The 72,089-nt window shown below is 44.6% G+C and overlaps 1 protein-coding gene across 1 annotated transcript; it reads right to left on the bottom strand.

Moving 5' to 3' along the window:
• Nucleotides 1-17,803: 17,803 nt before the first annotated feature.
• On the bottom strand, nucleotides 17,804-69,814 carry LOC120991390 (zinc finger protein 474-like). The gene is made up of 3 exons (XM_040420207.1): nucleotides 68,841-69,814; nucleotides 40,070-40,250; nucleotides 17,804-17,967 (listed from the first exon to the last, which is right to left on the bottom strand). Exons 1-3 carry the CDS (start codon nucleotides 69,732-69,734, stop codon nucleotides 17,819-17,821), a joined length of 1,224 nt encoding a protein of 407 aa, XP_040276141.1. The 5' UTR covers nucleotides 69,735-69,814; the 3' UTR covers nucleotides 17,804-17,818.
• Between the last annotated feature and the right edge of the window lie 2,275 nt (nucleotides 69,815-72,089).

Below are 72,089 nucleotides of genomic sequence, written 5' to 3'. Positions count from 1 at the left end.
TATTCTGATCAGATCAAGTTCAAGGCCATGTACCACAGAAAAAGGAACACATCCCTGTAATATAAGAAAATGCAAAACCTGTTCCTATATAATGATAACAGATAAGATCCGGATCCCCAACACACAGCAGGATTATAAGATCCCTTGGACATCCACATGTTTTACATCTAATGTTGTTTATCTGATTCTCTGCACTAAACTCCTGTTGGAGGCCTCTACGTTGGAGAAACAGGACAGAAACTTAATTCAAGGATGAGGACCTACCGCCACACAATTAAAGAGAAGAAGCTACACTTTCCTGTTTGCTAAGCATTTCTGTAGCCCAGTACACAATGAAGAACACATGAAAGTTATCATATTAAAAGGTAACTTCAAATCCCAAAGAGCTAGAAGAATTTGGGTATACAAATTTATAACACTGCTTGACACTTTGAATACTGGACTGAATTTGTCCCCGGCATTTATGACACACTACAAGATCTAAAGAATCTTCTATAGACATACCCTAATTTTCGCCCTATAAGACGCACTCCCCCCCCCCCCCAAAAGTGGGGGAAAATAGCACTGCGTCTTATGGAGCGAATGCTGCAATTTTACACTGATACATTGCTGCTGCACAGCGCGGCCGGCGTGTATATCAGCGGCAGGGAGGAGGGACTGGGGGCCGGCATCTTGTTTTGTAATAGCAGTGGTGCCGTCACTGTATTCTACTACACCGGGCCTCGGTCACTGTAGTAATCATATAGGCAATGTTAAACTGTAAATTCATTCATCCAGGCTGTAGTACGGTACTTACTACTAACTTCCATAGCTGGCAGTAGGCTGGGCAAGCGGGCGGGAGCCGGCAGCGTAACTCACTACGTCACACGCCTGCTCTGCCCACTTTATAAATTAAGCAGGCGGCGCAAGGGGTGCCCTGATCTGGGATCCCTATAAGGCCCTACCGGAAAGGGACCCGGAGGCTATGGGATAGTGACCTGATCAGGTGGTGGTACAAGGGTATGTTATTACTTGGCCATGATATGTTCATATGTCCCTAAGGGACACGGACTCTGTGTTAGGAGGTCACTAGGGTTATAGTAGGTCAAGTAGGGGACAATAGGGTGAATTTCTCCTCTTTGAGGCCTCCCCTCTCTGATGACCGTTTATTTTATCTTGACAAGGCTACAGTGAAACCGGGTACCGAACTCAAAATCCAAATTACGATCCTCGTCATTAACTGTGAACAGTCTCGACTGGCTACCGAACCTGGTAAGACTATTCCTTTATTTCTCTAAGACGCACCATCAGACCCAAAGAGAGTCCTTGTGATTTGGGCATAAGGATCCAAACCTGTTGATTTTTTGTTGTGTACGGTTTGGGGTTCTGTGAGTTTCGCCTCCCCCTTCCCCCATTTTGTGTTTGTGTACTTTTGTCTGTAGGGGCATGTTCTCTGACTTTTGGATCTTTTATCCAGTGGTATCAAAAGCTAAGTTTTAAATACGTTACTGCCCCTCCATTGATTCTCTCCCATTTATCCCTTGCTAAATGCTTTTCTCTTTGAAACTTCTGTTGAAGCCATCTAGAGCAGAGCAGCTCACTGAAGGATCAGATTACACATATCTATACAAGTCTAGGGAGAGTGTGCAGGAACTCAGAGACAGGCACAGCAAGAGAGACTGCTTAGACAGTTTCTTTCTCAGGCCAAGTGCTAAATTCACATCTATGTAGGTCAGTACCTCTCTGTAATATATTCTATAATCTTAGGGCTGCTTCTGGGTGAGTGTGAGAAAGTTAGGATCCATGTCGTCTGCATAGTAATACAATTATGTCACAAGGGCCGGCAATCCCCTTTTATACAGGCTTGATTTAAGAGTGTTAACAGACGTGATTTGACTTTTCTGATCCATGTAGTTGTGGAGGGAGTGCGGTTGGCTCACTGGTAGTACTCACATAATCACCTTGATTTAATAATATGTCAAATTTTGCTTACTACCTTAAGCCCTAAGTAATATAGTAGAATCATAAGTGGTGATGCTACAGTAAATATACACTGATTTTAATTATAGTAAAAATAGCACACCCATTATATTAAGTCTATATTTATGTGTGCAGTTTCATAAGACCGTTTACAGTATGAGAGACTAATTTATACCCTGGTTGCCTTTTCCCCAACCATCAAAGCTATTTTATGCTCTAACCAACAGGTTACTAAGAGATGCTTCACAATGCACTTGCTTGGATACAATCTTATTTTGCAGACTAGAGTATGTGATTTCATGTAAATTCTTCATCTGGACAATAAGCAAGTAAAATTAATATTAAAATGAATGTTTGCAGTTATTTGTGCATTCATTTTGATTATTGTTCTATATAAACTATAAATTAATGGGTTGGATTGTCCAAAACATTTAGCTTTACAACCCCTTTAGGGCATATAAACATCACAGAATGTTCCCCCATGACACCCTTTTATGAGCCAGAGCAACAAACCATAAACAACAAGCAGCTCATTTAAACCCATTTCATTGGCCACTTGTAAGAATAAATTTTCCCTGTAGTGGTCAGTGCAATGGGAATGAGCAGCTGGTGGAATAAGGAGCTCAGCTCATTGCTGTAGGTCTCAAATCAACCATTTCAAGACTGGGCCATTTTCAGCTCTTCCTTACCATACATATTTTTTTTTTTTTATTTTATTAATACTTGCGTCTTTTAAAAGCCATAACTTTCTTCCATTTGATTATACAAATAATGTTGTGCCTTTTTATCTGTAGTACACGTGGCTTTGTCTTTATGTTATTTTTATATTTTTGTTTTTATTTTTATCCCCAGGAAAACATAAAAAAAATTAAAAATTGTCTATATGTCTATGTCAGTAGCACAACGTGCAATTAAAATAGTTTTTTAAATTGTGTTTCCTTTCCATAAAGGACATATTGATATATGTATAAAGGTTCTGGTTACCAGGGGTGGGGCTATCAGCTGCGATGTGTTGTGGCATTTTTATTTTTTTATATTGTCTTTATTTTTATTTAACACTTTGTACCCCCATAAAGTCATATAGGACCTTTTGAGGACATTTAACATTACAACTTTCTGGCACGTCATATCCAGGGAGAAAAAACAGCTCACCTTGTTGCTGGCTGTGACGCTCTCATCTGCGATTGGACTGCGCTACAGCCAGGGAGAAGGGGATGCTCATTGAGAAAACCAAATGTATGCTTCTTCCTGTACCGATGGCCTAAATTAACATATCAGGTGCCAAAAACAGCAGGGGACACAGTGGTTGTACGCAGGGGTATTTTAGAAAAAAAAAGTGCTTTAATTTGTATGGGCAGCCCTATTTGGTAAGCATACCAGTTTGCAACACATAATCCCATGAAAGGTCCTCTTTAAAGTCTATAAGTTTGTGAAAACCATGGACACAAGACGGATGCCATCTGTGTTTAGTCAATGGTTTTCACAGACCACTGGTGAGAAGATGCGCTGAAAATATAGATGACAAACGGAGAACCAAAGAATGGACACAAGGACCAAACACAGATTAATCATATACTGTACATCTTCACAAATAGCCATGAAGACTTCTGTCAGCCGCTTCTCATCTCTGTTTGCCACACAGAAATCTTCGGTTCCTCACTTTTCTATCATACTCCTCCTCCTCCTGGTGCCCCAACAGAATTATCCTGCTGTTACTCCTAGTGTTGATCGAGCGCCAAAGTGCTCGGGTGCTCGGGTCGAACACCTCGGGATGCTACCGAGCACCCAAGCACAATGGAAGTCATTGGGGGAACCCGACCATTAAACCAGGCACCCCCTGCTCTGAAGAGGGGAGGGTGTCTGGTTCACATTAAAAAGGTAAGAAATTGATGGAAACACCACCAAATTGGTTCGGGAACAGCATGGGGAGGATGTCTGGATGCATCTTGGACTCCCAGGTCGCTGCTGGGAACGATGTTGTCCGAGTAGTATGCCACTTTTACAGGCTGACAATAATACGCACAAAACCGAAGATAAAATCGATTTTAGAGGAAAAATTATTGGTAAACATTCTTTCCTGTATATTTACTTGTATATAAAGTGCAAGTGCTGCCAATAATTACAAGGAAGACGTACTCTGATACAATCTGTATATCACATAATGGAGGGCCTCACTCACATTGGGATACAATTGTTCAGGTAGTGGGACTCCTACACTCCTAAAGCGTATGCACTAAGTGAAAGGGCTTCCAAAAATTAGAAAAAAATCTCTTTATTAAAATAAACGAGAAATTATACACCCTTGAAAAATTATGATTGATGGCCTGCTGGTGACCCTCAAAAACATTAGGAGCAAGGGCCTGCTGGTGACCCTCTAAAACATTATGGGTGAGGGCCTGCTGCTGAGATGACCATCTAAAACAATAGGGGTGAGTGTCTGCTGCAGAGCTGACTCTAATAAACATTAGGGGCAAGTGCCTGCTGCTGATCTGAGCATCAAAAAAATTATGGGCGAGTGCCTGCTGCTGAGCTGACCATTTAAAAAATTATGAGTGAGTGCCTGCTGCTTAGCTAACCATTGAAAAAAATTAAGGGCGAGGGCCTGCTGGTGAGCTGACCCTGTAAAACATTATGGTTGAGGGCCTGCTGGTGAGCTGACCCTGTAAAACAATATGGTTGAGGGCCTGCTGGTGAGCTGACCCTGTAAAACATTATGGTTGAAGGCCTGCTGGTGAGCTGACCCTCTAAAAGATTGTAGGTAAGGGCCTGCTGGTAAGATGACCCTAGAAAACATTATGGTTGATGGCTTGCTGGTGAGCTGACCCCCTAAAACATTGTAGGTGAGGGCTTGCTGGTGAGCTGACCCTCTAATAGATTGTAGGTAAGGGCCTGCTAGTGAGCTGACCCTCTAAAACATTACATGCGAGGGCCTGCAGGTGAGCTGACCCTCTAAAATATTTTAGGTGAGGGCCTGCTGGTGAGCTGACCCTCTAAAACATTGTAGGTGAGGGCTTGCTGGTGAGCTGACCCTTTAATAGATTGTAGGCAGTGCTTGAAGTGGGCCGGAACGCGGCGGTACTCAGTACCGCCACTTCCAAAAATTGCCCTGGAGAGTACCAGCACCTCTCCGTGCGCCCAGTACGTGGGTTTCCGGTACCGGAGCGCAGCGGAGAGCTGGCAGTATCTCCTCCCTAATGTCGTTGGCTGGGCAGCTAGTGGAGGGGGGCGGGTCGTTGCAGAGTACGGCTCAGGCTGGCGCAGGCAGGGAGTTGACCTCACGTTAGGTGACGTCAACTCCTTCCCGCTCGCCTGTGACTGAGGAGCGATCAGTGCGGCGACCAGTGACTGGTCCTCCTTGGAGTCAGGAGTCGGACGGTGCAGCAAAGAACATCGACTTTGCTTTGGAATCCAACTTCTGAAGAGTACTGGTGAGTGACAGGCACCCCCCCTCCCCCCACACACATTAGTTCCTCTCTGTACCAGTACCCCCCCCCCCCCTGGCAGGGGGGTACTGGTACAGAGAGGAATTAATGTGTGTGATGAGGGGGGGGGGGGTCTGATGTGCAGGGGGGTACTGGTACAGAGAGGAACGAATGTGCGGTGGTGGGGGGGGGGGTACTGGTACATAGAGGAACTAATATATGTGTCTGATGGGTGGGTCTGATGTGTAGGGGCCCCTGCACATCAGACCCCCCCATCACACACATATATATTAGTTCCTCTATGTACCAGGACCCCCCCCCCACCACCGCACATTCGTTCCTCTCTGTACCAGTACCCCCCTGCACATCAGACCCCCCCCCCTCATCACACACATTAGTTCCTCTCTTTACCAGTACCCCCCCCCCCCCACCACCACACATTCGTGCCTCTCTGTACCAGTACCCCTCTGCACATCAGACCCCCATCACACACATATATTAGTTCCTCTATGTACCAGCACCCCCCCCCCCCCCACCACCGCACATTCGTTCCTCTCTGAACCAGTACCCCCCTGCACATCAGACCCCCCCCTCATCACACACACACACACATTAATTCCTCTCTGTACCAGTACCCCACCCCAGGGGGGTACTGGTACAGAGAGGAATTAATGTGTGTGTGTGTGATGAGTGGGGGGGGGTCTGATGTGCAGGGGGGTACTGGTACAGAGAGGAACGAATGTGCGGTGGTGGGGGGGGTACTGTACTGGTACATAGAGGAACTAATATATGTGTGTGATGGGGGGTCTGATGTGCAGGGGGGGGGAGCACCGGCGCCTAATACCGGCACCTCTTTTGGCCCACTTAAAGCACTGATTGTAGGTAAGGGCCTGCTGGTGAGCTGACCCTGTAAAACATTATGGTTGAGGGCCTATGGGTGAGCTGACCCTCAAAAACATTATATGTGAGGGCATGCAGTTGAGCTGACCCTCTAAAATATTTTAGGTGAGGGTCTGCTGGTGAGCTGACCCTCTAAAAGATTGCAGGTGAGAGCCTGCTGGTGAGCTGACCCTATAAAAGATTGTAGGTGAGGGCCTGCTGGTGAGCTGACTCTCGAAATCAATATATGTGAGGGCCTGCAGGTGAGCTGACCCTCTAACAGATTGTAGGTGAGGGCCTGCTGGTGAGCTGACCCTCTAAAACATTATCTATGAGGGCCTGCAGGTGAGCTGACCCTCTAAAACATTATATGCGAGGGCCTGCAGGAGAGCTGACCCCCTAAAAGATTGTAGGTGAGGGCCTGCTGGTGAGCTGACCCTCTAAAACATTATCTGTGAGGGCCTGCAAGTGAGCTGACCCTGTAAAAGATTGTAGGTGAGGGCCTGCTGGTGAGCTGACCCTGTAAAATATTATGGTTGAGGGCCTGCTGGTGAGCTGACCCTCTAAAAGATTGTAGGTGAGGGCCTGCTGGTGAGCTGACCCTGTAAAACATTATCTGTGAGGGCCTGCAGGTGTGCTGACTCTCTAAAACATTGTAGGTGAGGCCTGCTGGTGAGCTGAACCCTCTTAAAACTTATCATGCAAGGGCCTGCAGGTGAGCTGGCCCTCTAAAAGATTGTAGGTGAGGGCCTGCTGGTGAACTGATAGTGATGCTGATAATGGAGTTATCGCCGCTCACCATCTGTGTTGATTACTCAAAGTTTCTTAAAACCTCACAGAGGTCAGATATCCATGCCCACTCCTCGCTTGTGAAGAGAGGAAGCTGACTGGAAAGGCGACGACCATATTGCAGCTGCCCTCTGTGCTCACAAAGCCTGGACAACATGTGGAACATGGAGTTTCAGCGCGTGCTCACTTCGCACAACAGTCAGTGAGTGGCAATTTTAAGCGCTGTGCAGTGTTGCCCAGACTGGCGGAAGCTGTCGATGACTTGCGGAAATAGGCACACACATGGCGCACCTTGACCAGTAGCTCAGGCAAATTGGTGTGTTTTAAGAAACCACTGAAACCACTAGGTTGAAGATGTGGGCTAGGCATGGGATGTGTGTGAGCTTTCTGAGCTCCAAAGGCCGCCACCAAGTTACGGCCATTATTCATGCACAACCATGCCTGGTTTCTAGGTTGAGTGGCGAGAGCACAGCTCAGTCTGGTCTTTTATCCCCTGCCACAGCTCTGCAGCGGTGTGTGCTGTTTGTCACCCTAAGCAGATCAGCTTAAGCACGGCCTGTTGACGCTGCAGTGCTACACTGCTTCCAGCTACCGACTGATGGCTGACTGGTGCTGCAAGAGGATAGTTCTGAGTTGGAAGTGGAGGAGGAGGCAGAGGAGGAGAAGTGGGGGTTGGAGCCACTAACAAAGGTGGTGGCGGAAACCCAGATGGAATTAGGGCCCGCAATCCTTGGCATCAGTAGCACCTGTGCCATCCCAGGGTACGACTCGCTCTGGCCTCACAACGTTCATCAGTGTGCCGTCAGGGAAATGTAGCGTCCCTTGGCCGAAAGAACTTGTCAATGTGGTCAGTGGTTAATTGGACCTTCCCAGTAACTGTATTGGTAGGGCACGGGTGATGTTACGGTACACATGCTGATGTAAGGCGGGCATGGCACCACTGTGGAAAATGTGGCGGCTGGAGACTTGCGTAACGAGGGACGGCCGCCGACATCAGGCTGCGGAAAGCCTCAGTGTCCTCAAGCATAAATGGCAACATTTCAAGGGCCAGTAATTTGGAAAGTTGCACATTTAGTGCTATGGCCTGTGGGTGGGTGGTTGGGTATTTGCGCTTGCGTTCGAATGCCTGGGGTAAGGATATTTTGCGCTGGGACACGGAAGTGGATGTGGTCGCTGATGGTGCTTCGCGAAGGTCCAGGGTGCAGGGCGGGAGGTATCCTGGCCTGCGCCTTCGACAGCAGATTTGCCAGCACGTAACACAGGGGAAGAGGAGGCAGTGGTGTGACCCGCAGACACAGATTGTGGACCCAGGCGTTCAGCCCACCTATTACGGTGCTTTGATGCCATGTGGCGGATCATGCTGGTGGTGGTGAGGTTGCTAGTGTTCACCCCCTGCTCATTTTTGTATAGCACAGGTTGCAAATTACAATTACAATTTTGTCATCTGCACTTTCCTCAAAAAAGTGCCAGACTGCAGAACACCTACACCTTGGCAAGGGTGTGCTCCGGGGAACAGTTGCGGGCCTGTTGGTGTGGCCTGCTTCTCCCTTTTGCCACCCCACTGCCTCTTTGCGGTGCTGCAGGTCCCTCTCCCGCTGTATGCTGGCCTTGCTCGGCTTGCCACCTTCTAAGGTTGGGTCAGTGACTTCATCGTCCACCACCTCCTCTTGCACTTCCTCACTCTGCTCATTCTCCTGACTTGTTTACCTAACAACAACCTCAGTTATTGACAACTGTGTCTACTCCTCATCCTCAACCTCTTGAGACACTAATTGGGGTTGACTTATTGGCAACTGTGTCTCATCCTACTTATCCACCTTGTGAAACACTAATTGCCGTTCCCCACCGTCATCTCTTGTGACTGTGGATGCTCAAGAGTTTGGGAATCAGGGCACAAGATCTCATTTCCCTCTTCAAGCGGGCTTGTCGAGAGGGCCAAAATGAAGGAATGGCGCTGAAAAGAGCTCCTCGGAATATCCGAGTGTGGGATAACTTGTTTGGCAAGACTCTCCATGGTGGGAGGAAGGAGGATCAGGGTGACGATTGTATTGACATACTCTTGGCTACTGAGACTGGACTTGGTAGAATACAGGGTGGTGCTTAACTGACTGGGAAGCATTATCTGCTGCAATCCAACCGACCACCTTGTCTCTCTGGTCTGACTTCGAGAGCGTTTGTCCTGCACCGGGAATGTCACAGGTATTTTGGATGTGGAAACATCACACAGGAGAAATACTGCAGATAATGTTGCTGATGTCAGCAGCGGCTAATATAAAATTACAGGGAAGGTCACAGGTATTTGGGATGTGAAAACATCACACAGGAGAAATACCGCAGATAATGTTGCTGATGTAAGCAGCGGCTAATAAAAAATACAGGGAATGTCACAGGTATTTGGATGTGGATACGTTACACAGGTGAAATGCCGCAGATAATGTCGCTAATGTAACCAGCGGCTAATATAAAATTTCAGGGAATGTTATAGGTTTTTTGGGATGTGGAAACGGTCACACAGGAGATGTACCACAGCTAATGTCACTGTAACGGTCGCGTACACACACACACACAGGGGGGAGGGAAGTGACCACTGCGCTCCACCCTTACCCCTGGCCCTGCCTACTTGCCTCGCGAGTCCTAATGACAGGGGACAACTGGACGGCAATCCCTAACTTGGAATAAGTGCAGGGATGACAGACAGACAAACAGGACGTGAACGGAAAATACCAGGAAAGCTACAAAGTACAAATGGAGCAAGCAGAGAATTGTCAGGAGAAGCGGGGTCATAAATACAGGAGAGACGTGAAGTACCAAAGGAGTCAGCAGAGGAACGTCAGGAGGGAGGCCGGGGTCAGAATACCAGGATAGCAGCAAAGTACACAAGGAGCAGGCAGAGGATCGTCAGGAATTCAGCAGGAGGTAAGTACCAGGAAAGACAAATCACAGGTGGAACCTAAATTAACAGGCAACCTGTGGCCAGCAGGCTGCCTGTATTTATAGTGGGGAGTGAGGGTCATGTGACGTGGCCAGCGTCACATGACCGACAGACCAAACCAGTCGAGCACGAGTGATCAGCTCGGCGCTCAAGGCAGACTAGGAGCAGGGAGCCACCCAGCTAGTAAAGCCGCCCCTGGGAATGAGGTCCAAACACAGATCCTCATTCCCAAAGCTAAGCAACAGGTCTGCGGGTAATGGGGGGACCGAGTGCACCTTCAGAACCCCCGTTACAGTACCCCCCCTTTTACGAGGGGCCACCGGACCCAAGGACTTCAGGCGATGGCTTTTCAGGGTGTTCTAAATGAAATTTTTGAACAAGTCTAGGAGCATGAACCTTCCTGGCAGGTACCCAAGATCTCTCTTCAGGTCCCTACCCCTTCCAGTGAATCAGGTACTGCAAGGAATTACGCACCTTCCTGACATCCACTATTTTAGACACCACATACTCGACAGCATCATTAACAAGAACCGGCGGAGGCGAGGCTTTTGAAGGTACTACCGGTCAAAATATTTTTTAAAGTACAAACTTATGGAACACATTATGAATGTGGAATGACTCGGGCAGCTCCAACCTAAAAGATACCGGGTTAATCACCTCCGTGATCTTATATGGTCCATTTAAAACGAGGAGCAAACTTTTTAGAATCTACCTTAAGAGAGAGATTCTTGGAGGACAACCATACCTTATCCCCCAACCTGAAAATTTACCCCCCCTTGAACGTTCTCCTATCGGCCTTGAGTTTCTGAGAACTTTGAGGCCTTTTCTAAGTTCGATTGAACCCGGGCCCAAACTGTGCACAGTTCAGAGGAGAGCTATCCGCCTCAGGTTTAGAGGAGGAGACGGATGACCCAGAATGAAAACGGGGATGGAAACCATGGTTACAAAGAAAGGTGAACCCCCAGCAGAAGAATTGACACGGTTAATTCCAAAGCAAATTCAGCCAATGGAAGAAATTTCACCCATAATTGCTGGTCATCAGCAACATACGACCTCAAGAATTGTTCAACAGACTGATTAAGGCGTTCAGTCTGCCCATTACTCTCAGGGTGGTAGGCAGAGGAAAAAAGACAATGAAATTTTACATTTTTGACAGAAGGCCCTCCAGAATTTGGACACAAACTGCACACCCCTGTCAGAAACAATATTTTCCGGGATACCATGCAATCGAAACAATTTCTTTCACAAAAATAGACGCCAGGGTTTTGGCATTCGGGAGTTTAGACAGGGGAATGAAATGGACCATCTTGCTAAACCTATCGACACACTACCCAAACTACAGTCTTACCTCCGCCGGCGGTAGGTCAGTTATAAAGTCCATCGAGATATGGGACCAGGGTCTACTGGGAATGGGTAGGGGTCGTAGGTTACCAGCAGGGCGAGTCCTAGGTGTCTTGACCTGGCACAAACCTCACAGGCTGACACGTAGGACTTGACATCCCTAGTTAGAGTGGGCCACCAATAAGATCTAGAAACCAGATCCTTAGTGCCCTCAACACCCGGATGTCCACAAAAGGCAGAATCGTGACACTCACCTAACAGCTGGAGACGAAATTGTACGGGACAAACAACTTATCTGTTGGGGTGGATACCGGTGCCAGATGTTGTTCAGACCTAATGCGAGCCGAGATATCCTGGGTAAGAGCTGCTAGAAGATTTTTGCTGGTAGGATGGATTCAGGTGGTACCTCAGTAGGTTGAAAAGCCTGAAAGCTCCGAGATAATGCGTCCGCCTTCACATTTTTACTTCCCGGCCTGAACGTGATGGAAAAATCAAAACGAGTAAAAAACAGAGCCCATCTGGCTTGACGGGGATTCAACCTCTTAGCAGACTCGAGAAACATAAGGTTTTTATGGTCAGTGACAACAGTTACACAATGCCTTGCCCCCTCCAGAAAATGCCTCCACTCCTCAAATGCCCATTTAATGGCCAGCAGCTCCCTATTCCCTATGTCGTAGTTTCTCTCCGTGAGAGAGAATTTCCTGGAGAAGAAGGCACATGGTCTCAGATTAGTGAGGCTAGCAGGACCTTGTGAAAGGACTGCTCCTGCGCCGTCCTCGGACACATCCACCTCCACAATAAAGGTTTCTCCTGATCAGGCTGGATCAGAATGGGAGCGCTACTGAATGCCTTTTTTAATTTTTCAAATGAAGAAATGGCCTCAGTAGACCAATTCTCCAAATCCGCCCTTTCTTAGTAAGGTCGGTCAACGGTTTAGCAATTACGGAAAAATCATAATAAATTTACAATAGTAATTGGCGAAACCTAAGAACCGTTGTAAGGCCTTTAAGGATGAAGGTCTTACCCATTCCTTAATTGCTAGTACCTTACCAGGATCCATCTTGAAGGCGTGAGGAGTCAGAACATGCCCTAGAAACAGATCTCCTGTACACCAAAGACACATTTCTCTTGTTTAGCGGATAACTGATTCTCCCTCAACACCTCTAATACTTGTTTAACATGAGACACATGGCATTCGAAGTCAGGAGAGAATATCAAAATGTCGTCAAGATAGACAATAACAAATTTACCTAAGAACTCCCTAAGAATGTCATTCATGAAGTTTTGGAACACAGCTGGGGCATTGCTGAGTCCAAAAGGCATCACCTGATATTCAAAGTGTCCCTACCGGAGTATTGAACGCCGTCTTCCATTCGTCTCCCTCCTTGATTCGGATTAGATTGTATGCCCCTTTCAGGTCAATTTTGGCAAAACCTGGTTGCCTACAGAACCTGGTTAAATAAATCCGGAATCAATGGGAGGGAGTATCTATTCTGTTCACAGAATGGGGTGGCTCTACCAATCCGTAGGATAGAAAAGGTGCTCACTATCTAAGTGTTAACTCCAAAAACACCAAGAGGTTAATAAATTGTAAAAATTGAAGATGGGGCACTCAATATCTGGAGGACTGCTCAAAGCAAATTACTTTATTATTACTACTACTAGTAACTAGTATCTATTCTGGACAGTGATTTTATTTAATCTCCGGTAATCGATACATGGCCTAAGACCACCATCTTTTTTCTTAACGAAGAAAAAACCCGCCCCCATAGGAGAGACAGAAGGTCTAATATGCCCTTTACCAAGCCTCTCCTTAATATAATCTTCCATGGCCTTGCGTTCGGGCATAGAAAGATTATAAATTCGTCCTTTAGGAAACTTGGCCCCCTCTACTAGCTCTATGGTACAATCATAAGGTCTATGGGGGGGTAGAACCTCCGGGGTTGGTGATGAGAATACATCAGAATATTCTTTAACAACAGTGGGTAAAGTATCAGACTTTACTGAGACCCCAGCCTGTACCACGGACAAGCACGAGTCACACTTAGGCCCCCATCTCACCAACTCCCCATTAGACCAATCTATAGTGGGGTTATGTAGTCGGAGCCAAGGCAACCCTAGTACCACCTCAGCCGGTAGGTTCTCCAGGACTAGAAGCGAACACCTCTCTGAGTGGCACACACCCACGGTTAGAGAAATTTCCGAGGTACATAAGCTCACCGTACCACCAATAAGAGGAGTAGCATCAATAGTCATGACATGGATAGGAGTTGGTAAGGCAAACATAGGAATACCCAATCTTACAGCATACTCAGAGTCAATAAAGCTAGCCGCTGAGCCAGAATCAATAAAGGCTTTACCTGGCCATTTATCTACTCCCAGAGAAATCGTAATGGGTACCGAAAGCTTACATTTAGAAAATTCAGGGTGTACCTGGTCTTTAGGTTGCCTTGCCTTAGGAGACTTGACAGAGAGGACCTTCTTAGGACACTGGTTGATCCAATGGTCAGGATCTCCACGTCTGCGGCGAAGATTCCCTCGGGTCATGCCAACCTGCATGGGTTCCTCGGTGGAGACCTCAGCATTGTCTCTGGGATAGGCCTCTGGCTGGACCACCATCTGGGAAGAGAACTGTTGTTCCTGTCGTCTCTCTCTAACCTGTCGGTCAAGTCGGACAACAAGGGTCATCATCTCCTCTAAGGTCTCTGGAAGTTGATAACTGACCAGAAGATCCTTTAATTTATCAGACAGACCTGACCTGAACTGACTCTTCAGGGCTGGTTCGTTCCATCCTGAGGGGACACACCACCTTCTGAATTGGGTGCAATAATCCTCCGCTGGTAAATTGCCCTGAACTAGTGCCTTTAGAGCCGTCTCGGCTACTAGAGCCCTGTCTGGTTCATCATAGAGGGTACCCAGGGCCTGAAAGAACCCCTCCACAGAATATAAACAACTGGCGCCAGCAGGTAAAGAGAACGCCCAGTCCTGGGGATCACCCTGTAATCGGGAAATGATAATGCCCACGCGTTGACTCTCGGGGCCAGAGGACACGGGGCGCAAACGGAAGTAAAGTTTGCAACTCTCCTTAAAAGAGAGAAACTTTTTCCGGTCTCCAGAAAAGGGTTCTGGGAGCTTAATTTGGGGCTCAAAATGCGGACTGGAGGCCTGAGGAGTGGAAGAACTTTGCCCTAACTCAAGCACCCTCTGCGTCAGATTAGAGACATGGTCAGTCAGGGTCACCAGAGGATTCATAATACAGTGGTTATTGGGCCTGTTAATCTGTAACGGTCGCGTACACACACACAGGGGGGAGGGAAGTAACCACTGCGCTCCACCCTTACCCCTGGCCCTGCCTACTTGCCTCGCGAGTCCTAATGACAGGGGACAACTGGACGGCAATCCCTAACTTGGAATAAGTGCAGGGATGACAGACAGACAAACAACAGGACGTGAACGGAAATACCAGGAAAGCTACAAAGTACAAATGGAGCAAGCAGAGAATTGTCAGGAGAAGCCGGGGTCATAAATACCAGGAGAGACGTGAAGTACCAAAGGAGTCAGCAGAGGAACGTCAGGAGGAGGCCGGGGTCAGAATACCAGGATAGCAGCAAAGTACACAAGGAGCAGGCAGAGGATCGTCAGGAATTCAGCAGGAGGTAAGTACGCCAGGAAAGACCAAATCACAGGTGGAACCTAAATTAACAGGCAACCTGTGGCCAGCAGGCTGCCTGTATTTATAGTGGGGAGTGAGGGTCATGTGACGTGGCCAGCGTCACATGACCGACAGACCAACCAGTCGAGCACCGAGTGATCAGCTCGGCGCTCAAGGCAGACTAGGAGCAGGGAGCCACCCAGCTAGTAAAGCCGCCCTGGGAATGAGGTCAAACACAGATCCTCATTCCCAAAGCTAAGCAACAGGTCTGCGGGTAATGGGGGACCGAGTGCACCTTCAGAACCCCGTTACAGTCACATTTCGCGGCGGACACCGTCTACGGAAAAATTACACTGGATGTCACTGATATTTTTGGGATGCGCACACGTTACACAGGAGATATAGCGCAGATAATGTCGCTGTCTGCAGTGGCCACGCTATTTACCGCAGGATGCACAAAAAATAGATATTGCTGCCACACACAATAGTACTTAAAAGGACTTTTGGGTCTGTAAAGTTTTATCAATTTAGCGCAAGTTGCGCAAAAAATATATATTGCTGCTGCCACACACACCAATAATCCTTAAAAAGAATTTTGGGTCTCTGACAAGTTTTTCAACTTACAAAAAAAATATTTCACTCCCTACACTATCTTTCTTCAGCACAGCTCTCCCTGACTAACACTGAACCGAACACGTGTCATCGGGTGCTATATAGCACCCGGTGAAGCGTTCCGGCCAACCAATCACTGTAATGCCAGTAACCAACATGGCTACGGCTTTACACTGAAGGGCAGTACTTACCTGCACGTTTATTGGCTGCGGGGAGGAGACTCGAGCATTGCGCTCGAGCTCATGCAGTATTCGGCTGAATACCGCCATGTGCCGAGCATCGAGATGCTCGAGCCGAACTGGTGTTCGGCCGAGCATGCTCGATCAACACTAGTTATCCCTAATACTGTGCTTGCTGTGTTCCCCAATGCCCCCAAAATACTTACGAAATAACAGAGCCATACAGATAGTTCCCAAAGTGCTCCCAAAAGTCCCACTAATAGTAATGTTCTCTCCTAGAGCCTCCCTATTAGTAATCTTCCAGCAGTTATAATAACCCTATAGTCCCCCAGTAGTTATAATGCCCCCTCTAGTAGCCCCAATAGATAAAATGCCTCTTACAGTGCCCCAGTAGGTATAATAGCCTTGTGTAGTGTCCCAGTAATTTTTATGTCTCCTTATTTTCCCCAGTAGTTACAATGCCATCTGTAGTGCTCCTAGTAGTAATAATGTGCTTGTTATGCCCCTTTAACTATAATGCCCCATATAGTGCCCCCAGTAGTTATTATTTCCCATATACTGCCCCAGTAGTTATAATGCCCCCTCTAGTACCTCCAGTAGTGATAATGTTCCCTTGTTGTGCCCTCATTAGTTATAATGCCCCTGCCATGCCTCCAACACCTATAATGCCCTGTGTAGGGCCCTCAGTAGTTATAATGCCCCGTATGGTGCTCCCAGTAAGTATATTGCTCCATATGATGCCCCAGTACTCTCTAGTAGTACCCTCTGTTGTGTCACAGTACTTCTAGTGACCCTGTTGTGCCCCCAGTACTTATAGTGCTACTCTGTAGTGCCTCTATGTATTCCCTGCCGCCAGGCTCGGACTGGCCCACAGGGGTACAGGGGAATCCTCCGGTGGGCCCCTGAGCAAGGTGGGCCCCTAGTCTCCCACCCCCTGCACAAGTGGCACATAATACAGTAGACTTACTGCACTACATACATATATACAATGTACAGCACCTCAACCAGTCTATGTTCATATAAAAAACTTGTTAAAATATGTATTATATTTGAATGTATCCATACGGTGGGCCCCCAAAATAAATTTTACTGGTGGGCCCTAAGTTCCCCAGTCCGACACTGCCTGCCGCCATCTGCGATGCACTGTCTGTGGCTTAAGTTGCTAGCTTCTCAGCTCAGGTGGCTGCTATTATGTCATCGCTTCACGACCACCTGTGCCGTCTTCCAGCCTCATAGGCTTCAGTGGCCTATGACAGCGAATGGTGGGACAGAGAGACACTGGCTCCTGTGTCCCCCGCAGTAATTGCACTTTATTGTTGTCCTCAAGTCTAGCCTGTGCCTAATTTTTTTTAGTTTTTTAATTACCTCTGCACTCCTCCCATTCAACCTAGGTGTTTTTAGTTAGCAGGAGAGACCACATGGAAAGGTGAGCTTTGGAGATTTGTGCTGGTTGAGTGGTGCTGTATGGTGGTTGTTTCTCCTGTTGCGCTGTGCCTCTGGGCTGGTGGGGCCCAGTGCTGTGGGGGCTTAGCCTGACACCAGGGGAGCTGTTGGGTTTTTGGGTCTCATCAACCTACAGGTGCTTTGTTGCAGTAGTGGTTGCCATGTGGCACTGCGCCAAATTAACGTATACAAAGTGTCTCAATGTAGATGTTTCTAACTTATGCTGAGATGCAATAAATCAACACATGCCACGTGTGGATGTTGATCCATGTGTTTTTCTCCACAGCCTCAAATAATATATTACATTACATAGACACCTGTTACCTGTATATCGAAATAGCTGAGATTCTTTCTTCATTTGGTTAATGTGAAAGCCAGAAGCTATGACTCTGTACAGACAAGTTCCAGACATAAACCATATCTTTATTAAAAATATAATGATTTTAACAAACAAAAACATTCTCACCATTTACATGGCATCCAATGGAAGCCCCTGTACTGGCAATAGAATGATATAATGTGTTATCCTGAAGGCACACTCACTGTGTTAAGACTTTACAGTTCCCACAAGTCCAGTATTACATTATTGGACAGGACGGCGATCACGCTACTATGTTTTCTTCGCTTTACAGGACCGCTGGTGGACAAGGAGTCTGTCTGGCAGGAAGGTGCGTCCACAAATATCACATGGAACCAGCTGGCTCTTGGCACTCTGCCAGGCTGCCTCATTTATAGCAACAAGATCATAGGAACCTTTGGCTGGAAAAAAAAAGACAGAATATCACTTTTCATTTTGGTTAGGCAAAGTAGAAAAACATTTTCAGGAAATACCTGTAGACTTAGTATTACCTAAAACCCAGTCATCGTGATTGTACATGATGTTCTGCTTATTGTCCCATGAGTGCACTGAGAAAAGTTATACACAGGTCATTATGTCTGACCGAACATTGCACCAGAATTAGCTTTGTGTTGTTAACTTGATTATATGGATTCGTTTTGTGGTGTCAGGTCTACAAAGGTCCCTTCATACAGGATGACTTTGCAGGCAATTATTAAGAACAAATTGTTTGTTCCTGATAATTGACTGCTGGACAGTGGAGGGGAGTACAGTGTTCATTTTAGGACACTGTAGGGGAGAGCTGCACTTACATGGAGCAATCAAATCCTCTGTTTGGGGGTTGGGCGATCCTGGATGAAAAATTATTTTTCCTGGGCAGCAGCAGATCCTTGTTTAATGTGCTGTTCAAAAATGATGATTTTGATGTCCACATCAGTGATGGTTTCATCTGATGACAGTGCTTTTACTAATGTATTGGGTGATCACTGGTAACTTTTAGAGATGATGATTCAGCTGTTTCGCCGAATTTTACAAAACAATTTGCTGAGTGGCGAATTACTTAATCACAAAGCACATTTCTTTGTAAGTAGTGGGTGCAATGATAGGGAGTGCCGATTGTGCAGCTCCCCGTCATTGTACCCCTCAGATGCTGCGTTCATAGCTGATCGTGACATCTGACAGTAAAAACACAGTGCGAAATTAAAAAATAATAATAATAAATGTAATCATACTTACCTCATCCATTTACTCACAAAGAGCTAGACGCTGTCATCTTCATTGAAGATCTAGTGCGAAATCTCGCGCGGCCCATGATGACATCATCATGTCGGCTTTCATGGTGACGTCATACGCCACTGCGCACAGGATTTTGTTCAAGATTTTCAATCAAGATGGAGACCGCCAGCCCATCGTGAGCAAATGGATGAGGTAAGTATGATTCTTTTTTTGGTACCGCCATTCATTGAAATTAGATTCGCTACCACAAAAAACAAGGAAATTCACTCAACATTAGTAACTTTAAAAGGGGTAATTATCGGACAACCCCAGGAAAACCTCACAATATAATATTAGGGTTACATGTTTACTTTAGACTGGGGGGAAAGTTCATGAGAGAAAGAATCCACGTGTCATGCACCGCTTCTGTGCACAGGGAACAAGGGTCAGCCTCATTTATCGAAATTGTTTAACACAAAAACTAGCAACCAAACAGAGCTGCATTCTAATTTCTTAAACTTTCTTGGAAAAATTAAACACAATGTTATAATAGTACACATTAGAGATTTGTAAAAGTACCTATTACAAATCTCATGACACAGTTTTCCTCTCACAGTGCTATTGTGTGTGAATAGCCCTACTTTACATTATAAAATCCATATACATGACATTATAATCTCCCCTGGAAGAAAGAATCGCGTATGCTGAAATCCAATATTCCCATAGCAGGAATAATCTATAGGCACAGTAGGCCTCTGCCTATAGGCAGCCCTGAGAAGGCCATCTGCTGAATTCAAAATATACATATAAACAACATGTACATGATAGAGATGAGCGAAGTTTTGAAAAATTAGATTCGGCAACTTTGCCGCAGTTCAGCAAGAAATGAACCTTGTTCCCCATTAATTTGCCATGGTTCGCTATAAATCAGGTATACTCAGGCCACTCTGCCTTACGGTACAGCCACACGGAGTGGCCGTGTTGCTGTGAAGAAACGCGTGGCCAATTAGCCCGCAGCTGCCTTTCAGTTAATAACGAAGACCACACTGTATAGTCCTTCATTGTTAATGGCTGTGCGGCACCTTTACAGAGGGGTGTTGCTGGAATGGGGTTTAGCTGGTTAGGTGGGGGCACAATATGCTAGTTATTGCTGTTCTGGCCTCAAATCTTCTGCAGGTTATTTACAGTGAACACAGAATATTAATCAGCTCTGGCACACCTACTTCTCCAACCCCAGCGCTCTCCTGCCCTACAGGTGGGAGCCCTTCTTCTGCCACCTGCTTTTCATCCTTTTCCACATCACCTAATATCGATGAGAATATATCATCAGGAACACCCAGCTCCTCCTCTCTCTGCATCTTGCTGACTTTTCTAGGACATGGAGACTTTGAAGAATTATGTGGAAGAAGTAAAGCCAGCAAAAGATGAGGATGGTCATCATTAAGACCTGACATCCCTAAGGGGTGGAAACTGGATAGTATTGGTTGGCACGCTGGCAGTGGAATAATAAAGGCTTCTATCCTATTGGTATTGAATTACATATCTTAGTTTATGGCTGCTGAAGGAATAAGTAAATCTAGGAATAACAAAATAAAACTGATGCAGAATAAGTCCCTCTGCACTCTGCCTGCACTTATCTTCCTGGGTTTATCTCCTTTACACTTAGTTTTACTTTGTAACTCGGATTCGTTGCAAATCAAAGTTTTTCTAAACTTCGGACCGAATTCCGATTTGAATGCTTCGCTTTGCTCAATACTAGTAAATGATATTCATTTATATTGTGGGGGTCAGAGAAAGACACCGAGAGAATAGCAAATAAAAGGATGAAAAGAGTGCTGAATGCTGTGAGAAGAGTATGGCAATGTTCAAAGCAGAGAAAAGTTGTGGCCTCCTTCTTTAGTATCAGAAAGTCTGTACCTACGGGCTCCTCAGATGCAAATGCAGTACTTTTGATCCTAGTTTCACTTAACAGTACATGTTGGGCCGACTACTTACTTAGGAAAGCCAATCATGCTAAAATAAGTAAGCTAGGCCATTGTTAATGACCGGGGGTTAGAAAAAATTAGTAACAATACTAGTAATTGTTATGTATGCAGGTCCAATAAATTTGCTCTGTTTAACCATGCTGAGAGGAATGCATTTTCTCCATAGCTTCCATGTAATGCTGTAAAGCAGATTACTCAGTATTCGGTTAAGAGAATAATGGGAAGTCTAGCAGCTGTTTTACCCTTCAAAACTGCTGTCAGCACTATATAGGTCATTGGGTAGGAGTGTAAGCATACCTGGAGTAATGTAATGCAGGTTACATGATCATGAAATCCAACTTTAAATTACCCAGGTGCTGCAAGTGCCATGGAATTAGTCCCTTTGTGTCCAGTGACCTTGGCTCTCTGCCCTTAATACTTCCCATCCCTTCTTCTCTACTCTGAGTAATGGTTGTAGTGTCCAATAAGGTGTATGGTAGCATTATTTCTCGGAGCAAAGGGGAGAGGCTGCTTGACCATCACCCTAGTTATGTTAACACTACATCCCTATCACTTATATAGTGCTGACAGCAGTTTTGAGGAGTCAAAACCGCTGACAGACTACCTTTAACAGAACAATGTTGGTTAGTCTGCAATTTCCTACAGTTCTGCACTTTCTCATAATATATGCTGTGTACCTTCTCTGCTAAAGGGTTAATACCAGGTTCACTGCTAAAAACTTAATGTTATGGTTCTTTGCTAAAAATGGTTAAAGTGGTCACTGTAATACTGAACAGGATCTATACACTTTGTGACCCAAAGAGGCTATGTATATAGGTAGGAAACAGTTAAACTGGCAGCCTTAGTTACAGTTGCCGGGTTTAAGGGTTGGTCCCATTTTTCCCTGGCTAGCAATAGGGAGTTCCTAGCAAGACAAGCTAGAGAAAATATCTATTTTGGGGTGCTCTGTCAAATGGGCCTTATAGAATTCTTCAGAAAAACACCACTCCTGATAGTAGGAAGTTGCCACAAAAAACAACTTTTGCTGAGAACTCCCTCTGAGAGAAAGAAGCATTGCAATTTTGCCGATGGTTGAGGACCACGCAGGCCGTGCTTGGACGGAGTCAGTAAAAATAACTTATGGTTTTAGACTTTATTGCCAGTGATCTGATGTATTGTTTCTGGAGCTCACCACACTTCTGAGACAGACTGACCATCTGATCAATGACCTGCAGACTGGGCACAGCAGATACATTTTGAGAATTTCACATCTGAGATTATTTGGGAAGATTGCTGTTTTTTCGACAGGAGACTTAGGGAGAATAAACATCATCATTACCACCTTCTATATACTGGATTTTGAGAAAAAGACTACATTGTGAAGTACTTCAGGGCTGTTCCTGCTGCATGTATTGTATTATTAATTGTATGTATGTATTATTATTACTCCTTTCATCTATTAAATAAAGAAGAGCCTTTATTTTGCCATTATGAAGCCAGCCTGGTCTGTGGTCTCTATACCTGATTATTATATTATCCTTCTCGTGCTCTCCTGCCTTGCACCCCACTGTTCATTCTGACATCAATGTTACCTCAGCCACCACCAGACAGAAGATCCTATCAGTCCTGGGTGTGCCCAGAAGGGAAGAAGGGTTGAACCAATACATTCCCTGTCAATTCACGGCCCGAGGGAGAGTTGGGGTCGGATCAGCATCCGTGAGGACTATTAGAGGACTATTATTATTATTTGCAAAAGTGGATGGGCACTCTGATAGATGGAGTCACGTAAAGCTTGAATATGTCACTAGAGTTTTATTTAATAACACATTAAGATAAAAAAAATCCCTATTGAGGCATGTAGCTTCCAAAATACATCAAATATGTAGGCGATACAATAAATAAAATGAATAAAAATGTAGACTTACTGCCTCCTCTTTAAAATAAAATGCAAAATAAAATACACAGACGCTAACAAGTGTATGGAGCAGTCGTCTGCGAGTGGATTAAGTCCAATTACTGAATATGCTCGATATAGAGTCACATATAATTGGTCCAAGGTCTGGAAGTGTTCCTGTGAATCATACACTATAGTTCATATGTCGCCAGACATGCGCCGGTGTGAAGCTTTGGGCTGATGGTCACTGGATATCAATCTTAATGTGCCAGTGCAGAGGGTCTTATGTAATATATTGTTTAGCTTATACTTTCAACAGGTTATTCTGTAAGTTAAATCTTTTACAGTGTATAATCGGTGGTTATGTAGTCGACTTTCAATATAGAGGGTAGTACTCAGGATTCCGCTTTCTTTCGTGGCGTCCCACGTGGAATGGCTGAAAGGTAAGCTTAGATTGTAGCGAATGCTTTCTTAGAGCATATAAAGCAGTAGGTAAGCTTACCTTTCAGCCATTCCATGTGGGACGCCACGAAAGAAAGCGGAATCGTGAGTACTACCCTCTATATTGAAAGTCGACTACATAACCACCGATTATACACTGTAAAAGATCTAACTTACAGAATAACCTGTTGACAGTATAAGCTAAGCGATATATTACATAAGACCCTCTGCACTGGCACATTAAGATTGATATCCAGTGACCATTAGCCCAAAGCTTCACACCGGCAATTATATGTGACTCTGTATCGAGCATATGCAACTCTATATTAGGGGGCTCAAAATCCATGAGTTTGCGTGAATACCTAAAGTAATTGGACTTATTCCACTCGCAGACGACTGCTCCATACACTTGTTAGCGTCTGTGTATTTTATTTTGTATTTTATTTTAAAGAGGAGGCAGTAAGTCTACATCTTTATTAATTTTATTTATTGTATCACCTACATATTTGATGTATTTTGGAAGCTACAGTACATGCCTCGATAGGGATTTTTTATCTTAATGTGTTATTGCCTTTAAATAAAACTCTAGTGACATATTCGAGCTTTACGTGACTCCATCTATCAGAGTGCCCATCCACTTTTGCAAATCTCTTCTACTTCCATTTGGTGTGTTGGTGTTGGGTGTAACACTAGTTTGGAGCCCCTATACATCAGTGAGAAGGTGAGCCGTCCTATACCTCCTTTATTATTATTATTTATTTGAAAGCACCATTAATTCCATGGTGCTGTACAAGAGAGGGTTACACATACATAATATAAAAAATACTATTACGATAAACATGAAAATATTGACAAGCTGGTACAGAGGGGGAAAGGACCCTGTCTACAAGGTTTTACCATCTACAAGGGATGGGTAAAGACAAAGTAGTTGAGGTTAAAAGCTGCTCATCTGGTTGCATGGAGGCAGCGTGCTCATTGTAGTTGGCAGGCTTTCCTGAAGAGGTGAATTTTTTAGATTGCTTCTGAAGCTTTGGATGTTGGAGGAGAGTCTGATGTGCTGGGGAAGTGAGTTCCAGAGTATGGGGGATGCACATAGATGATTGTGTGAAGGACAGATAAGGGGAGAACAAAGAAGAAGGTCCTGTGAGGAGATTATGTGTAGCAATGTATCGGGAAAGCAGACGAGAGATGTAAGGAGGGGACAGGTTGTGGACAGCTTATACCGTATGTAGTTGTTAGTATTTTAAACTGAATTTGTTTGCCAATGGGGAGCTAGCGAAGGGATCGGCAGAGAAGAAACGTGGGGAGAGGTGGATTATTTGGGCAGCAGAATTGAGGAGAGATTGGAAGGGTGCGACAGTGCTAGTCGGGAGGCTTCAGACTAGGACGTTGCAGTAGCCTAGGCGGTAGATTCTAGGGGGGTCCAAAGGCATTTTTGTTGACTTATAGATGAGGAAGGAGTGAATACAAGAGATGTTCTTGAGTTGAACGTGGCAGGTGGAGGTAAGGGTTTGGATGTGTGGCTTGAAGGACAGGCCAGAATCAAATGTTAATTCAGTTTCCTCCATGTTGAGTTTTAAGAAGTGGGAGAAGAAGAAAGAAAATATAGTGGACAGAAATGCTGGGGTTCTGGATAGCAGGGAGATGACATCTGGGCCAGAGAGGTAGAATTAAGTGTTGTCAGCATAGAGGTGGTATTTGAAGCCCTGGGACTCTATGAGCTGTCCAAGGCCGAATATGTAAATGGAGAAAAGTAGGGGATCCAGGACAGAGCCTTGAGGGACATCAACAGAGAGGGCGTGATGAGGAGCTGGTGTATGAATAGAAAACGCTGAAGGTTCTGTTGGTGAAGTAAGAGGAGATCCAGGAGAGGGCCAGGTCTCTGATCCCAAGTGATGAGAGGGTTTGTAACAGGAGAGAGTGGTTGGCTGTGTCAAAAGGAAAGGTCAAGAAGCAGGAAAACTGGATTGTAGTGGATAAAATAGTGAGTGGGATGTGAGGTGGGGAGACAGTTCAAGATGGACATGTTGTTCTAGGAATTTTTATGTGAATGGGAGGAGCACTATGACTACCCTCATGGCATCAGCCACCACTCCCATACCCTACACGCCGAGTGCCTCCATGCCTCGCGGGACGGCACATAGTGCTTGGCCAATAGTCATGTTCCCTGACCTCTCATTAACTTGCATAGCTGACAATATAAATAACCCACCACAGAGGGTTCTGTTTTAGGTGCAGGGGACTGTGGTGCCCCATGCTCTATGACAGGAATGCCCAACCTGCGGTCCTCCAGCTGTTGCAAAACTACAACTCCCAGCATGCGCAGACAGCCTACAGCTAGGCATGATGGGAGTTGTAGTTTTACAACAGCTGGAGGGCTGCAGGTTGAGCATCCCTGCTCTATGATGTTATCACTGTCTGCATATTCTCTGCTTATACTAAGCTCTTTGTAAACTGTTTGTTTCTTTATTGCCAGCATATATTCTTGGCACAGAAGACAATGAAATGTCTTTTGCTCAATTTAAAATTATTTTTCAGAGCAAGGCGAGCAGACACTCTTTCATTTCAAGCAGGGTCCCTGCATTTTTACCATATTACAATGTCTCCAGAGTTGGCACAGGCATAATCTGCTTTCTCAGACATTAGCAATACACATTGGGGGAGATTTACTGTATCAAAATTTATGCTAAGGAAAACTGGTTTAGTTGCCCCTAGGAACCAATCACATATACACAGGGAAACACCCAGAAATTTTGCTTAGGGGGATCCTGAGGAGAAGAAAGGTGGTGCGCCTAGTGGGCCAGGCATCTTTTTTAGCCCTCACCCATTATTTTTTTAGCCCTCCTACATATAATGGGGCACTCCCAACAAGCACCATACAGCCGAAATTATATTGTTGAGGATGAAGGTAAGAGTCTCGGCCTCATTCTACATAGGCACACTGTACTTAAAGGGGTTGTCTCATTATGGACAATGGGGGCATATTGCTAAGATATGCCCCCATTGTCTTATAGGTGTGGGTCCCACCGCTGTGACCTGCACCTATATCGAGAACAGAGCCCCGCAAGTGAAGGAGTGCGCACTGTGCATGTGCAGCCACCCTCCATTCATTTTCTACGGGGCCGGCGAAAATAGCCGAGCGCTTGCTCGGCTATATCCGTCGGCCCCATAAAAGTGAATGGGAGCGGGTGCCGCACATGTGCGGTACGCTCCCATTCACTTCTATGGGGAGACTGCTTGGTGATGGCCAGACCGTAGTCCTCCAGCCACCACCTTGCGGGTGTCACGGCTGTATGTGAGCAACAAGAGCATACACAGTAAAGAGAGCTACTCACCGGACCCATACTAGGGAGGATAAAGGGTGACCCCTGTCAGACCCTCAAAGCTCTCCCTATGCTGCTAAAGCACATGCCCGGATCCAAATGGTGGAACGAGGCATGCCCGCGTACCTAAGACTGATGACCACTGTAACCCCTACAATAGTGGAAGGGGCACGGCCACCGGTGCCCTGCTCAGTATATGGAGGGAACCGTGGTCGCCTCAGATCCAGTCAGAAAATAAACAGATACACTACAATGTCTGCACACTTAGCTGAAGGAGCTGCAGCAGCAGAGAAGACGGATCCAAAGACAGCTGGCAATATCCGGAGTACTTGTTGCAGCAGAACACAGGTCCAGTGAAATGATAGCTTACAAGTGAAGATACTCAAGCAAGAGCTACAACTCAAATGAGAAATATAATCCACACCCTACAAAAGGAGGAGGGGTGATTTAAAGGCAGGGAAATCAAACGCAGGAGGAACAGCTGGGAGGAAGGAAACAGAAAGTAAAAACCTCATCACAGGGGCGGAGAAACAGAGCAGTGAGAACTCCTCCAAGCTCTAGTAGTGACATCATCACAGGGGTGGAGAAACAGAGCTGTGAGAACGTCTAAAAGCTCTGGTAGTGACAGTACCCCCCCCCCCCATTCTACGGGTGGACTCCGGACACCCAGGACCCACCTTCTCAGGATGAGCCCTATGAAATGCCCTGATGAGGCGAGTGGCTTTAATGTTCGACACCGGAACCCACATCCTCTCCTCAGGACCATAACCCTTCCAATGAACGAGGTACTGAAGAGAACCGCGGACAATGCGAGAGTCCACAATTCTGGAAACCTCAAACTCCAGATTGCCATCAACCAAAATCGGAGGAGGAGGCAAAGAGGAGGGTACCGTGGGCTGGACATATGCTTTTAAGAGAGATCTGTGAAATACATTATGTATCTTCCAAACCCGTGGAAGATCAAGACGGAAGGCAACAGGATTGATGACTGACAAGATTTTATAAGGCCCAATAAACTTGGGACCCAATTTCCAGGAGGGAACCTTCAGTTTAATATTTCTTGTAGACAACCACACCAGATCACCCACATTCAGGTACGGACCAGGCACACGTCTCTTATCAGCCACACGCTTATACTTCTCACTCATCTTTCTAAGATTACTCTGAATCTTTTGCCAAATGGTAGACAAAGACGAACAAAATCTCTCCTCCTCAGGTAAACCAGAAAGAGCCCCTCCCGAGAATGTCCCAAACTGCGGATGGAACCCATATGCACCAAAGAATGGTGACTTATCAGAAGATTCCTGACGACGGTTGTTCAGAGCAAACTCAGCAAGAGCGAGAAATGAACACCAATCCTCCTGGTTCTCTGCCACAAAACAGCGCAAATATGTCTCCAGATTCTGATTGAGGCGCTCAGTCTGACCATTCGACTGCGGGTGAAAAGCAGAAGAGAAGGACAGCCGAACCCCCAGGCGAGAACAGAAAGCCTTCCAGAACCTGGACACAAACTGCGTGCCTCTATCGGAAACAATATCAGAGGGAATGCCATGCAATTTAACAATATGGTCGACAAAAGCTTGCGCCAACGTTTTAGCATTGGGTAAACCAGGGAAAGGTACGAAATGAGCCATCTTGCTAAAACGGTCCACCACCACCAGGATCACCGACTTCCCTGAGGAACGAGGAAGATCCATGATAAAGTCCATGGACAGGTGTGTCCAAGGACAGGAAGGTATGGGTAACGGGAGAAGGGAACCTGAAGGCCGTGAACGAGGGACCTTAGCGCGAGCGCACGTCTCACAAGCAGCTACAAAACCCTCCACCGACTTACGAAGAGCCGGCCACCAAAATCTCCGAGCAATGAGATCTACCGTGGCTCTACTCCCGGGGTGACCAGCAAGAACAGTATCATGATGCTCCTTGAAGAGTTTGTGACGTACAGTAGCTCAGGAGGCACAAACAACTTCCCAGAAGGACAACGGGCAGGTGCCTCAGTCTGGGCAGCCTGGACCTCGGCCTCCAAATCAGAATATAGAGCAGAAACAACTACCCCCTCCGCCAAAATGGGACCCGGGTCCTCGGAGTTTTCTCCTCCCGGAAAACAGCGAGAGAGAGCATCAGCCTTCACATTTTTGATCCCAGGGCGGAATGTAACAACAAAATTGAATCTGGAGAAGAACAGAGACCATCTGGCCTGTCTCGGATTCATACGCCTGGCCGACTCCAAGTATGCCAGATTCTTATGGTTGGTAAAAACGGTGATAGGGTGCCTGGCCCCCTCCAACCAATGGCGCCATTCCTCGAAAGCCAACTTGATGGCCAACAACTCCCTATCTCCCACAATATAGTTTTTCTCTGCCGGGGAGAGTTTTGTAGAGAAAAAGGCTCAGGGTCGCCATTTGGCAGGAGAAGGGCCCTGGGACAAAACCGCACCCACACCCACCTCGGAAGCATCCACCTCAACAATAAAAGGTAAGGAAACATCGGGATGCACCAAGACGGGAGCAGACGCAAAACTCTCTTTAATCTTAGAAAAAGCTGCAAGCGCCTCCTCCGACCAAGAGGAAAAATCCGCCCCTTTTTTGTCATGTCAGTGAGGGGTTTGACAACAGAGGAATAATTCAAAATGAACTTTCTGTAATAGTTCGCAAAACCCAGAAAGCGCATCAATGCCTTCTGATTCTCAGGAAGCTCCCACTCAAGTACAACACGGACCTTCTCCGGATCCATGCGAAAACCATAAGCAGAGAGGAGAAAACCCAGAAATTGAATCTCCGATACCATAAAAAGACATTTCTCCAGCTTGGCGTACAATTTATTTTCCCGCAGAATCTGCAGAACCTGAAAAAGATGATCCTGATGGGTCTGAACATCAGGGGAAAAAATCAAAATATCATCAAGATACACCAATACAAATTTCCCCATTAAATGGTAGAAAATACTATTAACAAAATGCTGAAAGACGGCCGGAGCATTCATCAGGCCGAAAGGCATAACGAGATTCTCGAAATGCCCATTAGGGGTATTAAAGGCCGTTTTCCATTCATCCCCCTCTCTGACCCTGACCAGGTTGTACGCGCCTCTCAAATCCAATTTGGAAAAAACCTTGGCCCCAACAATTTGGTTGAAGAGGTCCGGGATCAGAGGAAAGGGATAGGGATCGCGAATCGTGATACGGTTCAGCTCCCTAAAATCTAGGCAAGGTCTCAGAGAGCCATCTTTTTTTTTAACAAAAAAAAAACCCATGGCAACAGGTGATTTTGAGGGACGAATATGCCACTTATCGAGACTCTCAGAGATATAGGTTCGCATTGCGATTCTTTCCGGTTGTGAGAGATTGTAGAGGCGTGCTTTTGGCAGCTTGGCGCCGGGAATGAGGTTAATGGGACAGTCAAACTCCCGGTGAGGAGGTAGCTCCTGAACACCGCTCTCGGAAAACACGTCCGAGAAATCAGAGAGAAATGATGGCACAGTTTTAGTAAACACCTCTGCAAAAGTCGTTGTGAGACAATTCTCTCTACAAAAGTCACTCCACTCATTTATTTGCCTTCCTTGCCAATCAATAGTGGGGTTATGTCTAGTGAGCCAGGGTAACCCCAAAACTAGAGGAGAAGGCAATCCGTTAAGGACAAAACAAGATATATCCTCCACATGAGTGTCACCTACAGCTAGCCGGATATTGTGAACAATGCCCTTCAGAGATCTCTGTGAGAGTGGAGCAGAGTCAATAGCAAAAACAGGTATATCCTTTTCTAATGTGCAAACCTGAAAACCATGCATGGCTACAAATTGAGTGTCAATAAGATTGACGGCCGCTCCACTATCGACAAAAATCTCACAAGAAATGACTTTGCTCTCTAGCGCCACCCTGGCAGACAGGAGAAAACGGGAACTGCAGGTCAGAGGAAAAGCATCAATTCCTACATCAACTTTGCCCAAAGTAGCAGCTGAAGCAGAATTTGATGATTTACCTTTTGAGGTTTTTCTCTTATTATCGCTCTTAGTACAGTTCAAGAATCTCCTAGACGGACAAACATTTGCCAAATGACCTATGCCCCCACAACAAAAACACACCATACTCTGAGGACTAAATCCTCTTTTATCAGGGGCAAGTCGACCTAGCTGCATGGGCTCCTCCTCAGAGGGGAGCGAGATAGGATGAGGCCCCTGCACACTGAATGAGTCTGCACCACTGCCCCTAGACTGACAATGGCTGGACAGAGAGGTCTCGTTTCTTTCTCTTAGACGCCTGTCAAGGCGTACCGCCAATGACATGGCAGACTCTAAGGACGTTGGTCTCTCATGGAAAGCAAACGCATCTTTCAATCTCTCTGAGAGACCATGACAGAACTGACTCCGGAGTGCAGCATCATTCCAACCTGAATCAGCTGCCCATCTCCAAAATTCAGAACAATAAAGCTCCGCAGACAGTTTGTTCTGGCATAAAAAACGTAAGTTAGATTTGGCCAGAGCAACACGATCCGGGTCATCATATATCTGCCCCAGGGCCACAAAAAATCTTTCCACGGATCGAAGGGAGGGATCCCCTGATGGCAACGAAAAAGCCCAAGTCTGAGCATTACCCCTGAGCAGGGAGATGACAATCCTCACCCTCTGCTCCTCATTACCAGAGGAGTGGGGACACAAGCAAAAATGGAGTTTGCATGCCTCTCTGAAGCGAACAAAATTCTCACTGCCCCCGGAGAACGTTTCCAGAAGTGAGACCTTTGGCTCGCAACAGACTCCATGGGCCGGAGCAGAGCCCAATGCTTGAAGCTGAGTCATAAATTGACGGAGATCCGCTACCTCCAAAGAAAGACCCTGCATGCGGTCAACCAGGCCAGAAAGCGGATCCATGTCAAAAAGGACGGTTTTGGTGGATTATAATGTCACGACTGTATGTGAGCAACAAGAGCATACACAGTAAAGAGAGCTACTGACCGGACCCAAACTAGGGAGGATAAAGGGTGACCCCTGTCAGACCCTCAAAGCTCTCCCTATGCTGCTAAAGCACATGCCCGGATCCAAATGGTGGAACGAGGCATGCCCGCGTACCTAAGACTGATGACCACTGTAACCCCTACAATAGTGGAAGGGGCACGGCCACCGGTGCCCTGCTCAGTATATGGAGGGAACCGTGGTCGCCTCAGATCCAGTCAGAAAATAAACAGATACACTACAATGTCTGCACACTTAGCTGAAGGAGCTGCAGCAGCAGAGAAGACGGATCCAAAGACAGCTGGCAATATCCGGAGTACTTGCTGCAGCAGAACACAGGTCCAGTGAAATGATAGCTTACAAGTGAAGATACTCAAGCAAGAGCTACAACTCAAATGAGAAATATAATCCACACCCTACAAAAGGAGGAGGGGTGATTTAAAGGCAGGGAAATCAAACGCAGGAGGAACAGCTGGGAGGAAGGAAACAGAAAGTAAAAACCTCATCACAGAGGCGGAGAAACAGAGCAGTGAGAACTCCTCCAAGCTCTAGTAGTGACATCATCACAGGGGTGGAGAAACAGAGCTGTGAGAACGTCTCAAAGCTCTGGTAGTGACAGCGGGGTTCCGTTTTCAATATATGTGCGGGTCCCAGCGGTGGGACCCGCACCTATAAGACAATGGGGGCATATCCTAGAGATATGCCCCATTGTCCATGACGAGACAACCCCTTTAATACTTAGGGCCACAACATAAAGCTATTGTGCTCAAATTAACTATAATTTTTTCCCTCCCTGTGACAGGACTCACCAATTAGATTCACTTCACACGGCTGGATCTGGCAGGAGCTGTTGCAAGCTTTGCTTCCTCCCTCCTAGTCCCGAAGGCGCCAAAAGAGTACTGGAGGAGAAGCTGCATGATATTTAAGGTATGTAGGTCTGGGAGGGAGGAGCCCGACACATCATACAAAGAGGGGAGGGCCTGCACTGTCTGCTTTACCTTATACAATTTACCACAGCAGGCTAAAGCTAGGAACCTCCTTTTCTTTCCTCCTCCCCCCCAAATCCGGCTCGTGGCATGTCATCCCCCAACCCCCCGACCCACGGCCTGCTTCTCCCCACTGGGCTGTCCTCACCGGGCCAAAGCCCCCCTGCCCCATTTGAAACAGCGAGCCCCCCAAATCCCCATGTCAAATTCTCAACCTAACCCGTTACCTAATGCCCCCTAATAATTTGAACTAGTACAAAAATGCCCCTTTCTGTGTGCCAGTACAAAAAATACCCCTTACTGCTCATAGTTGAGCAAATGTCCCCATAATACCCCCATTATTTGTGCCAGTAACAAATACCCCTATATAGTGCCCCCAGTAAATGCCCCCATAGTGCTCCTCTCTCCCCTTCCCCTTAGTGCCCCACTTAATGTGTCAGTATAAAATGCTTCTATATGGTGCCCCCATTATATGCCCTAATAGTGTCCACCATTATATGTGCCAGTATAAAATGCCCCTATATAGTGCCCCCAGTAGATGCCCCCATAGTGCTCTTCTTTCCTTCTTCCCCATAGTACACCTATAATGTGTGCCAGTATAAAATACCCCTTCGTCATAGAGCCCCCATTTTGTGCCAGTAAAAAATGCCCCTTTATAATGCCCCCATTTGGCCAACAGCATTGTGCCAAATTAAAAAAAAAACACTAATACTTATCTTCATGCTTATGGTAGCAATGTGATGCAGACCTCTTCCAGCCTGTGTCCTGTGCTGTATGCTGCCTGGCTCAGGCCTTACAATGATGATGACCAGAGATGAGCGAATCGAAGTTGACGAAGTGGAATTCAATCCTAATTTCAGGAAAAATTGGATTTGCACCGAATCAGAATTTTCTCACGCTTCGTGGTAACGAATCTCATTTTTTCCTAAAATGGCTGCTGCAGGTGTGAGGACATGGAGCAAGGAACTCTGGGAACGCGGGATCACCCATAATGTCATGCATGCAGCCAATCATCAGCCAGCCAGCCCTGTAATGTCACAGCCCTATAAATAGTCTCAGCCATCTTGTATTCTGCCATTCTCCAGTGTACTTAGTGCAGGGAGAGACGTCAGCAGGTGCTAGAAACAGTGCTAGGAAAGACTTCATTGTGCTAAAAAAAATTGATTTACAAGTTCAGGGAAAGATTATTCAAGGTGTAGGGGAAAGGTTAGGGAGGAATCATTCCACAGCATTTATGCAGAACAGGGTTCAGTAGGGGAGGTTACAGCCTGGGTAATAGGAACAATCCTATTACACCTTGCTGCACTGACTGGGGATCCAAATTGCCATTATACAGCTCTGTAATTCCAGCAAACGGTTTTTGGGGTGCAGGTGCTGTTTGATACAGCCAATAACAGGGTTTATTACAAGGAAATATTTCTACGTCTTATTTGCCCTTGTGCGGTGCAGTTATATGTTCTGAAGCATTTTTTGGCTTGTATTAGTGGAAAAAATGGGCTTATCAGCCATTGTGTGGTGAAGTGCAAAAATAACAGCCCTTTTTGGCTTGTATTAATGGCACAAAAGAAAAATATATTTGCCGTTCAGTGGTGTAGTTATATGTTCTAAAGCCTTTTGTGGAGTGTATACAGTAAGTGGGAAAAAATCAACCAAAGAGTTTTTTAAGGGAAAGAAGTGGAATGTTATGCAATGGCCAAGTAAATCACCTGACCTGAATCCGATTGAGCATGCATTTCACTTGCTGAAGACAAAACTGAAGGGAAAATGCCCCAAGAAAAAGCAGGAACTGAAGACAGTTGCAGTAGAAGCCTGGCAGAGCATCACCAGGGATAAAACCCAGAGTCTGGTGATGTCTATGCATTCCAGACTTCAGGCTGTAATTGACTGCAAAGGATTTGCAACCAAGTATTAAAAAGTGAAAGTTTGATTTATGATTATTATTCTGCCCCATTACTTTTGGTCCCTTAACAAGTGGGAGGCACATATGCAAACTGTTGTCATTCCTATACCGTTCACCTGATTTGGATGTAAATACCCTCAAATTAAAGCTGACAGTCTGCAGTTAAAGCACATCTTGTTTGTTTCATTTCAAATCCATTATGGTGGTATATAGAGCCAAAAATGTTAGAATTGTGTCGATGTCCCAATATTTATGGACCTGACTATGTTCTAAAGCCCTTTTGGGTGTGTATTAGTGGCAAAAAAATATATATATATTTGCCGTTCTGCGGATATGTTCTAAAGCCGTTTTTGGCGTGCATTAGTGGGGAAAAAGAAAAAGGGCTTATTAGCTGTTGTGTGTTGAAGTGAGAAAATTACAGCCCATTTGGCTGTGTATTAGGCTACTTTCACACTAGCGTTTTTGCTGGATCCGGAAGGGTTCACCAAAACGTTTCCGTTGCTGATAATACAACCATCTGCATCCGTTATGAACGGATCCAGTTGTATTATCTTTAATAGCCAAGACGGATCCGTCATGAACTCCACTGGTCAATGGGGGACGGATCCATTTTCTATTGTGTCAGATTGTGTCAGAGAAAACAGATCCGTCCCCCATTGACTTGCATTGTGGGTCATGATGGATCCGTCTTGCTCCGCATCCCAGGACGGAAAGCAAACCGTATGAGAACAGAACGCATTTTGGAACATTTCGTTCTGTTCAGTTACGTTTTATCAATGAATGGGGACAAAACGGAAGAGTTTTTTTTCCCGATATTGGGACCCTATGATGGATCTTAATATCGGAGAATATTAACGCTAGTGTGAAAGTAGCCGTAGTGGCAAAAAAATATATATTTGCTGTTCAGCGGTGAAGTTCCATTGTACTACAGCCATTTACAGGGTGTATTAATAGGATAGATACGTACATCCTATTAGCCGTTCTGCCGTAAATTGTGATTGTTATATATTTTTTTTGGGGGTGTATTAATAGGAAGAAGAAAACGGGAAATTGATGGGTTATTGTAGACTTTCTTCTGTATAAACCGAATTACGTCGATTAGCCATTCATTGGTGAAATTCTTTTGTAAAACAGCATTTATGGGGAAAATTGATGGGTGATTGTAAACTTTCTTCTGTATGAACCGAATTACATTGATTAGAAAGTCAGTGGTAGAATTTGTTTGTGATACAGCCTTTTTTGGGAAAATTGGTTGGTAGATGTAACTATGGTCAAGGACAATATATGTCCTTTACGGCAATGTGGGTAAATGTGATTCCTGCCCAGTTACACCAGCAACTTGGCCAGGTGACGCCGCTTCCGCCTCCACGTTCTCCTCACGCCGTTGGTCCTGCGACAATGTCCACCTCTACCTCCTTATCCTCCACCGTGTCCTCAGCCTTCACTGCAGGGAAAATTCACAGTGCTCCTCCAGTATACCACATGTGCAGGGCACGGCGGTGTCACGTTGTTCTACATCTCGTTTGCCTGGGTGAACGGAGTCACACAGGGGAGAAACAGCTCCATGTCCTTCATCAAGAAATCAAATCCTGGCTTTCTCCGCGACAACTCAGATTCGGAACCATGGTGACTGACAACGAGAAGAACATGGTGTCGGCGCTGGGTCAAGGAGGGCTGAGCCATGTGCCCTGCATGGCACACATGTTCAATCTGGTTGTCAAGCGGTTCCTGAAGTCTTCCACCCATTTGCAAGACACCCTAAAAATGGCCATGAATCTTTGCATGCACTTCAACCACTCAAAATAGGCTGATATGTGACGTTTCCACCCGTTGGAATTCCACCCCCCATATGTTGGACCGACTATAGAGAAAGGCTATAAACGATTTCTTGATTATCTAAGCAGACAGGAGTACTCCCCTGTGTAACTTCGAAGTCAGCCAGTGGCAGCTCATGCGTGACAGCTGCTGTTTGCTCAGGCCCTTTGAGGAGGCCACGTTATTTATCAGTTGTCAGGACTATGGGATGAACAATGTCATTCCACTGCTTCATGTCCTGGAACAGATGCAGGTAAATCTGGCTAGTCAGGGAACTGGAGACGTGGCGCCTAGATCTCACGGCCACATGGGCCCTGAGGGGGCTGAACTGGAGGAGGAGCAGGACATTGAAGCACAATCAATGTGTAGAGAAATTGGTGCTTTTTACACACAGGTGACAGGAGAGGAGGAGCAGGAGCAGCCAGAGGAGCTACAGGGCGATGAGGAAGACGAGGCAGAGGACCCAGACACACCGTGGCAGTATGCAGTGGAGATGGAGGCAGGGAGTCCCTCCGAGTCACTTGCACAAATAGCCCGATGCATGCTCACTTGCTTGCGTAGTGACAGCCGAATTGTCACCATTCGGCAGAGGGATGATTTCTAGCTCTCCACCTTGTTGGACCCTCAATTCCAATCCAAAATGGGAGCCTTTTTTACACACGCTGAGAGGGAGGACAAACTGAACTACTATAGAGACATCCTATGTAGTGAGTTGGCCGCTGCCTATCTCCACCATCGTCCATCCTCTCGCAGGTCTGACCGGGGGGGGGGGGGGGGGCGGGGGGGTAGGAGAAGTTTCAGCTCCATCAGCAGCAACTTGAGTCTACAGTTGCAGATGAGTAGCTTTCCTCACCCGCCTATTGAAGAAACTACTCACCAGCAGCAGCAGCTAGACCTGGAGCAGTACCTGAACCAGCAGGTGGTCGCATACTTGGACAGCACCCTACCACCCCACATTGAAGATCCGCTGGACTACTGGGCAGTTAAACTGGATTTGTGGCCGCAACTAGCAGAGTTTGCCCTGGAAAAGCTGTCCTGCCCGGCCAGTAGTGTGGCATCAAAGCGGGTGTTTAGTGCGGCGGGGGCCATAGTTACCCCAAGAAGAACGTGCCTGTCTGTGGAGAGACTGTGGAGAGACTGATCTTTGTCAAGATGAATAAGGCGTGGATCAGCCAGGATTTCCACCCACCAATGCCTGATGCATCAGACTAGATCATCCATGGTGCCACACCAACACTTTGACAAAAGAGACCAGTTTCTTCTGGCTACCTTCCTCAGCTACTATTCTAATGCTGCCACCTGCCTGATGCCACACATCTGATGCCAAGTGCTCCTTCTTTCACCCATCATCTTCAGCTGGTACTCGTATTGCCATCCACCTCCCCACGCTGTCACCGGGTCACTCTGTGGTCTCCTGATGCTGCTGTCGACTCCACACTATGTCACCTTGCCACTCTGTGGTCTCCTGATGCTGCTGCTGCCACCTCCACACTGTCATTGTGCCACTCTGTGGTCTTCTCCTGATGCTGCTGCCGCCACCTCCACACTCTGTCATTGTGCCACTCTGTGGCCTCCTGATGCTGCCGCCACCTCCACACTGTCATTGTGCCACTGTGGCTTCCTCCTGATTCTGCCACCACCTCCAGACTCTGTCATTGGGCCACTATGTGGACTCCTCATGCTGCTTTCACCTCACCGCTATGTCATAGGGCCACTCTGTGGACTTCTCATGCTGTTCCCACCCTCCCCACTTCATGACTGCACCACTATTTTGCCTTTCGGCCTGGCTGACATCATCATCTATTTGACCCTTCTTCTGATCTGTCAGAAGGAAGGAAAAATGAGATGCACAATGGATCCCATCTGTGTACCAGCTGTAAGGCCTGTATGGTCTCATCAGAATTGGCTTGTGATTTGGTAGCCAAAAGCAGGTGTGGGTACAAAACACAGAAGACATGGAAATATTCCATTCACGTGTCATCTCTGTTTTGGATACTCTCCTTTTTTTTGGCATTAACAGTACTGATGGATTACTGACCAAATGCTGACCGAGTGAAGGCGGATGCTCAACAGACAGGATCCATTTTTTGGGGGTTATTGTTATCTGTTTCTGTTTCTTATAGCCACATCCGCACATTTGTCTTACATGTGGTCCATTGCAGGCACCCTCCATTGTATGCATTTTTTTCTGGGGATTGCTGTTAGCAACGGATCACATGGGCAGGATTTGCTCCCCCAGGAAGAAATGCGCAACAGCATTTGGGGTCTTGAGCATTGTTTGCCTTTTATACCAATTTGTATTGTGATTTTTGTCTGTATATGAACGTATGCCTGGAGGTGGGGCAACCTCAGGTTTGAATGTGCCTTAAATTTGATATATGGGTAACATTCATATTCTTGATATAAGAATATATTGGCATAAGTCTCATTTTAATATCAGCGTGAGTGTTTAGCCATATATCGGCATTTACCATTGTAGTGCACCATTTTTTCAGTGATTTTCAGATAATACAAGTCTAATTACTTTTTGGGGAAACATTGGGGCAGATTAACTGTTCCTATCTAACATTTCGACAGTGTAAATATAGATTAGACAATCTAAACTAGCACAAGATTTATCAAATACTAAATTATCTGGTCTAACTTTATGTTACCTATTAGTTGGCTTACTGTGTGCCAGAACTTTGGAGAACATTAGTGTATCTTAAGCCTCACCCACTTTCTACCAAGCCATGCCCCTTGTCACACACAGCAGAAACAGTGTCTAATCCCTTAATATATTATATGCAAATTGAAAATTCTGGTGCATCTTAATTAGTAAATCAGCCCTATAATATCCACGATATACTTAAACTCAGAAGTGAATTTCTAGAGGTTCAGAGCCAGCTATCCTGTGCGTCTACACACACATCCAAGACATATCATATATGAAACCTGGCCAGCATCACAGGCTATCAGGAGATAAGGGGGGCCCAGTGCCACCCTAAAAAGCTGCTAGAAGCTAAAGATAATGAGCTATGGGAGAGCAGGATGCCCATACACTGTTCTTGCACAGTGGCCCCTGTCTGTCTGTGCCTGTCCCTGCACAAAATCAATAAGATCTTAAAAATACTTTGAACCCTGCTTAATGCAACTTACATCGTACTCCCTTTACCAAACTGCACATTCCCATTAATAAGGCCCTGAGACACGTTAAGCACCTTTTGCTGTCTACATTTCCTACTTTAGATTAATATGTATACAATTCTTTTTATCATAGGTGTAGTAGTGAAAGGCATTTAACTGGGGCAATCTTTGCTGTCAAAGCATGTGATAATTTGTTCTGTAAGGGAACTATAAGATTTTATTATATTATAAGATTATAATACATCATTAAATTATTTGTGGCTTAGCTTTACAGCATTGATTTTAATTTTTTTTATTAAAAGGTCCCCGCTCAGTGGTACAATTGATTATCAATGATAGCCTATATTGTGAGTGCATTGGTGATGAGAGTTGCATCCTGTATAAGAGGCCCCTTACATTGCCAGATGTTCAGGCAGATTATTGCTAATGAGAATTCAGATGAACACTCGTTAGGGATAGTCTGCCATTGTAAAGGTGCCGCCAATTACCCAATGAATGAGCATGTAGACACCAAAATCATAGTTAGCCAGCAGCAGGATTGTGATGTCTAAACAGCACTATGCTGCCCACAAACAGTGATTCTGTATGAGGCGAACTATGGCATTAGTGATCACTCCTGCCATACTGTGATGCAGATCACTGCATATAAATGCAGTGGTTTCCTTCACTGACCAGCAGACGATTGTCGGGAAGGAACATTTCCATCCCAACAATCATCAGCCTCATCTGTCAGTGTAAAGGGGCCTTAAGGCTTCATGCACTTTACTGCCATTCAAGTAAGTGCCAAGAGCAAAACAACCACACTAATCTGATATGGATGATGTATCATAAGTATAGGCCATCAACATTGTAGACCTGGAAAGTCCCTTTAATTTAGCAGTAGATAAATAATTTTTATCTTAGTTTTGCCATGTCATACCTCCAATCGACCTGACTTCTGGCTTCTTTGGTTCAGGTCTTTGCATATTCTTTGGTAACCTGTCATTTTCCAGATGCCATTTCTTCAAGCACTGAGGTTCATGGATGCTGATAGATTTTGATCCAAACTCCCTTCCACAAATGTAGCATACAACTGTTGGGGGTGGCTTAATAACTGGTGGCTGTGAACAGAAGGGTTTGAGTAAAGATCTAAGAACTAAGAATACAAAGGCAATTTGTTTACTAAGGACTATGCACACAATCTTATTTTTCTTCAGTGGGCAATTTTTAAAACGGTTTTAGCACACAGACCATGGATATGTCATAAATGTCCTAATGTCCTAGATAGGAACAACTCTTTAATGTACATTGGCCATAGTAAATATATGGTCATAATTACAGTTTTTTAAGGTTATGTTACATACATTATCTCCTTACAGAATAGTTCAGATAGAAACTTCATTGCTAATAATAATGATTGTATATACTGTATTTGCCATTTCAACAATTTTCTGAAGTTTTTAACAGTGTTTTTTCCCTAAAAGCTGCATTTCTCAGCCTGTGGGAGGATTTGCTTGCCTTTATACCTGTGTCTAACCCATCGCAAGCTACAATCTGAATATTTTAAATTACATATTGTTGCTATGCTCTCTTTTAGACGAGAAATTTTATGAAGATTTATTATTGCTGAATAACAGGTAAATCAAGCAAACAGTGGCTCAGCGGTTTACACTAGTACTTTGCACAGCTGGGTCCTGAGTTCAAATCTTACCAGGGTCAACATCTACATGGATTTTGTATGTTCTGCCAGTGTTTGCAAAGATTTCCTCCAGGTACTCCGGTTTCCTCTCACACTCCAAAAATAGGCAAATTGGCTTTATATGAAACTGACCCCAGTGTGTGTTGGGATCAAGCGCCTATATAGCAGCCATTGACTTCCCAGGAAGTCGCCCCAGCTATCCTGTATACAGGTGAAACTCGAAAAATTAGAATATCATGCAAAAGTTCATTTATTTCAGTAATGCAAATTAAAAGGAATTGCATTAATGCAGCTTAAAATTAGAATTTTGTGAAAAGGTTCAATATTCTAGGCTCAAAGCGTCCCACTCTAGTCAGCTAATTAATCCATACCCCCTGAGCAAAGGGTACCTCAAAATTGTGACTGGGGTTTCAGAAGCTGTAAGCCATAATCATCCAAATTATAACAAATAAAGGCTTGAAATATCTCACTTTGCATGTAATGAGTCTATCTCATATATTAGTTTCACATTTTAAGTTGCATTACTGAAATAAATGAACTTCGCACGATATTCTAATTTTTCGAGTTTCACCTATATGTGTCACAGTACACACTGGGACCCAGAAGAAGTGATGCGGTGAGTCTTGGATCTGCAGCACCATCCAGAGCAAGCAAGGAAAGTTTATTTTTTATTTTTTGTCTGATCTGAGGCTGATAGAGTCTGGAGGGTCCGATCTAAGGCTGATTAGGGCTGGGGGTTCCGATCTGAGACTGATTAGATCTGATCTGGGGGTCTGATCTGAGTCTGATGGGGGATGGGGGGTTTGATGGGGGTTGGGGAGTCAATCTAAGGGTGATTGGGGCTGTGATTCTGATCTGAGGTTGATTGGAGGTCTGATCTGAGTCTGAAGGGTGTTGCGGGATCTGATCTGAGGCTGTGGGGGTCTGTTCTGAGGCTGATGTAGGCGGGGGGACTGATGGGAGGCTGATCTGAGCCTGATGGAGCTTGGGGTTCTGATCTAATTATGTTTGACCAAATATAGCAGTCTAATTTTTAAGGTGAGAATTTTGTATGGCCCACAAACAATGTTACAATTTTGTATGGCCCTCGGCAGCAAAAAGGTTCCACACCCCAGGTTTATACTATAGACTGTAATGCATTGCATATTTTGTATATATTTCATAGATTGTAATGTATTGCAGTCTATGGTGCTTGAGACATCTTCCTATTAAGCCCTGCCCAGGATGATTACAAAGGCAGGCCTGGTAGCATTCACAACTCCTCAGGCCGCCATAACAACTGAGTGACAACCCACAATTTTGCCATGGGGATTAACTGCCAGTGATCAAAGTTATATCCAATTATGGACACTGCCAGTTGGTTCTAGCTTCATAACACAGTTTTCATCTGCCAGCTAAGATGCCGGTCAAGGGGTTAAAGGAAATGTTTCCGTACGCGTCCACAATGGCACTAAGCAGGAGGGTACTCTGCCTCCCAGGGACAGGAAACAACGTGGAGAACAAAGATTTACAAGCCTCCTCCCCTTTACCTTCTCCAGTTGTTTCCTGTCCCTCGGGATGAAGTGCAGAACTAGCAGGGGTTCTCTCCTGCTTAATCTTATCGCTCAGCCTTAGGTAAGTTGTCCCTGATTCATCAGGAGGTCTGTAGAAGAGCAGCGGAGTACGGGATGAGATACCGCTCCCTCCGTTAGCTTTTGGCGTAAGTCCTGCGCTGCGGGCAGCCCCGGGCAAATCGGCTACCATTGGAGCAGAAAGGGGACTGAAGTCATGCCGGCGATGCAATCTCTCCTTTGGGTCGGAGATATTGTGAGATCTGCTCACATAGGGAACATGCGCTGGTGTGGCGTGAGGCCGCATACCACGTGACGCGGAAGTGTTCCGGCATGTGGATCCAGACAGCATGTAGAGCTATTCGCACTCCGGATTAGGCAGGAAGCATGTGGCTACCAGCATGGAAATTTTCTGATACCCCTAAGGCCCTCAGCCCAGTAAGCCTCCTCTTGGGAGATATTTTTTTTCATGGATGTATGCCTTTCACTGGTGGAGGTTCCCCACTCAAATTTTACTCATTAGTGAGGGCTTGTTTTTTGTACAATTTCAGGGCCGTGAAAAGCGGGGAACCTGCATTAAAGAAGAAGTTCAATTTATGCAAAAGACAGTTAGCGGGTCACAGTAAAAAAAACACTCTGTCAGAAGTGCACAGAAAAAGTCAGAAGAGGCCCCTTCTCTGGTAGATAGCCTGAAAATCCTTATTAAGGAGGAGGCTAGTTCAGCCATTGAAGCTAAGATGGCCGCTATACTACAAAAACCATCTACATCCAGATCAAATCCGGAATCTCATATGGATTTGGATTTAGACTCCGCCTCTTCTGAAGACGAAGTGGGTAGACCACTATGTTCCATTGAGGAAATAGAATCGCTTCTCAAAGCCATTAGGGCTACCATGAACATTGAAGAGTCAAAGGAAGTCCAAACAATTCAGGATTAAATGTTTAAGGGACTAGGGGATAGAAAAAAGCATGTATTCCCAGTCCATGAAAACATTAAAAAGCTCCTCTAAGAGGAATGGAGAGACCCAGAAAAGAGATCAGGAACTTCAAAAGTATTTAAAAGAAAGTATCCCTTTAAAGCTGACTCAGCCCACTGGGACAAAACCCAGAGAGTAGATGCTCCCATAGCTAGGATATCCAAAAAGTCACCCTTGCCATTTAAGGACGTAGGATTATTAAGAGATGCAATAGATAAAAAGTGTGAATCTGTTCTTAAGAGATCTTGGGAGACAAGTACCTCTATGTTAAAACCTAGTATAGCAGCCACATACACATCTAGGACCCTATCATTATGGTTGTCCCAGTTGGAAGAACATTTGGTTTCAGGCACCCCTAGGGAAGATATGTTATCCTCCCTGCCGGTATTGAAACAAGCCTCTAAATTTTTTGCAGACACTTCCACGGACCTAGTCAAATTGTCTGCTAGATCTGCGGCTGTTTCCAATACCGACAGAAGGTCTGTTTGGTTAAGATCCTGGTCAGAAGATACCACTTCCAAGAGCTGACTTTGTAGTATCCCTTGTGAAGGGGAAAGACTCTTGGGTCTGTGTTGGATGACATTTTGGAAAAAGACTCTGATAGAAAAAAGGGGTTCCCTTCTTTCAACAGCGACATTCCTTTCGGGATCAAAAAAGGGGCAGATTGGATCAGAAGAATAGAGATAATTCTAGAGGTAGAGGTAGGGGATTCCTCTTCAACCAAGACAAACCCTCTAAGCAGTCCAATTTATGATGCCAGAGATCCAGTGGGGGGGAAGATTAAAAAGGTTCGTCACAGCATGGGAAAAGATCACAGATTCTCCTTGGATCCTGGATGTAATCCGTCAAGGATACAGGATAGAGTTCTCTTCTACAGGATAGAGTTCCCGGAAAGATTTCTAATAAACAAAAAGCTAAAAAAGGAAGATCATCATCTGCTAGAAGCTCAGATTCTACTTTTGTTAGAGAAAGAAGAGGTTATACCAGTGCCACAAGACCAGACAGGGAAAGGATTTTACTCCCCGATATTTCTGGTGAAAAAACCAAACAGCTCCTTCCGAGCTATTATCAACCTAAAACATCTCAACAAATTCACCCAATACAAGAAGTTCAAGATGGAGACAGTAAAATCAACTTGCTGACCCAGGATTGCTACATAATAACTCTTGATTTGGCAGATGCCTACTATCATGTGGCCATTTACCCCAATCACCAGAAGTATCTTCGGTTCACAATCTTTCTGAAAAACAGACTTGTCCATCTGCAGTTCCAGGTCCTACCCTTCAGCCTCTCATCAGCCCCGAGGATTTTTACCAAGTTAGTGGCAGAAATCTCAAGCGTCTTTTATCGAAAAGGGATAATATTTATTCAGTACTTGGAAAATTTTCTCATCTCCACGTCGTCAGAGATTCTACTACGAGATCACTTACAGGTAGTACTGAGTACCCTCCAGTTGCTGGGCTGGAAACTGAATCTGGACAAATCAGATCTGATACCCAGCAGGTGAAAAAAAATTCTGGGAATTCAGTTGGACTCCCATCAGATGATGTATTTTATTCCGCAACAAAAGAAAAAGGATATTATAGCAAAAATCTCATCATTTCGTTTGTCCAAGAAGGTATCCTTTTAAAAAATCATGAAAATTCTAGGTCTAATGACTTCAACTATACCAGTCATAATACAGTCAAATGGGCCCAGTTCCACGGAAGGATTCTTCAAAACTTCCCCCTGGAACCGAAGTATATTTTCACTAGACAGGACGATAATTCTCCCCTCTCAAATATATAACTCTCTTTGGTGGTGGTTAAACCCACAGAATCTGAACCAAGGGGTACCGTGGCGGTCACCAAACCAGGTTGTCATCACAACAGACTCAAGCGGTTTCGGTTGGGAAGCCCACTGCGAAAATCAGCTGATACAGGGAGCCTGGGATCCAGATCTCCTCTCTCTATCCTCAAACTCAAAGGAGTTGCTAGCAGTCTTTCTGGCACTGAAAGCCCTCTCCACAACCATCCACTAGCAAAATGTAAAAATTCTATCAGACAACAGGACCACTGTAGGGGGGGGGGGGGGGCACAAAGAGCAAAAATCTCTGGCAGATCGTGTTCCAGATCTTCTCCTGGGCTGAGATATAGTCAGGTCCATAAATATTGGGACATCGACACAATTCTAACATTTTTGGCTCTAAACACCACCACAAGTGGGAGGCATATATGCAAACTGTTGTAATTCCTACACCGTTCACCTGATTTGGATGTAAATACCCTCAAATTAAAGCTGACAATCTGCAGTTAAAGCACATCTTGTTTGTTTAATTTCAAATCCATTGTGGTGGTGTATAGAGCCAAAAATGTTAGAATTGTGTCAATGTCCCAATATTTATAGACCTGACTGTACATAAAATCAATCTCCGCAGTCCATCTCAAAGGGGAAAAAAATACTATGGCGGATTTCTTAAGCTGGGAAAAACTAAATCCAGGGGAGTGGAGTCTCAACAAGTCAGTCTTTCTAGAAATATGCATGAAAATGGGGTTCTCCAAGCCTCCAAGCAGACAAATCAATTTTATTCCCTCTCGTTCAAAGACAACCCGACAAAAGTGGATGCATTTTCGGGCCCCTGGCCTGCGGGACTTCTATACGCTTTCCCCCCAATCCATCTGATCCCAAGGGTCGTGATGAAGGTAACGGAAGAAGGCTCATAGGTAGTGTTGAGCGCGAATATTCGAAAAGCAAAATTTTATCTTGAATATCGCAACTTCGAGAATTCGCAAATATTTAGAATATAGTGCTATATATTAGTTTTTCGAATATTCGTCATTTTTTCCATCTGAACACATGATTCCTCCCTGCTTCTTGCTATTTTCTATAGTGCTATATATTAGTTTTTGATCCACGCCTGTATTGATCACGTAATATTCGCATATTACGCAGTCAAAAAAAAGAATATAGAATATAACGAATATTCAACTAATATTCTACAAAATATTCGTGACATATCGCAAATTCTAATATTGACCCTGCCGCTCATCACTACTAATAGCCCCATACTGGCCAAGGAGATTGTGGTTTCCCCTGCTTCTAAATCTCTCCAAAGGGGATTTCTGGAGCCTTCCTCAGATACCGGACCTTCTTTTACAGGGTCCAGCAAAGCACCCAACAATCAACCATTTGAATCTTACTGCCTGGAATTTGAACAGTCTATCCTGAAATCTAAAGGGTTAGCTGATGCCGTCATAAACACCCTTTTATTCAGCCGAAAACCAGGTCTTGTCTAAGATCTATCTTAGAACTTGGAAAACGTTGCTCCCGTTTGTCGGGGACTCTTGGAATCGCACCTTACCACCTGAGGTCAAGGTAATCTTAGACTTTTTGCAAAAAGGTCTCGATAAGGGGTTAAGAGTGAGTACCCTTTAAGTCCAGATAGCAGCGCTCTAAGCCTTCATGGAAGTCAGGTTAGCCGAGTTTGATTTAGTCAAAAGGTTTTTTAAAGGGGCTTGTAGATTGCATCCATCTATCAGGCCTACGATCCCTCCTTGGGATCTCAACTTAGTCCTCTCATAGAAACATAGAATGTGTCGGCAGATAAGAACCATTTGGCCCATCCAGTCTGCCCAATATACTAAATACTATGGATAGCCCCTGGCCCTATCTTATATGAAGGATGGCCTTATGCCTATCCCATGCATGCTTAAACTCCTCCACTGTATTTGCAGCTACCACTTCTGCAGGAAGGTGTCACGGGGTTCCGAAGGTGCACTCGGTCCCCCATTGCCCGCAGAACTGTTGCTTAGCTTTTGGAATGAGGTTCTGTGTTTGACCTCATTCCCAGGGCGGCTTTACTAGCTGGGTGGCTCCCTGCTCCTAGTCTGCCTTGAGCGCCGAGCTGATCACTCGCTGGCCACGTCACATGACCCTCACTCCCCACTATAAATACAGGCAGCCTGCTGGCTACAGGTTGCCTGTTAATTTCTAGGTTCCTGGCTATTTGTTGGACTACTGAATATTTACCTGATCCTGTTCCCTGACGCTCCTCTGCCTGCTCCTCCTGTACTGCACATACATCCTGGTATTGTGACCTCGGCTCCCACCTGACTACTCTCTTAGGACTCCTCTTGTACTTCGCTACTCTCCTGGTATTTGACCCCGGCTTCTCCTGACCATTCTTTGCTTAATCCGTTGTACTGCGTAGCTCTCTTGGTTCTGACCCGGTCCATTCATGTTCCGTATTTTGTCTTGTCTGTCTTCCCTGCACATATCCTAAGTTAGAGACTGCCGTCCAGTTGTCCCCTGTCATCAGGACTCGTGAGGCAAGTAGGCAGGGCCAGGGGTGAGGGTGGAGCGCAGTGGTCACTACCCTTCCCCCTGTGTGTGTGTGGACGTGACCGTTACAGATTAACAGGCCCAATAACCACTGTATCATGAATCCTCTTACTACCCTGACTGACCATGTCTCTAACTTGACACAGAGGGTGCAGGAGCTAGGAGAGAAACTCCGTTCTTGTGAGTTAGGGCAAGGTTCTTCCACTCCTCTGTCCTCCAGTCCATATTTTGAACCCCAGATCAAGCTCCCAGAACCCTTTTCTGGAGACCGGAAAAGGTTTCTCTCCTTTAAGGAGAATTGCAAACTCTACTTCCGTTTGCGCCCCGTGTCCTCCGGTCCCGAGAGCCAACGCATGGGGATTATTATTTCTCTACTACAGGGTGATCCCCAGGACTGGGCATTTTCGTTACCTCCTGGGGCCAGTTGTCTAACTTCTGTGGAGGGGTTTTTTCAGGCCCTGGGTACCCTCTATGACGAACCAGACAGGGCCCTGGTAGCCGAGACAGCTCTTAGGGCACTGGTTCAGGGCCATCTCCCTGCGGAGGAGTATTGCACCCAATTCAGACAGTGGTGTGTCCCCTCAGGATGGAATGAACCAGCCCTGAAGAGTCAGTTTAGGTCTGGTCTATCTGATAATTTAAAAGATCTATTGGTCAATTACCAAATTCCTGAGACTTTAGAGGAGATGATGACCCTAGTTGTCCGACTTGACAGACGAGTTAGAGAGAGACGACAAGAACGACAGTTCTGTTCTCAGATGGTGGTCCAGCCAGAGGCCTTTTCCAGGGACAACACTGAGGTCTCCACCGAGGAACCCATGCAGGTTGGCATGACCCGGGGTAATCTTCGTCGCAGACGCGGAGAGTGCTTCTACTGTGGAGATCCTGGCCATTGGATCAACAAGTGTCCTAAGAGGGACCTCTCTGACAAGTCTTCTAAGGCAAGACAACCTAAAGACCAGGTACACCCTGATTTTTCTAAAGGTAAGCTTTTGGTACCCATAACAATTTCTCTGGGGGTTAATAAGTGGCCGGGTAAGGCCTTTATTGACTCCGGTTCAGCGGCCAGCTTTATTGACTTTGAGTTTGCTTGTAAATTGGGTATTCCAATGTTTGCTTTACCTACACCTATCCATGTCATGGCTATTGATGCTACTCCCCTGATTGGTGGTACGGTGAGGTCATGTACCTCTGAAATTTCTCTGTCCGTGGGTGTGTGCCACTCTGAGAGATGTTCTCTTCTAGTCCTGGAGAACCTACCGGTTGAGGTGGTACTAGGGTTGCCTTGGCTCCGTTTACATAACCCCACAATTGATTGGTCCAAAGGAGAGTTGGTGAAATGGGGACCTAAGTGTGACTCATGCTTGTCCGTGGTCCAGGCTGGGGTTTCAGTAAGGTCTAATACATTACCCTCTGTTATTAAGGAATATTCTGATGTGTTCTCGTCCCTTACTCCAGAGGTTCTACCCCCCCATAGACCTTATGATTGCGCCATAGAGCTAATTGAGGGTGCCGAATTTCCTAAAGGTCGAATTTATAATCTTTCAGGGCCCGAACGCAAGGCTGTGGAAGATTATATTAAGGAGAGCCTTGCTAAAGGGCATATTAGACCTTCAGTCTCTCCTATGGGAGCAGGGTTTTTCTTTGTTAAAAAGAAGGATGGTGGTCTTAGGCCTTGTATTGATTATCGGAGATTAAATAAAATCACTGTCCAAAATAGATACTCTCTCCCATTGATTCCGGATTTATTTAACCAGGTTTTGGGGGCAACCTGGTTTTCCAAGATTGACCTGAAAGGGGCATACAATCTAATCCGAATCAAGGAGGGAGACGAATGGAAGACAGCGTTCAATACTCCGATAGGACACTTTGAATATCAGGTGATGCCTTTTGGACTCAGCAATGCCCCAGATGTGTTCCAAAACTTAATGAACGATATTCTTAGGGAGTTCTTAGGTAAATTTATTATTGTCTATCTTGACGACATTTTGATATTCTCTCCTGATTTCGAATCTCATGTGTCCCATGTCAAACAAGTATTAGAGGTGTTGAGGGAGAACCAGCTATCCGCTAAGCAAGAGAAATGTGTCTTTGGTGTACAGGAGATACTGTTTCTAGGGCATGTTTTGACTCCTCACGCCTTTAAGATGGATCCTGGTAATGTTTTAGCAATTAAGGAATGGGTAAGGCCTTCATCCTTAAAGGCTTTACAACGTTTTTTGGGTTTCGCTAATTACTACCGTAAATTTATCATGAATTTTTCTGTAATTGCTAAGCCATTGACCGACCTTACTAAGAAAGGGGCGGATTTGGAGAATTGGTCTACCAAGGCCATTTCTTCATTTGAAACATTAAAAAAGGCATTTAGTAGCGCTCCCATTCTGATCCAGCCTGATCAGGAGAGACCCTTTATTGTGGAGGTGGATGCGTCCGAGGACGGCGTAGGAGCAGTCCTTTCACAAGGTCCTGCTAGCCTCACTAACCTGAGACCGTGTGCCTTCTTCTCTAGGAAATTCTCTCCCACGGAGAGAAACTACGACATAGGGAATAGGGAGCTGTTGGCCATTAAATGGGCATTTGAGGAGTGGAGACATTTTTTGGAGGGGGCAAGGCATCGAGTAACTGTTGTCACTGACCATAAAAACCTAATGTTTCTCGAGTCCGCTAAGAGGTTGAATCCCCGACAAGCCAGATGGGCTCTGTTTTTTACCCGTTTTGATTTCTCCATTACGTTCAGGCCGGGAAGTAAAAATGTGAAGGCAGACGCATTATCTCGGAGCTTCCATGCTTTTCAACCCACTGAGACGCCGCCTGAATCCATCCTACCAGCAAACATCTTCTTAACGGCTCTAACCCAGGATATCTCGGCTCGCATTAAGGCTGAACAACATCTGGCACCGGCATCCACCCCAACAGATAAGTTGTTTGTTCCCGTACAATTTCGTCTCCAGCTGTTGGGTGAGTGTCACGATTCTGCCTTTTGTGGACATCCGGGTATTGAGGGCACTAAGGATCTGGTTTCTAGATCTTATTGGTGGCCCACTCTGACCAGGGATGTCAAGTCCTACGTGTCAGCCTGTGAGGTTTGTGCCAGGTCTAAGACACCTAGGACTCGCCCTGCTGGTAACCTACGACCCCTACCCATTCCCAGTAGACCCTGGTCCCATATCTCGATGGACTTTATAACTGACCTACCGCTGGCGGAGGGTAAGACTGTGGTTTGGGTAGTGGTCGATAGGTTTAGCAAGATGGTTCATTTCATTCCCCTGTCTAAACTTCCGAATGCTAAAACCCTGGCGTCTATTTTTGTGAGAGAGATTGTTCGTTTACATGGCATCCCGGAAAATATTGTTTCGGACAGGGGTGTGCAGTTTGTGTCCAAATTCTGGAGGGCCTTCTGTCAAAGATGTAAAATTTCATTGTCTTTTTCTTCCGCCTACCATCCTGAGAGTAATGGGCAGACTGAACGCCTTAATCAGTCTGTGGAACAATTCCTGAGGTTGTATGTTGCTGATGACCAGCAATTATGGGTCAAATTCCTTCCGTTGGCTGAATTTGCTCTGAATAACCGTGTCAATTCTTCTACTGGGATCTCCCCTTTCTTTTGTAACCATGGTTTTCATCCCCGTTTTCATTCTGGGTCGTCCGTCTCCTCCTCTAACCCTGAAGCTGATAAACACTCCTCCGAACTGTGCACAGTTTGGGCCCGGGTTCAATCGAACCTAGAAAAGGCTCAAAGTTCTCAAAAACTCAAGGCCGATAGGAGACGTTCAAGGGGGGTGAACTTTCAGGTTGGGGATAAAGTATGGTTGTCCTCCAAGAATCTATCTCTCAAGGTAGCTTCTAGAAAATTTGCTCCTCGTTTTATTGGTCCATATAAGATCACGGAGGTGATTAACCCGGTATCATTTAGGTTGGAGCTGCCCGAGTCATTCCACATTCACAATGTGTTCCATAAATCTCTACTTAAAAAATATTTTGAACCAGTAGTACCATCGAAAGCCTCGCCTCCGCCGGTTCTTGTTAATGATGCTGTCGAGTATGTCGTGTCTAAAATAGTGGATGTCAGGAAGGTGCGTAACTCCTTGCAGTATCTGATTCACTGGAAGGGGTATGGACCTGAAGAGAGATCTTGGGTACCTGCCAGGGAGGTTCATGCTCCTAGACTGGTTCGTAAATTTCATTTAGAACACCCTGAAAAACTATCGCTTGAAGTCTTGGGTCCGGTGGCCCCTCGTAAAAGGGGGGGTACTGTCACGGGGTTCCGAAGGTGCACTCGGTCCCCCATTACCCGCAGAACTGTTGCTTAGCTTTTGGAATGAGGTTCTGTGTTTGACCTCATTCCCAGGGCGGCTTTACTAGCTGGGTGGCTCCCTGCTCCTAGTCTGCCTTGAGCGCCGAGCTGATCACTCGGTGCTCGACTGGTTGGTCTGTCGGTCATGTGACGCTGGCCACGTCACATGACCCTCACTCCCCACTATAAATACAGGCAGCCTGCTGGCTACAGGTTGCCTGTTAATTTCTAGGTTCCTGGCTATTTGTTGGACTACTGAATATTTACCTGATCCTGTTCCCTGACGCTCCTCTGCCTGCTCCTCCTGTACTGCGCATACAGTAGGTGAACCCGATTTTGTGTCAATCTCGCTCTCTTTCTCGGCGAGATTAAGCACCTACGAGCCCCATCGCGGGAGCCAGCGCCGAGCTGGCTTGCCGCGATGGAGACAGAGCCGTCATAGAAGCGACGGGAGATCCGACTTGGATTCCCGCCAATTCTACACGTGTGCGGCGTTTGTTATGAATCCTGAGGGGGAAGTCCCCGCCGGATTTTAAATAAAAATCCGGCATGGGTCCCCCCCTCAGGAGCATACCGGGCCCTTAGGTCTGTTATGGGTTGTAAGGAGAGCCCCCCCTACGCCGAAAAAAACGGCGTAGGGGTCCCCCTACAATCCATACCAGACCCGTATCCAAAGCACGCTACCCGGCCAGCCAGGAAGGGAGTGGGGACGAGCGAGCGCCCCCCCCCCCCTCCTGAGCCGTACCAGGCTGCATGCCCTCAACATGGGGGGGTTGGGTGCTCTGGGGCAGGGGGCGCACTGCGGCCCCCCCACCTCAGAGCACCCTGTCCCCATGTTGATGAGGACAGGGCCCCTTCCCGACAACCCTGGCCGTTGGTTGTCGGGGTATGCGGGCGGGAGGCTTATCGGAATCTGGGAGCCCCCTTTAATAAGGGGGCCCTCAGATACCGGCCCCCCACCCTAAGTGAATGAGTATGGGGTACATCGTACCCCTACCCATTCACCTGCAAGAAAAGTGGTAAAAACACAAATAAACCACACAGTGTATTAAAATATTTTATTTTTCTGCTCCGGAGGCCGCCCCCTGTCTTCTTTATTAGCTCTTTTACCAGGGGGGGCTCTTCTTCTTCCGCTATCCCGACGGGTCTTCTCAACTCTCCGGGGTTCTCCTTCTGTCTTCGCCGCTCTCCGTTGTTGACTCGGCGCACCCCGGTTCTTCGTCTCGCGAGATCTCGGATTTTAAATAAAAATTTAGCGAGACGAAGAACCGGGGTGCGCCGAGTCAACAACGGAGAGCGGCGAAGACAGAAGGAGAACCCCGGAGAGTTGAGAAGACCCCCCGGATAGCGGAGAAGACCCGTCGGGATAGCGGAAGAAGAAGAGCCCCCCCTGGTAAAAGAGCTAATAAAGAAGACAGGGGGGTCTTCTCAACTCTCCGGGGTTCTCCTTCTGTCTTCGCCGCTCTCCGTTGTTGACTCGGCGCACCCCGGTTCTTCGTCTCGCTAAATTTTTATTTAAAATCCGAGATCTCGCGAGACGAAGAACCGGGGTGCGCCGAGTCAACAACGGAGAGCGGCGAAGACAGAAGGAGAACCCCGGAGAGTTGAGAAGACCCCCCGGATAGCGGAGAAGACCCGTCGGGATAGCGGAAGAAGAAGAGCCCCCCCTGGTAAAAGAGCTAATAAAGAAGACAGGGGGCGGCCTCCGGAGCAGAAAAATAAAATATTTTAATACACTGTGTGGTTTATTTGTGTTTTTACCACTTTTCTTGCAGGTGAATGGGTAGGGGTACGATGTACCCCATACTCATTCACTTAGGGTGGGGGGCCGGTATCTGGGAGCCCCCTTATTAAAGGGGGCTCCCAGATTCCGATAAGCCTCCCGCCCGCATACCCCGACAACCAACGGCCAGGGTTGTCGGGAAGGGGCCCTGTCCTCATCAACATGGGGACAGGGTGCTCTGAGGTGGGGGGGCCGCAGTGCGCCCCCTGCCCCAGAGCACCCAACCCCCCCATGTTGAGGGCATGCAGCCTGGAACGGCTCAGGAGGGGGGGGGGGGGGCGCTCGCTCGTCCCCACTCCCTTCCTGGCTGGCCGGGTAGCGTGCTTTGGATACGGGTCTGGTATGGATTGTAGGGGGACCCCTACGCCGTTTTTTTCGGCGTAGGGGGGGCTCTCCTTACAACCCATAACAGACCTAAGGGCCCAGTATGCTCCTGAGGGGGGGACCCATGCCGGATTTTTATTTAAAATCCGGCGGGGACTTCCCCCTCAGGATTCATAACAAACGCCGCACACGTGTAGAATTGGCGGGAATCCAAGTCGGATCTCCCGTCGCTTCTATGACGCGCTTGCTGGGATGTGCTGTCACTATTCCAGTGAGTGCGAGATCTCGGCACCATGTCGCCGAGTATCAGCGCGACGCTGTCGTGCTAAAAGCACAATATCACAAACACCTACTGTACATCCTGGTATTGTGACCTCGGCTCCCACCTGACTACTCTCTTAGGACTCCTCTTGTACTTCGCTACTCTCCTGGTATTTGACCCCGGCTTCTCCTGACCATTCTTTGCTTAATCCGTTGTACTGCGTAGCTCTCTTGGTTCTGACCCGGTCCGTTCATGTTCCGTATTTTGTCTTGTCTGTCTTCCCTGCACATATCCTAAGTTAGGGACTGCCGTCCAGTTGTCCCCTGTCATCAGGACTCGTGATGCAAGTAGGCAGGGCCAGGGGTGAGGGTGGAGCGCAGTGGTCACTACCCTTCCCCCTGTGTGTGTGTGGACGTGACCGTTACAGAAGGCTATTCCATGCATCCACTACTCTCTCAGTAAAGTAATACTTCCTGATATTACTTTTAAACCTTTGCCCCTCTAATTTAAAACTATGTCCTCTTGTAGCAGTTTTTCTTCTTTTAAATATTCTCTCCTCTTTTACCTTGTTGATTCCCTTTATGTATTTAAAAGTTTCTATCATATCCCCTCTGTCTCGTCTTTCTTCCAAGCTATACATGTTAAGGTCCTTTAATCTTTCCTGGTAAGTTTTATCCTGCAATCCATGTACCAGTTTAGTAGCTCTTCTCTGAACTCTCTCCAAAGTATCAATATCCTTCTTGAGATATGGTCTCCAGTACTCAGCACAATACTCCAAATGAGGTCTCACTAGTGCTCTGTAGAGCGACATGAGCACCTCCCTCTTTCTACTGGTAATTCCTCTCCCTATACACCCAAGCATTCTGCTAGCATTTCCTGCTGCTCTAGGACATTGTCTGCCTACCTTTAAGTCTTCTGAAATAATGACCCCTAAATCCCTTTCCTCAGATACTGAGGTTAGGACTGTATCATGGATTTTATATTCTGCTCTTGGGTTTTTACGTCCCAGGTGCATTATCTTGCACTTATCAACATTAAATTTTAGTTGCCATATTTTTGACCATTCCTCTAGTTTTCCTAAGTCCTTTTCCATTTGGTGTATCCCTCCAGGAACATCAACCCTGTTACAAATCTTTGTGTCATCAGCAAAAAGACACACCTTACCATCGAGGCCTTCTGCAATTTCGCTGATAAAGATATTAAACAATATGGGTCCCAGAACAGATCCCTGAGGTACCCCACTGGTAACAAGACCTTGGTCTGAATATACTCCATTGACTACAACCCTCTGTTGCCTGTCCCTCAGCCACTGCCTAATCCATTCAACAATATGGGAGTCCAAGCCCAAAGACTGCACTTTATTGATAAGCTTTCTATGTGGGACAGTATCAAAAGCCTTACTAAAGTCTAGATAAGCGATGTCTACTGCACCTCCTCCATCTATTATTTTAGTCACCCAATCGAAAAAATCAATAAGATTAGTTTGACATGATCTCCCTGAAGTAAACCCATGCTGTTTTTCATCTTTCAATCCATGGGATTTTAGATGTTCCACAATCCTCTCCTTAAGTATGGTTTCCATTAATTTCCCCACTATTGATGTCAGGCTTACTGGCCTATAGTTGCCCGATTCCTCCCTACTACCTTTCTTGTGAATGGGCACAACATTTGCTAATTTCCAATCTTCTGGGACGACTCCTGTTGCCAGCGATTGGTTAAATAAATCTGTTCATGGTTTTGCTAGTTCAACGCTGAGCTCTTTTAATAGCTTTGGGTGTATCCCATCAGGCCCCTGTGACTTATTTGTATTAATTTTAGACAGCTGACTTAGAACCTCTTCCTCTGTAAAGACACATGCATCAAAAGATTCATTAGTCTTCTTTCCTAACTGAGGTCCTTCTCCTTCATTTTCCTTTGTAAAAACTGAACAGAAGTATTCATTGAGGCAGTCAGCTAGTTCTTTATCTTCTTCTATATACCTTCCTTCTTTTGTTTTTAATTTTGTAATTCCTTGTTTTAGTTTCCTTTTTTCATTTATGTATCTGAAGAATGCCTTCTGGCCTTTTTTCCCTGACTGAGCTAATTTCTCTTCTGCCTGTGCTTTGGAAGCTCTTATAGCTTGTTTGGCCTCTCTCTGCCTAATCTTATAAATTTGTCTGTCATCCTCGTTTTTTTTTTTTTTATAATTCCTAAATGCTATCTTTTTGTTTTTAATTATTTTGGCCACTTCTGCTGAGTACCACAGTGGTCTCTTCCTTTTTTTGCTTTTACTGACAAGCCTAATGCAATTTTCTGTTGCCTTCAATAGTGCCACTTTTAAGTAGTCCCATTTCTCCTGGACTCCAATGAAACTGTTCCAGTCTGATAGGGACTTGTATACCACTTATCTAATTTTAGAAAAGTCTGTTTTTCTAAAATCTAAAACTTTTGTTTTTGTGTGGTGTGACTCAGTCACTGTACTTATAGTAAACCACACTGACTGGTGATCACTAGATCCCAAGCTTTCCCCTACAGTAATATCAGATATCAAATTCCCATTTGTGAATACTAAATCTAAAATGGCCTCCTTCCGGGTTGGCTCCTCCACTACTTGCTGTAGAGATAATCCCAGTAGGGAATTTAGAATATCTGTACTCCTGGCAGAACTAGCTATTTTGGTTTTCCAGTTTACATCTGGAAGATTGAAGTCTACCATAATGATAACTTCCCCCTTCAATGTCATTTTAGCTATTTCCTCAACTAGTAGATCATCTAATTCTTTGACTTGGCTAGGTGGTCTATATATCACACCTACACGAGTTACCTTATGATTATCAAGCTGCACGGTAACCCAAACTGACTCTAAATTGTTCTCGCTAACTTGTATCAAATTAGATTTTATGTTATCTTTCACATACAGGGCCACCCCTCCCCCCTTCTTGCCTTATCTGTCTTTCCTGTATAGAGAGAACCCTGGTATTGATATATCCCAGTCATTACTCCCCTTGAACCATGTCTCAGTAACAGCCACTATATCTATATTCTCAGATGCCATTATAGCCTCAAGTTCATTGATCTTATTCCCTAGACTGCGAGCATTTGTAGACAAGACTCTGAGCTTGTCATTCCTTAACCTTTGTGCTACTGGCCTCTTCTGGCATTGTTCCGGGGGGCAGTTGGACTGCTGGATTATCACTCTTTTGCCCCCCTTTCCTAGTTTAAATGCTTCTTAGCAAATACCTGGAACTGTTCACCGAGGACATTCGTTCCTTTGAGAGAAAGATGCAAACCATCTTTCTTGTACAGTTCTTTTCCATTCCAACAAGAGCTAACATGAGACACAAAGCCAAACCCTTGGTTCAGACACCATTCACCAAGCCATACATTGAATCCCTAATGCGCATCTTCCTGTCATGCTGAAGGTTATGCACAGGCAAAACTGCAGAGAATGAAACAGTTGATGCAACCTCCCGTATATCCTTTCCAAGTGTGTGAAAAGCTTCTTTCACTATTGAAACCTCATTGCAAGCCAGATCATTTGTCCCAAGATGGAGAATAACATCCGCTTCCCTTTCCTGCTTTGCTTGCCTAACAATATTAAGGATCCGTCGTCTATCCCTGCTAGCGGTAGCACCAGGGAGACATCTCACAACACCATTCTCCTCAAACTTCACACCTCTTATGATGGAATCGCCCACCAACAGCTGCTTACTATCAATCCTCACCTTCTCCTTTTTGTCTTTGGCTGCAGTCTTACATACTTTAGGCATGGGAGATGATTGTTTCTCACCCACTGTGCTTGAGCCATCCTCCATGTTGCTCTTGCACTCTGAAAGTGCTGCAAATGAATTATGGAGAGCCACAGACTGTGGGACATGCCTTCTATCCACAACTCTCAGTCTACCAGAACCTACAGTAACCCATCTCCCTATTCTAGGGGGCCTCTGTGGCAGTGGATCCTCCCTTTGAACCTCTTGATGAAATCACTTTCAGGCTGTTATCCATAAAAACTGCCTTTCTAATTGCCATCACCTCGGCCAGAAGAATAGGAGAAATACAAGCTTTGTCCTGTAGACCTCCTTATCTTAATGTTCTGGATGATAGAATAGTTATGAAGCATGAGCCCTCTTTCTTACCAAAGGTATTTTCGAAATTTCAAGAAATATCATTACCCACCTTTTGCCCTCAGGTTAAATCGGCTGGTGAGAAGAAGTTTCACCACTTAGATGTTCAAAGATGTGTCCTGACTTCTCTGGAGGCCACTAAAAATCTGAGGAGGTCTGATCGTCTTCTTGTCCAATACGCAGGACAGAATAAGGGTCAGGGGGCCTCTAAAACTACCATCTCTCGCTGGATAGAAATGACAATTTCTATGGCCTATAAAAGAAATGGACTTTCTCCACCTTTAAGTTTAAAGGGAATCTGTCACCAGTTTTATGGTGTCCTAACTAAGGGCAACATAAATAAGTGACTGATTCTCTTAGCAAAATGCTGGGTCACTTTTTTTAATTAACCCAGTCAATCTGCCAACATCTTGTATTGAAAAACTCCAGCTCATAATGAAGAGTCCTGAATATTCAGGAGCTCCTGACTCTCCCCGCCTACCTGCTGCTGATTGACAGTTATTTTCCATATGAATCAGCAGCAGACGGGCAGGGGAGTGGCTCTAGCTCTGAATTAAATATACGCTGGACTCAATGACATCACGCTGGACTCAAATCAGCTCATTAGCATGCGGCATGTGGCATCTTTGTGTGTATATTATGAGGTAACCATCTGTCACACCATATAGAATAGATCTAAGGCACTTTTTAGTAGTTAATGATTGTATATAATTAGTTAGATTAAAATCAAATATCCACATGACAGGTTCCCTTTAAAAGCGCATTCAACAAGGACAATGTCTCCTTCATGGGTGGAAAGTGCCTCAGCGTCACTGTCCCAAATCTGCCAGGCGGCAACCTGGTCCAGTCCATCAACTTTCTTTTATCATTATAGACTTGATGTTTTGGCTAACAGGGACTTGTCCTTTGGATGTAAAGTTTGCAGCAGTCCATCCCTATTCTTGTTCCTTTGTTAATTCTCCTGCTTAGTGCCGTTGGGGAGGCGTACGGAAAAGATGATAATTACTCTTACCGGTAATTGGATATTCTGTATAGCCTCCACAATGGCACTGGAATTTTCCCACCCAAATTATCTTGCCTGTATACTTTCTGATTTAAATTTTGTTCAAATGTATTGTTTTCTCCCAAATTAAAAGTCTTTTCAGCATCATCCGAGGTTCTTGGATATTTACTGGAGAAGGTAAAGAGGGGGAGGCTTTTAAATCTTTGTTCTCCATGTTGTTTTCTGTCCCTGGGAGGCGGGGTACCCTTCTGCTTAGTGCCATTGTGGAGGCTATACGGAAAATCCAATAACCAGTAAGAGTAATTATCATCTTTCTCTGTTTTCCTTGAAATATACATTAAATATCACATATATATATATATATATATATATATATATATATATATTTGCATTGCTTCCACTTTACTGAAGCAAGAATCTTATTTGTCTTAATTTAGTTCATGGCGTCTTGGTCCCCTAAATCAGTGGATCAGATTTCTTAGGTATCCAGTTACTCGAACATAGACATCAGCCAAAATGAGGAATATCACTTTTCAGAATTTATGAATTGCTAAAAGTAGCATCAAGAGCAGCAGACAAGTCATGTATGAGAAACATTTAGCCCACAATATTAGAAGACAAATCACCAGAATAAAAAGAGAGAAAGACATCAAGATCTGTTTAATCAAATAATCATTTTGCATTTCTGTACCAACAATTTTTTCAGCTTATTTGGGAATTACAGATTTCTATTTGTTTAGAGGCCTCATACAAAAGGTACATGTTTGCACTTTCACCTAAATTTCTCAAGTAATTTGAGTAAAGCAGTAACAAATCCTTGAATTTTTCCACCAATTATCAAAGTACATTATGTAACCTTTCTGACTTATAAAGTGTAACTTCATAGTTAGGAACTTTGCATAGGAGGCCCACGTGAATAGATGCTAGAAGGGCTGCATGCAGCTGTTTGCAGCCATCTTACCAAGTATGTTGCCCATGTTCACACACCAGCCATCTATCAACAGACAGCTTGGTATAAGAGGAGGAAGATATAAGTCTGTATAGATTGCTTATTTGGCTGTTCTCAGTTTGAAAATGAAGGTGGAAAACCGCACAAGTAGTGTTGTGAGGGCTAATGCTGTACATCGTGAGACTTTGGCTGTCATTATACCATGATCAGTGTAAAGAAAAGTCACACATCATATAGTACATGACAATACCTTTCTAATAAGGATAGAACCAGCCGTGTACCTTATATAGATCCTGAGATCTCCACATTTACTGTTCCAGTTCCTCTGATTGATAATCTTTCACCTGGCAATTCCGAAGGCGTTTCCTTTCTGCTGAAGCTCTTTTCCTGTAACTGCCACAGCTTCGACAGAACATATGGCTGGTGGCAATTGAAGATTTTAAACTGAGCACATGCAACCACCTCAGTGAGATGGACAAAAAAAATAAGAAAAAAATAACTGGCATACTGTCCTCACAAGCTTTGTGATGAGTTAGTCATGTGGTTCTCATATGTCCTGGATTCAGTCAATTTGTCAGACTTCTGAGTTTTCTATATATATTCAAGTGAATGTGCCTGAGCTGCAATAACAAACACAGCTGCTATGGAATGGAAGGCACTGAGCTTTGTAAGCTGCGAGGAGGTCGTAATGCTCAACTGAGTGCCATGGCCTCTCTAAACAGCTGATCGGTGGGGTGCCGGGAGTTGTACCGCTATCAGTCATATATTGATGAACTATCCTGAGGAACGGTCATCGACATAGAAGTCTGGAATACCCATTTAACTAACTGCACACTTTTAATTAACATTGGAAGTACAACTCCTAAGACTATACTAACGCATCTTCAACCAAAAATGTCCTCAACTACACTCACCTAAAGAATTATTAGGAACACCATACTAATACGGTGTTGGACCCCCTTTTGCCTTCAGAACTGCCTTAATTCTACGTGGCATTGATTCAACAAGGTGCTGATAGCATTCTTTAGAAATGTTGGCCCATATTGATAGGATAGCATCTTGCAGTTGATGGAGATTTGAGGGATGCACATCCAGGGCACGAAGCTCCCGTTCCACCACATCCCAAAGATGCTCTATTGGGTTGAGATCTGGTGACTGTGGGGGCCATTTTAGTACAGTGAACTCATTGTCATGTTCAAGAAACCAATTTGAAATGATTCGAGCTTTGTGACATGGTGCATTATCCTGCTGGAAGTAGCCATCAGAGGATGGATACATGTTCTCATTCTGTTTACGCCAAATTCAGACTTTACCATTTGAATGTCTCAACAGAAATCGAGACTCATCAGACCAGGCAACATTTTTCCAGTCTTCAACAGTCCAATTTTGGTGAGCTCGTGCAAATTGTAGCCTCTTTTTCCTATTTGTAGTGGAGATGAGTGGTACCCGGTGGGGTCTTCTGCTGTTGTAGCCCATCCGCCTCAAGGTTGTGCGTGTTGTGGCTTCACAAATGCTTTGCTGCATACCTCAGTTGTAACGAGTGGTTATTTCAGTCAACGTTGCTCTTCTATCAGCTTGAATCAGTCGGCCCATTCTCCTCTGACCTCTAGCATCCACAAGGCATTTTTGCCCACAGGACTGCCGCATACTGGATGTTTTTCCCTTTTCACACCATTCTTTGTAAACCCAGAAATGGTTGTGCGTGAAAATCACAGTAACTGAGCAGATTGTGAAATACTCAGACCGGCCCGTCTGGCACCAACAACCATGCCACGCTCAAAATTGCTTAAATCACCTTTCTTTCCCATTCTGACATTCAGTTTGGAGTTCAGGAGATTGTCTTGACCATGACCACCCCCCTAAATGCATTGAAGCAACTGCCATGTGATTGGTTGACTAGATAATTGCATTAATGAGAAATAGAACAGGTGTTCCTAATAATTCTTTAGGTGAGTGTAGCAACTAGACTCCTTTATCTGTGTTCATAATCCCTAGTGAGGTAGCCACATGGTAACAAATCCACAGGTTTTAAACATAGTTCTCAGGGGGGTTTTTGACTATGGAAAGACTTGTTATAACACTTCTGGAAAGCAATGTGCCCACATTGCTTTTGAATTCAACTAATGGAGACTGACAGGGGTATTAAGCAGCCCAGAAAGTTCAGCTGAAGTCATCTCAATGTCCTTATACAGTAGTTGTACCGTAATGTTTTCTTCTGAGACAGATGTCTTGCTGCCAGTCCTCCTGCCCCAAATGGTGAATGTCTACTTGGGTTTTTGGAGCAGATAACTTTTGGCTGAATTATGAGGACAGTCCAGCCATCTCATGTACAAAGGTTGACTTTTAGTCACAGCCATATAGAGGACATCTATCGATAACACAGGTGTCATACATCTATAACTGCTTTATATTTGCACCTGTTTTAACCCCTTAGTGACCAAGCACATTTTTTAAAAATTGCATTCCAAGAGCTAGAACTTTTTTAGTTTTTTTTTAAATGTACTTGTATGAGGTCTTATTTTTTGCAGGACAAGTTATAGTTTTTAATGCACCATTTTAAGTACATGTAATGATTTATCAAAGCCAGCCGTTTAGCTAGGACCCCCTTTGTTTACGTCAGTAAAAACACGTATGGGTGGTCACTAAGGGTTTAAAAATATTGGATCATATTGAATCAGAAGTGAAGTGGAACAGTCATGGATATATTTCTTACTTGCACTCTTTCTTTCCATTCGACTTGTGGGTCCTTCTTCTGAACTAATTTATGGCGGCTGATGGAAATAAACTTGTTGTCTACATCGCCCGGGCCAGATATGAGTTGGCTATTTACTCTTCTCCTACATTTTTTGAATGCAAGGCCTTATATGAGCGAGTAAGAGAATGAGCTAAACATTCAGTTCTCACTAATGTCAACACACTGTTGTCTTGTTCATGTGGCTTTTCCAAATGTGTGAAGATTCAGAAGAATTTAATCAAGTTACTCACACACCGGTATAAGACTTCCACCTTTCTAAAAAGAATACATTTCTGTAGCTCAAACAGATGCTGGAGATGCAATGATTATATGGCAGTTATCTACATATTTGGGTGACATGTCCTAAAATTACTCCCTTCCTGGGACTCACAGTAGCATAATGATAAAGAGGGTACGGCCAGGCCTAAATAGGAACAGAATGCACTGATGTCCAGTGGTACTTTCAACTGAATCTACATCCTCAGGATGCAGATCCACTTGAAACATTTGGCGGTGGAAAGTCATTAGCTCCCTGCCTACTAGAGGCAGAGAGCATTCTGATGACTCGTCCCAGCGTAGGAGGTGCAAAGCAGTGAAGTCATTGCATTGCCTGCACCAAGACACTAATAGTAGCCACCAAGAAGATCAGGCATCTCGTCATTGGGAGAGAGGAGAGTTTGTCTTTTTTTTTTTTTCATTTCCACAAATGAAGACATTATAAGAATATGGGGGCACAGAAGAGAAACAATATACTGAGGGACACAAAGAGGGATATTGTTATATTGTGGGGGCACACATGAGTGACATATTATTAAGGCACAAAAGGGATAATGCTAACAATGTGGGGCCACAAAAGGAAAACATTATTACAATAAAGAAAGACATTATATGTAGGGGCACAAAAGGGGCATAATTATATAGTGAGGAACAAATGGAGGACATCATTCTATTGTGTCCCCAATAGTGGGGACATGAAAAATGGGCATTATTAGAATATGGTGGCACAAAATTGGGACATTATATTGAGAGGCACAAATGGGGATATTGTTATATTGAGGGGGCACAAATGGGATACATTATTATAGTATTGGCACAAAAGGGAGACATTATTACAATATGGGGGCACAAAGGGGGGGCATTATATTTAAAGGCACAAAGGGGGACATTGTTATATTATGTGGACACAAAAGGGGGGCATTTTTATTTTGTGGGTGCATAAAAGGGATATTATAATAATGTAGGGGCATAAAAGTGAGCCATTATAACCATGTGGGAGCACAAAAGGGGGACATAATATTGTTTGGGCTTTACCGTTTAGAGAACACTCAGAGGAAATCATCACTATGTACGGTATGTAGGCAGTCTGATAACTATTACTACTTGGGGAGCACTATGACTATGTGGGCCACAAAATGGAGTACATTTACTTTCTGGAGCATCAAGGGGTTGCATGTAGTGCATCAAGGTGGGGGCAGGTATTACATTTGACCTGAGGTCCATAGGACTCTAGTTATGTCTCTGACCATGCAGGTTGTAGAGAAATAAAATGGATTTGTGGCAAAACTATCTCCCCTAGACCAGAAGCTATACCATTCTGATTACCATCTCAGGATGGCAACCACTGTCTAATCACAGGGTTCCTTTAAGCTGTCAAATTACTTATTCCATTAAAATGAAGAGATATGGACCTCCCTTAAAGGGAACCTGTCACCGGGATTTTGTGTATAGAGCTGAGGATATGGGTTGCTAGATGGCCGCTAGCACATCCGCAATATCCAATCCCCATAGCTCTCTGTGCTTTTATTGTGTAAAAAAACGATTTGATACATATGCAAATTAACCTGAGATGAGTCCTGTCCCTAAGATGAGTCCAGCGTGAAGGAGCCCAGCACCGCCCGCATCCTCAGAATCTCACGAGATCACAGCGCTCTAGCTTTCTGACGTCGGGGAGCAAGGAGGAGATTCTGAGGATGCGGACGGTGCTGGGCTCCTTCACGCTGGACTCATCTCAGGGACAGGACTCATCTAAGGTTCATTTGCAGATGTATCAAATCGTTTTTTTTACACAATAAAAGCAAAAAGCTATGGGGACTGGATATTGTGGATGTCCTAGCGGCCATCTAGCAACCCTATAGATTAAAAGTGCTTTATACTGTAGATGGGAGTCCAATACCAGACAGTGCTTTCTTAAAACAAGGAGTCCTTGGACCAAAGATATTGTCCCTAGATGAGATGAACAATGATTTACCATACTTACTGGCCGGCGTTCTGTATATTGTTTTGTATCATACATTATTATATTGTTATGCATAATTTCATTTTCCCTTTTGCAATGGTATCTGCATCTGAATATGATTGTTCCTTATGTTATAATTTTTTTGGCACGGCATCTTCCAACTGTTCCTATATCTTTGTTCATTTGTTATTTAATTTTATATTTTCTACCTGAAAGCATTTTTGCTTTCTCTTGTTTTCGTTTTACCTTTTTTTTACTTGTTTTACTTGTTTTTTGTTTTACTTTTGTACCTTCAGAAACATTTTTTTTTAATTAATGCATTGTACTTAATATGTGCTAAAATAATTTTCCTGATAGGTTTTCAATTAATATTTTCTATGTTTTTCTTTGAATGCTGGTTGTTGCCACACAAATGCACACATGTGTACTGTATGTGAAATCAAGCAGCTATAGAAGACAAATGGAGCTATGTTTTTAATCAAAAACTATTAGGAAAATTATTTAAACCAATAATATGTGCAATGTAATTATTTAACAATAAAATTCTCCTGAAAGTGTACATTGCCTTTAAGCCTATACAACGCTACTGTTGCTTTCAAAACTCCTTAATTGTGGTTCCTCTTCAAATTCTCATAATAGAATGAAAAGGATGAAGAAAGAGGAGCCATAGTAGTCAGGATTCATACTCTAAACAAATCATCAGGTTTTGTTTAGTGCTGATGGTAGATCATTAGGCCAAAAAAGTAGATGGTTTCCAAAAATGTGAAACATTTCAAGCTATTGAAATCCCATACTTTTGCTAATAAGAGAGGTTTTTACTTAAATCTTCCCCTTTTTATCTCCCCTCCAAGAGCTTATATGCTTAAAAAATTAGACATACTTGACTCAATAGATGTACGTTAGATGTATATGTCATCCTGGTAAACATCTGCTTCAAAGAGACCAAAAGATTTCCAGAGATATATAAAAGATTAAAGTATAAAGTGAGACTAAGGACGACAGAAAGAAATAAAACACAGCAGAAGAGCTGAAAAGAGCAGATGTTTATTGTGATCAAGATGGGAAGAAGTCCACACAACATTTGCAAATTGGTCTTTAACAATGTTTAAAATCTATTAGTATGTATAATCAATAATTTCAGATAATTTTTTTTTAAGGGGGGGGTCCAGGAACATTGTACGATGGCATTATGCTGACTGTCCAGGGCTTTATGGGGGGGGGGGGGGTCAAACCTAATATTTCTGGTGGCACAGGGATGAAAGAATGGATTGTACGGATTCATCCCAAGTTTCCAAAAAATATTGCATTCTAACAAGCCCGAATTTCTTGTGAATTGTTTTTGGCAAATCACAGAGCAAGACAAATGCGTAATACTCCACTGGAAAAGAAATGTAAAAGCCAGCTCTCCTTCCTAAAGGAAAAGAGCACCGAATTTTCCTGTATTACGCTTTTCTACATGAGACATGTAAGCCAGTTCTTCAAGTGCTTCAAGAGAAAATTGCCTTGGTTAGGGTACTTTCCCACTAGCGTTTTTTCTTTTCTGGCATAGAGTTCCGTCACAGGGGCTCTATACCGGAAAATAACTGATCAGTTTTATCCCCATGCATTCTGAATGGAGAGTAATCCGTTCAGGATGCATCAGGATGTCTTCAGATCAGTCATTTTGACTGATCAGGCAAAAGAGAAAACCGTAACATGCTACGGTTTTATCTCCGGCGAAAAAAACTGAAGACTTGCCTGAATGCCGGATCCGGCATTTTTTCCCATAGGAATGTATTAGTGCCGGATCCGTCCTTCCGGTCTGCGCATGCGCAGACTGAAAAAAAGGTGAAAAAAATAAATGCCGGATCCGTTTTGCCGGATGACACCGGAAAGACGGATCCGGCATTTCAATGCATTGTTTCGACTGATAAGGATCCTGATCAGTCTTACTAATGCCATCAGTTGGCATACGTTTTGCCTGATCCGGCAGGCAGTTCCGGCGACGGAACTGCTTGCCGGATCTCTCTGCCGCAAGTGTGAAAGTAGCCTTAGCTGAGTGGCCTTTGCTGTGGTCTTGGGGATATGCTTTTTCACTAATGAGACCACCTAGTATGCATGAGGAGTACTGTAGTCCAGCCAACGCTGCTCAGCATATTTGGGCTAAATATATGCAAAATGGCATATTTTCTGCTGGAATCAGATAAGCTTAGTGTTCTTTTCATTTTTAAAGAAAAGCTACCAGAAGTAAAATATGCTAATTTGCATATATTTTTCACAAACATGTAGAGTAACGTTGGCTAGACTGCAATAATCCTTATGCATACTAGGTAGTCACTCTAAGGCGACTTTCACACTTGAGTTTAACTTTTCCGGTATTGAGATCCGGCTTCCGTTTGGTCTACATTCACTGTCAATGGGGACAAAACTGAACTGAATAGAACGGAATGCTCCAAAATGCATTCCGTTATATTTGGTTGCATTTCCATACCGGAAAGCAAACCGCAGCAAGTGGTGGTTTTCTGTCCAGCATGGGATGCGGAGCATGACACACAATGCAAGTCACTGGTGCCGGATCTGTTGTCTCAGACACAATAGAAAATGCATCCGGCACCCATTGACTTACAATGGTGTTCATGCTGGATCCGTCATTGCTATTTTAAAGATAATACAACCGGATCCGTTCATAACAGATGCAGCTGGTTGTATTATCAGAAACGGAAGTGTTTTTGATGATCCCTGCCGGATCAGGTAAAAACGCAAGTGTGAAAATAGCTTTATGAGAAATAGTATCCTTAAGACTACCACAAAGGCCACTCAGCTGACCAGAACAATTTTCTTGTGCAACACTAAGTTCTATATTCCTTTTGAAAACAGAACTGACTTGCATGTCTCCTTTAGAGAAGTATAATAGTGGGATGTTCAGTACGCTTTTGGAAGGAGAACTGCCTTGCTGATTTCATTATAGTGTATTTAATTTGGACCTGAATTGACCTTTTCGAAAAATTCACTGATTCCGACATGAAATTAATTTCAAGAAATGTGCTTATCTCTATCAGGGATTACTGTAGGTGATTTAGGGCAGAAACATGTACTCTCATTTAATTATATTGTATCTAAATTGTTCCAAAGTTCTTTATAGGGGTCAGAGTTCTGACTGTGTGATCCAGAGCTTCAAGTCCCCAGCTTCCCTTCACAAAGCTGTGGTAACATAATAAAATTCTGCTTGCAGACATTGCTAGGGGATGTGCAATAAGGCACCTATAATAAATCCATATGCAGAGAGCTCCCCTAGTGGCAGCCAACATTTTTAGTTTTTGATTTAACTCAATCAGGTACATGATTTCCTTTTTGTGACAGTACTTCAAGGAAGACGTTTTTACATGTGACATAAGTTATATACATTAACCTATAAAAGGCTATTCATTTTATGTTAAATGTTCATGTTATCTGAATTCTTAACAATATTAGATATACAAAAAAAAATTACCATGTTACCTTTTGATTTGGAATATCAGGATCTTCATTTTTGAGCATTGATTTAGTACTTTGCATATTTATATTTTTCTTGTTTGAAGCTCCAGCCTTAGGTTTACAGCTTCTCTGATGGATTACGAGGCGGTCACTTGCAAAGGTTCTGCCACAGTTTGAACATGGCAACAGTTGACCCTTAAAACTCTGCCAAGAAGCTTCATTTTGTAATTCTAGACTTGCTCCTTTAGACAAATCCACTTGAGGCTTCAGAGGAATAGGCCTTCGTTGACCTTTAGGTAACCTATCGTTTTCTATTTTCCATTTCTCAAGGCACTTTGGTTCATGTATTGGAAGAGATTTAGTTCCAAACTCTCGTCCACATATGTAACAAATTAATGTCCTTGGCTTTACTGAGTTGTGAGGATTCATTGCATTGGAAAACCCACTGCCCATTTTAGATTCTGGCATTGAATTTTGATTTGTTAATGTCTGGTTAGAAGTGGAATGCTGAGATCCTAAACTCTTACCACTCGGTTTGCAACTTCTTTGGTGCACAAGAAGCCGATCTGGAAGAAATGTACGGCCACAGTTCCCACATAGTAAAAGTTGTGATTGGGAACTTTGCCAGGCAGCCTCATTTGAAGCCTCATCTGAGCCACCTATACAAACCTGAGGTTTAATTGGAGCTGCTCGTCTGAGATGTTTTGGAAGACTTTCATTCTCCATGTGCCATTTTTCGAGGCATTTGGGTTCATGGATGGCAATTGACTTTGAGCCAAACTCTCTACCACAAATGTAGCAGACTTTAAAACCTGGTCTTCGAGGAGGAATTACAGGCCTTTTTTCTTCCCTCTTCGACATGCTTTCTGTAGATCTTCTCACTAATATAGCTGTTTCCGGTCTGACAATTTTACTCATATGAGATACTGACTTAACATCTGTTTCTTTACAAATCTTACTTGTTTCTTTGCTATTGGTCAGTAGATAATTAAATCAGTTTTATTTAACCACCTCAGCCCCCAGTGCTTAAACACCCTGAAAGACCAGGCCACTTTTTACACTTCTGACCTACACTACTTTCACCATTTATTGCTCGGTCATGCAACTTACCACCCAAATGAATTTTACCTCCTTTTCTTCTCACTAATAGAGCTTTCATTTGGTGGTATTTCATTGCTGCTGACATTTTTACTTTTTTTGTTATTAATCGAAATTTAACGATTTTTTTTGCAAAAAAATGACATTTTTCACTTTCAGTTGTAAAATTTTGCAAAAAAAATGACATCCATATATAAATTTTGCTCTAAATTTATTGTTCTACATGTCTTTGATAAAAAAAAAATGTTTGGGTAAAAAAAAAATGGTTTGGGTAAAAGTTATAGCGTTTACAAACTATGGTACAAAAATGTGAATTTCCGCTTTTTGAAGCAGCTCTGACTTTCTGAGCACCTGTCATGTTTCCTGAGGTTCTACAATGCCCAGACAGTACAAACACCCCACAAATGACCCCATTTCGGAAAGTACACACCCTAAGGTATTCGCTGATGGGCATAGTGAGTTCATAGAACTTTTTATTTTTTGTCACAAGTTAGCGGAAAATGATGATTTTTTTTTTTTTTTTTTTTTTTCTTACAAAGTCTCATATTCCACTAACTTGTGACAAAAAATAAAAACTTCCATGAACTCACTATGCCCATCACGAAATACCTTGGGGTCTCTTCTTTCCAAAATGGGGTCACTTGTGGGGTAGTTATACTGCCCTGGCATTCTAGGGGCCCAAATGTGTGGTAAGGAGTTTGAAATCAAATTCTGTAAAAACTGACCAGTGAAATCCGAAAGGTGCTCTTTGGAATGTGGGCCCCTTTGCCCACCTAGGCTGCAAAAAAGTGTCACACATCTGGTATCTCCGTATTCAGTAGAAGTTGGGGAATGTGTTTTGGGGTGTCATTTTACATATACCCATGCTGGGTGAGATAAATATCTTGGTCAAATGCCAACTTTGTATAAAAAAATGGGAAAAGTTGTCTTTTGCCAAGATATTTATCTCACCCAGCATGGGTATATGTAAAATGACACCCCAAAACACATTCCCCAACTTCTCCTGAATACGGAGATACCAGATGTGTGACACTTTTTTGCAGCCTAGGTGGGCAAAGGGGCCCATATTCCAAAGAGCACCTTTCGGATTTCACTCGTCATTTTTTACAGAATTTGATTTCAAACTCCTTACCACACATTTGGGCCCCTAGAATGCCAGGGCAGTATAACTACCCCACAAGTGACCCCATTTTGGAAAGAAGAGACCCCAAGGTATTCGCTGATGGGCATAGTGAGTTCATAGAAGTTTTTATTTTTTGTCACAAGTTAGTGGAATATGAGACTTTGTATGAAAAAAAAAAAAAAAAAAAAAAATCATCATTTTCCACTAACTTGTGACAAAAAATAAAAAATTCTAGGAACTCGCCATGCCCCTCACGGAATACCTTGGGGTGTCTTCTTTCCAAAATGGGGTCACTTGTGGGGTAGTTATACTGCCCTGGCATTTTCCAGGGGCCCTAATGTGTGGTAAGTAGGTAAATGACCAGTGAAATCCGAAAGGTGCTCTTTGGAATATGGGCCCCTTTGCCCACCTAGGCTGCAAAAAAGTGTCACACATCTGGTATCTCCGTACTCGGGAGAAGTTGGGGAATGTGTTTTGGGGTGTCTTTTTACATATACCCATGCTGGGTGAGAGAAATATCTTGGCAAAAGACAACTTTTCCCATTTTTTTATACAAAGTTGGCATTTGACCAAGATATTTCTCTCACCCAGCATGGGTATATGTAAAATGACACCCCAAAACACATTCCCCACCTTCTCCTGAGTACGGAGATACCAGATGTGTGACACTTTTTTGCAGCCTAGGTGGGCAAAGGGGCCCATATTCCAAAGAGCACCTTTCGGATTTCACTCGTCATTTTTTACAGAATTTGATTTCAAACTCCTTACCACACATTTGGGCCCCTAGAATGCCAGGGCAGTATAACTACCCCACAAGTGACCCCATTTTGGAAAGAATAGACCCCAAGGTATTCGCTGATGGGCATAGTGAGTTCATGGAAGTTTTTATTTTTTGTCACAAGTTAGTGGAATATGAGACTTTGTATGAAAAAAAAAAAAAAAAAAAAATCATCATTTTCCACTAACTTGTGACAAAAAATAAAAAATTCTAGGAACTCGCCATGCCCCTCACGGAATACCTTGGGGTGTCTTCTTTCCAAAATGGGGTCACT

This window comes from Bufo bufo, chromosome 2 (genome assembly GCF_905171765.1).
Source record: "Bufo bufo chromosome 2, aBufBuf1.1, whole genome shotgun sequence".
Taxonomy (NCBI): Eukaryota; Metazoa; Chordata; class Amphibia; order Anura; family Bufonidae; genus Bufo; species Bufo bufo.
Note: the sequence above shows the minus strand (reverse complement) of the source record. Positions and strands in the feature narration are given on the sequence as shown.

What these genes read in the sequence shown, in the direction of transcription:
- LOC120991390 (XM_040420207.1), bottom strand. Translation starts at nt 69,734, where the DNA reads ATGAGTAAAATTGTCAGACCGGAAACAGCTATATTAGTGAGAAGATCT. An exon ending in CTGATATTCCAAATCAAAAG is followed by an intron (nt 40,251 to 68,840) that starts GTAACATGGTAA and finishes TTCTGTTCACAG; the next exon opens with CCACCAGTTATTAAGCCACC. An exon ending in AGAAGTCAGGTCGATTGGAG is followed by an intron (nt 17,968 to 40,069) that starts GTATGACATGGC and finishes TTTTTTTTCCAG; the next exon opens with CCAAAGGTTCCTATGATCTT.